The sequence below is a fragment of the Dufourea novaeangliae genome, unplaced genomic scaffold (genome assembly GCF_001272555.1).
Source record: "Dufourea novaeangliae isolate 0120121106 unplaced genomic scaffold, ASM127255v1 scaffold16, whole genome shotgun sequence".
Classification (NCBI taxonomy): Eukaryota; Metazoa; Arthropoda; class Insecta; order Hymenoptera; family Halictidae; genus Dufourea; species Dufourea novaeangliae.
Genome location: NW_015373891.1, coordinates 884,780 through 956,868, shown reverse-complemented (window position 1 = coordinate 956,868; position 72,089 = coordinate 884,780). Strand labels below are relative to the sequence as shown.

Genomic DNA, 72,089 nt, shown 5'->3' with positions numbered 1-72,089 from the left:
AAAATGCTAACACGATGTTACGTAACATTATTCGCGTTGTATAGCAAGTTATGTTATCCATCAGGTGTGACGCCATTGTTAACCCTCGGAAGGCGGATGATCTGGAACGGACACGACGGACGAATGCAGAGTCATTTTGTCCCTTACTAGAATTTCCATTGTACGCAGGTTTCGAGAATGAATTATGCATAAAATTTTATGTGTCTCTTCAAGTTCGTATATTACAGTTAAATGTAACTGCAAAGAATGTTGCAATAGCTACAGATGGGCCAAAATGACCCTGCATTCGTTGTACGAGGGTTAATAATAAGATGCAAAATGATATGCAAAATTGTTACAGACTTGTCCAAAAGGTGTAATCTTGTAACAAATTACAAAAAAAATGTTGTATACCGAAATTATATAACAATTTGTTATATAACATTGTTCTGATGTAATAGTGTAGACGCAGCTTTTGACGCTTCTTTCGATAACGAGCATTCCAGCGATCCGCGTATAGTTGATGAACAGGTGAGATTCACCGTTCGTTCATTAACTCTTTTCTTTTGTATGTAAGATATAGAAGCTCGACTGTGAGGCGCGGCTGTAAATAATACATACGTGAACGATAAGGCGACGGATGGAAGCGAGGAGAAGCGGAAAATGAGATCCTCTCGGTGTTTAGAGCTAGTTGTGTCGACATGTTTCTTCCTATATTATATATAATATATATACACATATATATACAAAATATAAATATATTTATTATTGCGTTGTTCTATTCTAATATTTATTGTATTTATCAGATATAGGATTTACGCGCGACACGTTACGTTTATTGATCGGGGCTCGTGTCGAGATCCTTCGTTACCCTCTAAATCTCAACTCCTTCATCTGCCTACCTGTTTCTCCTTTAATCTTCTCTCTTTGACTCTTCATGGTTACGGACGTTAACAGAAGAAAGAAAAAAAAGAATGAGATTTAATTTCCGTTTCGATTTCTCCGCGACGTAACCGGCCCGTCGATCTGTCAGAAGCCGGACGCGATCTCGCCACGAGTCTTGAACGAAAATTGAAAGCGAACACAAGATATAAAAACACGAGGCGAGCCAAGGTGTGCGCGGATAGGCTCGTGTTCGTGAGCCGAACAAGGGGGACACCGCACACACGGTACTGCACCGATCCTTCTCTACGTCACGTCTCTAAACTGTACTTTTTCTATGTCCGCATACTCTAGTTCCTACGCAATGTTTGTACTCTTATACCCTTTGTACTATTTGTACCTTACGAATCGCAATACACTCGTCCGCAATAATCACATGGGCCTCGTTATTCCTGACCGAATGGCTCGCGTCCTTCCAACCCCAGATAATTATTTCTCAGGATGAGGTACCAGAATGCCTTGGCTGTTATTGGTGATTGAAAACAATATGTCAGACCAAACTTGCATGGTGTAACGGAGCACATAATTTGATTAAATAGTTTTTCGATAGGTGGACGTGTAGAGGTCATATGAAGGTCAACCTCAATTTTTTTAGTGAAAACTTTTTAAGCCATGTACAATGACTTATTTATGAAGGTACGTAAGAAAAGATATCCTTTTATATAAAAAAACGAAGTTGACCTTCATATGACCTCTACGTGTACACCAATCCAAAAACTATTCAGATCAAATGATGTGCTTCTCGATATCATGCAAGTTTGATCTGACACCTTTTGTTCTATCACCAGTAATTGTCGAGATATTCAGGTGATCTGTTTTAGATGCCTCACTCTGTATATTAAATGCAATTGTTAAATGCACTCGTCAATAATTAAATGCAATTGTTAAATGCACTCGTCAATAATTGAATGCATTATAGAAGATCCCTGTGTTACACGTAGGTTTATACAGGTTGCACGAGGTTTAATCGCAAAATTCTTGGAATCCTTATTTATTTCAAAATATAATTCAATTCAAATAAATTATCTGCAAAGTAATCCCCATAGGATATAACACACTTATACCAATGTATATAACATATTTACAAAAGATATGAGGATTTATTAACAAAAATTTTTAACGAATATTAATCCACAGCAATTAAGAAATGATCACGATGCAAGAATTACAAATTTTCTTTTATCAATACGAAAACGAAATTCCCACATTTGCTGCTTTCTTTACAGGGTACTTTAGAAATTTTCATTTTGCATAATAATCTGCAGTTTAATCATTATAATTGAATACGTGACTACTAAAATGATCGAATACATTTCTCTGTCGACGCTGCCAAAGCAGTGATTAAAAACAACCTGTCACTGTACGTGTTAATCCTATCAAAGGTACAAACCCAGATACGAGTCCAAGAGCTCCAGAAACACACTTTACATCCACCCACAGCAATTAAGAAATGATCTCGGCGTAAGAACTACCGAGTCTCTTTTATCGTTTCCTTGCACAGACGCTTCCTAGCGAGTTCAATGAAAATAAGACGATGCAAAGTCGGACGACGAAACGCGGCCATGCGATCGCTTCGACCTGAATACCACCGATTCCGGTCTCGGCTTCTTCGTGTCCGTGATCTCCTGATGTTGAGGCAGGCAACGGAGATCCGATGAGAGAAGCCAAAATTGTATCAAGGGGAAGGGAAATCGATCCGCGGCAAGACTTTCTCCGTGCAAAATGACCCGAAACCGACCTCTCTTGACCGCGGTTTCGCGCGAAAACGATCGTCGCTTTTATACAAGAAATTTGTCGATTATAAGTTCAGGTTGTTGGAACTGGAATCTCGAGGAAGAGAGAACTGCTGACTTCGTATGTCTGATTTTAATTATTATTGCAGAGAGGTGGAATTTTACGTGTAATAACAGGATTTTAATGAATTCGATGTGCATTTTTAAGTGGTGAGATGGATCTTAATGGATCTAAAAAAACATTGGTTTTAAGGTACATCTGTATTAATACCTTATTTTTTACTTAATCAATTTATACAATTATTCCTTTAGGAGAGTAAGGTCCTTTAGAACGTCATTCGCATAAGGATACTCAGAATTCTTAAGAACAGAATTTCAAGACAAAGAACAAGCACAGAACAATATCAAGAACAAGATTCAAGAATACAAAAATTCCTACGGCACACACGTCCCTGCATTCGCATAAGAATCTTCAGAATTATTAAACAATAGAGTTTCAAGACAAAGAACAAATACAGAACAATATCAAAAACAAGATTTAAGAATACAGAGATTCTTAAAGCACACACGTCCCTGCATTCGCATAAGAATCTTCAGAATTCTTAAACAACAGAGTTTCAAAACGAAGAACAAACACAGAACAATATCAAGGAGAAGATTCAAGAATACAGAGATTCCTAAGGCACACGCGTCTCTGCATTCACATAAGAATACTCAGAATACTCGAGTAACATAGATCCACAAATAGACCCGCCATACATTGAGACAAATGCGTCCGGAAATAAGCGTGATACCATAACGTTCGGCGTCAGACGAATATATAGGTACACGAAGACATCTCCAATTAATTCCCCGCTAATCACGCTCATTTGTCGCGTCCAGGTACTAAAATCACCAAGGTCGAGTCGCTCTGGAGACACTCGTTAACATTCACGCGTCGGTGCTCGTCCTACGTGCACTTGGAACGCGATTCGTGTCCGTGTTACATACGTGCTTTGGTGCCTTGATCCTGGAGTATATTCGTAATTACTATCAAGGTAAATAATTATATTCCGACATTTCAGCGCGATATTTCTTTGTTTTTTTGTTAGTACTAATATTCGTGCTAATCACGCTGTACAGAGAATTTCTCATTCGAGAAGCTTTCCCTTGTTACCGTTTCCATGGGAACCGGTAAAGGGGCTTCGTGGCCATCTTCCCCGTTCGAATCTACTCCATACCTAATTATATGATTAATGAAGTTGTCGGATGGAACGCGTGCACGTCTGACATCGGAGTGCCCCGTGCATACTCGCGTCGAAATCTCGTAATGCAAATGGTATGCAACCTGGCCGCGACGAGGAATGGAGTTGCGTTACCGTGAGTCGTGCTGTTGTGAACCGTGTTTCGTATCGGAGACGGGACCGTTCGATAGATGATTCTGATATTGTAATTAGGTGATACGTTTGATATTAATAATAGGTGTAATGAGGAATTTATTGTAGAAGATTCTCCGCGATTTTATAACTTTTTATGAAACGAAATGATTTAATATGGCAGATCGTAGGACTCGTATCGACAAACGTTATTATATTATGAATAAACAAATACAGCATTCTATTTTAAAAAAACATTAACTTGACTGTGAAATCTCACCCAGTACTATATGTACAGAAAAATTATTTATAACATATATCCCCTTTCGTACCAAACAAATTTTGTAAGAACATGTTTTTTTATACTCTTAATTTCTTTACGAGATTATCAACCGGATTCAATTGAAATAGACATCATATACATATATTTAAGGAGGGAAATCAATATGACGGCTAAGAAAGAAAGCTATCTTTGAGACCTTTTCGTTTGAAAAATTAAAAGCCTTTTTAAAACGTCTGGATTGGAAAACGAATGTCCATATCTTAAACCAACTTTTCCCCAAATTTCAAATGAAAATATCGTCTATTGTAGTTACAGTAACTAATGACGCGAAAGGCTGCTAAAGATTAAAGAATACAATTTTCAAAAAAAAGGACTTTTATTTGTATTAAGTATATTTTATTTTTTGTTGTTAATTTACAATGTTTCAGTAATATAAATGATATTATTTCAATTTTTCTATAGTTAATTTTAATTTTCTATGGCTTAGTAGTTTTAATAAAAGTTGTTCTATAGGTTCGTAACTTTTTGGAAAATAAAAATCACAAAATAATGGTATCTGTACTATCTTTAACTAATTTTGTTGTGATTTTCAGGGTTGGTAGGTCTCTGCAAAACTCGTCCCAATTTTTTGTTATCTCAAATACAATTGTCTTCATTTCAGAAGCTAAATGATCGAAGGCAAGTGTTCTAATTCAATAATCTAATAGAACAATGAATTTTCAATTATTTCGACAGAAAAAGGAAACTATCGAGTTGAAATTTGCAACTATTTCTGTGCAGAGGATCAGTTTCCGAGTGTTCCAAACCAGGTTTCGAAATCGGAGGATCCGTGCTCGGAGCAGAGCGGGCAGCACGCAGCTCGTTTTTATCGCGCCGCGTGAGAGGAGGATAAGAGAGCGTTGCACAAGAGAGCGTGCGAACGGAACGACCCTTTATACGGCCGTAATAATGTTCACTCGCAGGTGGATCGACGTGGGTGTGTATCTGTTCTCCTCGTTCCTCGTTGCTTGCTTTTCCCCGCGCCTCGCACGCGCTTTGTTTTTCCTGCCTTTTACTCGCGCGACGCCGGTAAATACGTTTGGATAGGGATTACTTTCCTTGAGCAATTCCGCTGGTATTTTCTTTCAATTACTTTCACTATTCGCGTGCGATGAACGGTGAAAAATCGAATGAATTAGTACCGAATGAAAATCGTACTATTTTCATTCTGAAGTAAATATAATTTAAATCATGAGAATCAATTAATTTGATTCGAATGTTAAGAGATAATTATGCTTGGGTAATTTCACGAATAGATTTCAAAGGTTATATGGAAACTGCTGTTATAGACTAGAGTCCATAATTATGTGCATTGAGAAGGTTAATTCATGTTTAATTAAGTTCAGTACGGCAGATGGAACCGTTCACGGTGTATACTAATTTTTATTCCATTCAAACTTCTATTAATTGACCTGTAATTAATTTATGGAAAGGAAATGAATAATATAAATATACCGTACGAATATGGAAAGTAGAAGAGGATTTCTATATTATTAGCTCTACATATATGACAGTAGTCACATATACACGCGTACACGCTGCTTGAAACAATTAGAGTATGTGGGCAGCCTTGTTGCAATAATCAAGAGAAGCAAATTTATTTTCTAAAGGGTTGTTAATTGATATCTATTTCATAAATACCTAAATAACATACCAGTATCTAAATATCAGTAAATAAATTATATAACGAAGTATATCTATATTTTCTAAGACAATCTAATGCATTATTATCTTGAAAACGAATCTACAAACAAAAAGGATATATTCCACAATTCTCGCCAGTGTACAAGCAGAATACCATCTTCTATTTTGTTACGTCATACATCACAACTTATCCAATTTAGAACAGTTCCCAGTTGTCCCAGTACCTACACTGATGTGTAGATATAAGCTGGAGTTCACAAGTATTAGGAAACTTATCAAATATCTAGTAAATATTACAAGCATTTCGAAATTTCTGGAAGTTCGAAACAAATATTTTTTAGGGGATATTAAAGATAAACTATGCCATAATAGAAGTGGCCTAAAGTATAGAATTTTTACGAAATATCTCATTTTCTTCATCCAGGCCAGGTGTCATACTTGTGAGCTGCAATGTTTGTTTTCCTGTGACGTAAAAATCCAAAGAAAATTTAAATCCAACTATATCAAGTTCCAGTAAAAATCGCCAGCAAATATTGGAAAAGTGGCTGGGCTCTTTGTTAACAATTTCGACATTAAGAAACAGGCGGGGGGATAATTGTTTCTTGCAGTATGCGCGGAGTGTCTAGTTAAGCGTGAGAGAGGATACCCTCGCCTAAGAGAGCCAAACAGCCCTGGCGGCTGATCGTTCGTGAGCCGGTCCCCGTAATTAAGGGCTAAATTCAACCCTCATGGGCGTTGTCAGGCACCCGACGCTCAACCGAGGGTGTACTTTGGTCGTGGAACTCGCGGTAATACGCTCTCGTATCCATCGTTACCGGGGGCCCCGTTTAAATCGTAATTGGGAAAAATCAATATAGGGGAAAGAATATTTGAGGGCGTCACATGAAAACCTTGACGCTTCAGTCGACGCGTGCTCACGAAAAACCTATTTCGATCGAGCACACTGGAAATACTTTCCTCTTCATATACCTCAAAATAATGTTCTCTCTAGGAAACACGAGACAGGTAAAACGAAATCACTAAAATTACCACATTGCAGATTTAACGAGTATACTTGATTGTCAAAAATTCAGTATGCTAGGTTTTTAAACAAGATTCTGAACACGTTCAGTTCTGTAGATTACTCCAAACAGGTCTCCATTTTCGCAAACATTGGTTGCGTAGTGTTAAACATTCGAGGAAATCGAAACAACATGTAAAGATTCAAAAAACTGAACCTAGAATCTGCGAATTTATAATCACCTAAATTTACAAGGCCTTCGTGTAAGAACTCTAAACGCTCAAGATAGACTCTAGAAGACCAAAGTCCACAAAAGTTGAAGAATAGTTCACAGTTCCGTTACACAATATTCGAAGCACGAGGGTCTAAAAACTTCTGAACAAAGTTGAGGGACCCAGAACCACAAGAACTGAAGGATCCAACCGCCCCAAATAGCTTCCGAATCGGCAAAGAAACTCGAGCAAAGTCTCACAGACAGGGTGCCCAAATAAATTCCAAAAGCCTCCAATCCTCGTAAGAGGCATCAGTCTGCGAGGCAAGCTCTAAAGTCGCGGCACCCAAATCAACCCTCCCAACTGACGGATAAAAATTCCATACTAGCAGAGGTACGGGAGAGGCGTCCTCGAGGTTCCCCGTAGCACCGATTAAGCCGTCAGGCCCAGGTACTCGAGGCCACCCTCCGATTGCATCGTCGAAGATAAAGAGGCAACGGTGTTCCCTCGGCGGTTGATCCTCCAGGAGACTTTCCAGAGGGACAAGACTCTCCGTATACCTCGGCGTACCTCGCCACGGTGCTCGACGTGTTTCGTCACCACTGGATGATCGGCGAGGACAAAGGGATCGTCGACGACGATTCGACTCGATACAAAGTCGACGGACGAACCGAGGGAGGGACGAACAAGCTGGCACAAACGGGGATATACATCGTCAGGGACAGGCGAGTGTCACGTAGTGGAAAAGCGTATCGCTGGCAGGGTGAGGGGCGGAGGGGTCGCGGAGGGTTAAGGTATTGATCGTGCTTCCCCATCGTATGCATGGGGGATGCTTCGCGCGCGCTGGGCAATCCCCATAGCCGTGGGGTTGCGTCGCCATTACAGCGCCATGGGTCTGCGTACGGGGAATCGGTGGTGGCGACAGTGAAAGCTACCGAACTTCTCCAGCCACGGACCATAAGCAGCCTAGCTGTGGAAGTCGCGCTCTTTTTTTTTCCTCCTTTCCAATAGGGGTGGAAGACGGTTGGGGGGGGTAGAGAGCCGGGACCTGGACGTGTGTCGAGGACAGAAACGGGGAAAATACGGAACGATTACGCTGCTGGAGGAACAGAGAAAGAAACAGAGGCAGCGGGGTTGCACGGAGTCGCGTGGCCAGAAAGGTCTGCGTGGTTCGCGGCGAAGCTTCCGCGGGCAGAGAGAGCGCAAGCTCCGTAACACCGTTGTTTACATTCGTCGGACGTCGCGACGAGGAAGCACGTTGCTCGGTGGGAAAATAATCGAGCGTCGTATATCGAGGGTAACGGCAACGTGGTGGACCTGGATACGACGGACAGGGCTGGCTGGAGGTGATATCGAGAGGAAGGACACTGGTTTGGAGGTAGAGACGGAACAGGGGACGCTTGATCGGAGAATCTGCAACCCATGGCGTTCTTCCGGCGCGTCGGTTAATGGACGGGTGAGTACGCTTCGCGCGTAAGTGCACGTTGAGTGGGTTTCCTTTTTGGTTATGGTGTCCTGGCCCCTTGTATATTATAACAACACTGTGTACCCCGTCGGTGTTAACCGTCGATGCTTTTCTTTTCGACGAAATCTTCCGGTGTCTCTACCGAATGTCTGACGCCTCCTATATCGACATGCACGGTGTTCAAGGATGAACGGTTACAATAACTACCTCCGTTAAAATGGTTCACGGCCAAGAAGGTAATAGAGGATAACTGGAATGAAATTTCTGTAGGGAAGTCGGACGATGTTCAGAGCCTTTTCCCGCGCTCCCAGGGTCTAATGACGCGACCCTATATGGTGACCAACCGTAACTGCTCGTTGAGAACAAAACGATCTTATTGTTCCTATTGTTCGTTCGAGCTATTTGTTCTCGAAGGGAGGTTAGAGATCGATGTATCGGAAGAAAGCGATCGGACTAGATGGAACGTGGATCAGAAGTAGGAGGATCAAGGCTAGCTCGAGGAACTCTTTTTATGACGGACGCGATCATGGCCAATTACAGAATTTATTGGTCTGGCCGTGGATCGGTTTCGCGTATCCCGGGAACGTGGAAAAGGAACGTGGTACCTAGACGCGACGCTTTCGCGGTCAACGACTTTTCAGCAAAACAATTTCCACGCGAGCTTTATCGATTCACCGGTGGCGGACGGCCGGTCGGTCGCGTGTAACGAACGCATCAGGTATAACGGCATACATAACAGACCCGGGGATAATATAACGTCGGAGGTCGGGCTATTTACTCGCGGGAACATCGCTCGATTACAAGATAACCGTTCCGCTAATCGATAAGCGAATGTGACAGACGGGGATCGACGTTAATTAGCGTCTACTCTAGCGGACGACCATCCACACCCCATCCCTTTCGTCGTTCCATTCTCACCCAGCTCGATTCTTCGTTCGATTTCAACCGCTTCGTTTTTTTATGGACGGAATACGGGTTTGCGATGTTTTCTTTTAACTCTTTCGAGAGATTGACATTTCGGTTTTGCTGGTGAAGTGGAAATTCGTGTCTGTCGTTTAGGGGCGTTCATTTAGTTTAGATTTAACTGGGAACGGGGGGCAGACTGTCTACGTTTTTGCTGGACCGTGGATGGTAATAGGAACTCTTTGAGTTTTTTATGTTTTATTTGTAAAAGGTGAGCAGTTCACAAAACTTTATTTTTTTATTATGATTTTATGGTTTTTTTTAAATAGTACTAGGATGTTATGATTTTATGGTGTATTATGGGTTTGTAAATATTATGGCGTTTATGGTGTATTGACCCTAGAACTACCGACGATAACGACGATGAATATGACAGACTTTTGAAAATACACAAATTCATGAATTAACTAATTTCTTCACTTTTATATTGCAATATTGACGAGTCATTTTAACTGCGTTGGTAATTCTAGTGTTAGCGGTTTATAAATATTACTGATGCCTGATCGACGACAATCTAGTAACGAGTAGGTTCAAGTGTACTTCGTTTCATTAGTAAGCAGCTGGCCTTCAGTCAAGTTTAGACTTTCATGTATCAGTTTAATTATCTAAAATTAACCTATAGACTTATTTCCTTGACAAAGGTCGTTTCAAAATAATATTAAAGCAATACTAATTTTATCTAGAGTATAAAATAGCAGTTTGCAAATTAAAGCTAACCCTCAAAATTCAATCTATAATTTTCATCAGAACTTCGTTAACTCCCAAAGCAACGAAATAACCCCGTAGGAAAAATAAATCCTCAACCATTCTCGAAACGTCAAAGTATTCCCCTAAAATACCTATACATCAAGTAAACTTGAGTTAAGCATAACCCTCTACCTATTAAAAAATTGGAAAATAAACAATCAATTTGCAGTCCTGTAAAAAACCAAAATACCCCCGTTTCAAAAACGAAAGTTCCACAAATTCCATCCCTTAAAATTAACACTCTGAATTTTCTCTCAAAAGGCAAGATTATTCGAGTAAACATTTGCTCGGTTTTCCACCGGACGGTCCTCATGGAGAGCATCTACCGTCGGAGACTCAGGGTGATCAATACCCTCCAATTAACATGTTGCACAAATTAAAGGCACTCGAGGTCGCGTGCACGGGGGCACGGCGAACCCCCGTCGAATTATCGAGCGACCGCTATTTACATCGGTGCGAGCCAAAAATCGAGTCAAGGTCCGGCAAATAAAAATCAGAGACTCGAGCTAGTGCGGCGCGTACACACACACATAGACAGACAGATACTATATAACGGGTGTCTGCTTTCACCGGGTCGTGGCATTGAACCGCGCAGCCCAGGGTCGGGGTAGACACCGTGGGCGAAGGGGGCTGAAAATGGGAAACGGGAAGGGATGCTCCCTCGACCTCCGCGAGCACGGCACCCTCCTTCCTTTGTTTCATTCGTGAAACGTACGAAAGGAAGAATAAAATTTTTCGAAATTATAGCGGATTGAAAAGGCGCTTGTTGCGTTGGGTCTATTGTCGTTGATATAATGGATGCAATGTAGAATGTGTAATTATTAGAGGTAATTTGTTTGGAGGCTTACTGGAATTAATAGAGTGTGGATGTTTATGCGGTTATAGCTTGGGAAATATATTGAAGATATTAATAAAGTTTATTACCGTTTGTGTGTTGTTACTAACGTAGTATAACCACCTGTACATAATTCTAAATACTATACCATATTAATTTTTAGATATTCGAATCTCATATTGTGAATTAGCTTGAATTTCCGCAGTATGAAAATTGATAGTTTAAGTGGTGTATGCACGTAGAATGTTCGTGGGTTTGGAACTGTTTTGCTTGACAGGAATACTGTATACACAAACATTTGTCACAGTCCTGATGATATAATGATAAAGGAGATACTTTGTAGAAATTTACTATAATTGATTTTTTTATTTTTTATTATTTTAGTGTTAATGTACTTGATTGGTGCTTAACTTATTATACTTAAAATAAATTTTTAATGAGGTATTTGTTGGAAATTGTCATGTAACTAGATCCCAAAGACGATGCTTATTATGATTGTATATAAAGTAGATTGACTAAAATTAGGTCTATACCAAAGGAACTAAATTGTGTAACTAAAGATGTGTGAAAATCCTTTTAAGTGTACAAACAGGTTTAAGGAAAGTCGACGAAGTTGATAAATCAGTGGCATTGGGGTGTATGCTTTTTTTGGATGAATTATCCAATTAGTCCGTAAGCATTGGCAGTTAGCTTCATCAGACCCCTCGTCGTTTGACTTCCCGCTGAAGCAAGCTGCAAAGCCTTCAGAACTCAACAATAATACCTGCATGATGTCCAGACAATGAAAGACTCAAATCTGAAATTAGTGGTCTTGATGCAATTTTTAAATTAAAATTACCAAATTGTTATCATTAACCTTCTGTTAAAGGCTGCAAAGCTTCCAGAACTCAATAATAATACCTGACAATAATACCTGAATGAATGGCTCTGACTTAATTTTTAGACTAAAATTATCAAATTGTTATCTTTCATAAAAAGAAGTTCTTTCAACCCCTTCATTATCGACCCCTAGCATTCCACCCTTCACTTTCCAAGGAACACCCCTGCTTTGAAAAACGACTCGGTTACTCACTGCCACCCGCCACAACGCTCGTCAACTCTTATCGATCAACGTATTCACCGTGGGTACAACGTTGTTCGTGTTTCGAGCGCGGGTTGCAAAAGTGCTTCGGTGTCGGTGTCCAAACATCAAAGTGTTCCGTCCGCGGCAGAAGGACGCTTTGCCGCGTTTCGAGATTAAAGCGAAACGCGAAGAATTTCTGGTTCGACTCGGAGGGAGTGAAACGGGAGCGTAAATGTTCGAGGAGACGTGTCTCCTTGACGGGTCTAATAAAGAAACATGAAACTCCGCCGAACACAAGTGAATCGCGGGCCAGCAATAAAAGATCGATAGAACCGGACAACATAATTCCGATTGTTTACGTGTCTATCGCGAATCATTTGGTGCAGAATGAATTCTGGTTAACGATTAAAATCCGTGTGTAATTTGTTTTAAAGTTAACAAGAAAACTTTTGGTACCACGAAAATTTCGATTTTTTTTAGCAGGTTTGTAAAGGACCTCAATAGAATTATCGTGAAATTTTTCGTTTTTGTTGATATTTGACTCTTCGGGGCGATACCTACCCTTAAATGTCAATGTGTGTTTTCATATTTCTTTGAATATCTTGAAAACTATAGTAAATATCAAAAAACGGTTGGAATGAAAATTTAAGCTATCTTTTGAACTAGAATTATGTCAATATTGACTATAGTTTTTCTTTATTCCTTGAAGAAATTTCAATTTTAATAAATTGTTGCTTTATACGACTGCTATTTTGTTAAAGAAATTTTTTCTATGTCAGTAAAAATGAGGTTTTCATGATATATAATAACATTATAATGAGTATTATTATATATAACTTTGATAAAAGTAAAAAAATTGTCAAATGTCAAGGAATGAAACACAGTATTAGACGGTTTCAAATGTTAAAACGTTCCTCTGAATTATTTATATACTACGTGAAATACAGGAAAATACAAAATATTCCTTTGGTAATTTTTAAATAATTTGGGAATAACAGGATTATTCCCCAAATTGGCCTAAACAAACGAAAAGCAATAAACTTCTTGTGCCCTCTCCAAAATATCGCGTTACGCTCGTCCCTATTGTAAACCTGATCGTCCAGATGTCCGCACACGATCCTCGTGACAGGAAAAGAATACCGTTCGTCTCGCTTTCTAAACCTTCAACTCGGTACACGGACAAGATGTAATTCGAAACAATTCAAGGAACATGCCGGAAACGACGAAAAACATTGGTCGATTAGATGGCGCGAATATCGGTTCGGGGACCGACGAGGTGGGAAAAAGCGATCCCGAGGAGAAAGGCAAGCCCAGGGTATCGGGCCGCCGTCATAAAGCCAGGATTATTCGCGTGCTAGTGGCCAATCGCGACGCGAGCGCCTCGACACACGCGGCTCACTATCACGAGGAGAAAATTACGCGCCCGAAGTTTCCTAATTGACAAATCGACAGAAAGCTGGTTCAAAAAGTGTGGAAATTATTCGTGAATATAGAGAAACTGCGAATTAATTGAAGTTCGGTTTAACGAGTTACAAGTTTGTCTCGCGAGTGTGATTAACGGTGAATGGAAGTTTCATCCTGTGTAGCCTCATCTGTGCGAACTCTTTCACTGAACTGTTTCGAGTAAAGAGGAATTTCTTGGTTCATTATGGAGGTAAGATTCCTTGTTTTGAAAGTTTGTGCATTATTCTGGTTTAATACGTTGAATGTACGTTAAATTAAATTGTATATTATAATATGAGGTATATAATAAGTTAAAGGTTAACGTACCTCCCGATGAAAGTATCTTTATAATTTCAATAATTGTTGAATGGGAAATTTAAAATACGTCATTTTAACGTGGTAGGTACTTTTAATGTTAAATTAAATATACGAATAAGTATTTGAGATTCTTTGTTTCGATGCATTGATAATGTTGTTTAAAGTCGAAACGGCTTGCCGCTCTTTTCTTCTTAGAAGATGGCGGCGACTGTTGAAGGACGAGGAGAAATGTCATTGAAACTGCATTAACTTCTGATTTCTAAAAAACTAATTGGTTACTTATTAATACACTTATTAATATAGATGGTATAGAAAATTTGGTTTATTAATATGGATAACCAACGGTTAATTACATTTATACGGATGGAGCACCACTTTGTTTTACAACCATGATTGACGATGAATGGAAGTTTGATCGTGTAGCTCCTTTGATACGAATGGCATCAGTGAATTGTTTTAAGCACTAAGGAATTTCCCACCTCATTGTGTAGGTAAGAATACTAGTTAACTGGGTGATTGTCAGAGAAATTGCCTGTCCTTTCTACGGTGTCGACGCGAAATTTCCATTACTCTAAATATTTGACGCCAAAATATTATATAAAATGATTTATTTAAGCTATGCTATCAAAATTTGTGCATTTACGTTGTTGATAGTCACTGGCTAATGCTACAATAATCGATAGTACTGAAGAGTCTTCAAATATTATAGTTAATTTGATACAAGTGTTTTTATTAGTTCTGACGTCACCAATCACTGAGGACCCCTATGGCAGAGATTTGTAGGTATTAGGAACTTTAGGAACTCCTGCATTTTCGGTAGAAGTACGACTAGTTTGAGACTGATTCTGGTTAAAATAGATTAGGGCCGTCTGTACGTAGACAGTTATCACTCTATATAGTAAACTATACAACCGAAATGGTTCGGAGGATGTCGCACTAATTCTGAAATCTGTTCATGCGTAGAAATTGAGTTTACTGTTTAATCGTACTTTGTGGTGCTTAGCACATTAACATATTCATGTACTTAATGAATTGTAATTGTGCACCATTCATATTGAAATTATTCAGTTCTGAATACATTAGTAGCCAGTTGGTATTTTTATGAAACTGGATGTCGAAGATTTCTGTCAGTGAAATCAGGATGAAAGTTATAGAATTACTTTGAAATACCATATTTAAGATATAGAAACTTTTGCATTATGAACAAATTCTATCAATTACGTTTTTCTAAATCTTCATCATTTTTAAAATACAGTAGAACCTCTCGTATACGAACAATCATTATCCGAATACTCGAATACTCGAAAGTTCTTCTATTCAATTGAATTTTACACAATTCCTAATGTTGAAAATTTTCTGTAACTTAGCAGCCAGAAAGATGTGGGATCCATAAATATTTAAGAAATCTGTTGGTTTCCTTTATCCCTATTCGACTAAATGAACTTTTGTATCAGATTGTTCTACAATATTACCCAAGAATTCCTTTATACGAACATTTCCACTCCTGCTCATAAATATTAGGAACACTTAACAAAATGTAGTAAATGTTACAAGGCATCAGAAATAAATACTGTTTACAAAATATTAAAAGCTCGGTGGGCAACGTTCATATTACTATGAAGTAACAAAAGTGGCCTAAAATTTATTATTTCTACGAAACATCACATTCTGTTCATGCAGTCGAGGTGTCTTAATACTTATAAACAGGCTCTACTGTCATAAACGATTACAATAAAAGTCAATCACAGACAGTTAGTCTGTCCCAGACACCTGACAAGCAAATCAGTCGAGCATCCAAAAGCTCCTCATTTTGAGATCTATTCTTCGATCGATCCGGCTTCTCCGACAATTAGAATGAATCACAGCTGTCCAACCCAAAATCATAAGAAAACAACATCCTTATCGTCCTATCCGCGATTTCCCATCAATTGTGTTCGCGTCGTGGTTTGGTGAAAGCTCGCACGTGTCAGCTTCGTCGATTCTAGGGGAGCGTGTCCAACGAGGTATAAAATGACGGTAACAGATCCGTTGCGATAGAATTTTTTGCCGCGATCTACGTTGCGTCCGATCGGGTGACGGTCTCCCGTTTCGTATTCTAGGAAGACAAAAAGGAAGGAACTCTAATTCTCTCCCTTACAGATTTTGATTTGTTCAAGGTAACAATGACATAAGCAGAAACACTGCCACGTGAATAGTCACGCTGAATATACAGAATGTCATGTAATTGGTGGTACAACCTGATAGAGGGTGATTCTACATAAAAAAATAAGTCGAAAATATAGAATAAAATTTTTTCATCCGATGTATAGTTTTCGAGAAAATCCAAATTTAAGATTCATCTGTAAGGCGTGTATTCTCCAATAGGAGCAAGTAGAAATGGAATGCAATAAACAGACGCGCTAACTGAGTCCTGTTCAATGCACGTACGCGTATCGAGCAGATCTTTAAAATCGATTTTCTTGAAAACAGAATTTCAAATGGAGAAATTTTATTTTATATTTTCGACTTATTTTTTCACGTAAAATCACCCCCTACCAACAGTTACACGACACTCTGTATATTTAAATATATACTCCGAATGTTTCTACAAATGACTGTGTATAATGGCTCTGTCGTTTGCACTTCGCTCGTTCTGTTCACTCTACTCGTTCTGTTTTTACTCTGTTCGACCTCTGACCTCTTTCTACCATCTTTTTCTCAATTCTTCGCGCATTTTCCGTGCATACCCCACTTTCACACGGAAACACACCCGTATGCATCCATTTCCATTCCACTTCTATATAACACTCTTCTTTCATTCCCAGGAAATAGTTTCGTCACGCGCACGCCTAAAATCATCTGTTCGTCCCAACCACTCGAACGTATAAATAGAACACTTAGAAGGTGAGATCACAACTGTAGGCCGTCGATTTTAGTCAAACTTGTTCTGGTGTATCTGGAATAAAAATAAGGAAAATAATAGCGTTAAAAAAATTGTGATATAAAATTTGGACGCAACGTTTTTTTTTCTAATTTCTTCACGTAGAATCTCACCCTACTTCTATTTGTACTACATCTCACATACCTTGCATCTGTATACATCCAAAAATTAAATGTTAAATATCTTTGGTAAATAATGTGTATTGATAAAAATACTCGGAAATTGGACTGCTTATTTTTATTCTAGATTCAACAAAAAAAGTTTGATTCCAATCGACGACCCCACAGTCGTGACTTCTTGTCAGCGTTTCCACTCCCAACTAAATCGAAATCAGACCAGGTCTAAGCATAATCCAATTCTAGTCACCTACAATTTACACTTATACTACAAACATTCGCACGTATCTTTTATACCCTGCAATCTTTATCGATCTTCCAACGAGTTTATAAACGCTCGATTATTGGACCATCGAACGGGCGTAACCACGGAAACTCAGGCGAAATGTTCTCGTTCGCTGGGAGCATCATTCCCAACGACCCAGTTTTTCCTTCAAACTTTTGCTCTCTCGCTCGACTCGCTTTTTTTTCTGTCCCAACCGCGCACCGCTCTCGTCGAAATGCCTGAAAACAGTGAGGGAACGCGGAAACCGGATAATATCGGACGTGGAAGAACAATGGCGGCTGTAATCATCGTAATTGCCGCGATTATTATTTCCCGAGCGTGATACCAGCTGTCACAGTATCGGCCATCGCTGTACGCCCGAACATCCGACACGGAATTTACGACCATTAATGCAACAGTCGTATAAAATAAATTCGAGAGCACGGAAAATATGATGAAACTTTACAGAGTACGAAGTATGCTTTACCGATTTTTCGTTGATGTTCGGTGAATAGGGAGGAAAAGAATTTTTGAGAAAAAAGGTGGCTGGGATTTGTCAGCTCCGTAACCTAGAAGACGATTATTGAATGTTTTATTTGTTGGGGCACAAAGGAATTCTTTCTTCCTCTGGTTTGCTGGAAGAACGGATTTTCGCTTTCGGGTCTTTGTACGCTAGTAGGAATAAATATTTTATCTTCGTTTTGAGAATTTGTTTCGGCTCGCGGAAAGAGCCCAGCATTTTCATTTATTATTATCACTTTTTCGTAAAAGTTTGTAGAAACGCAATCAAAAATATAAATGCAAAGGATGTATTTTTTACTCCCCCCCCCCCCCCCCCGGGGGGGGGGGGGGGGGGTTAGTGCTTAAACAGTTTTTTGTGGATGAAAAGAAATCTTACAGTTGACATTCATAGCTTTTCAAAATATTTATAGAAATACAAAAATAATGTTTCTATTAAGTAAGAATAGAACAAAATCTAAAGAATTAGATTATATGAATAAAATCACTACAGTACACTGCGTGTAAAACAACAAACTTTTGTTTATTCCTCCAGTTTATCAAAATCATGCTTAACATAAGTTTGCACAACTGCCATCCGACTGCGGCTCTAAACACTACAGTAAATCATCGATAAGTGTTCGAAGACTCTTCGGCACTGAGTGTTCTGACGTCATCCCCACCACTGGGAAGTTCCCCCGTGGAACCACTCAAGTTCCCAGTGGTGGGGATATCGTCTGAACACTCAGTGCCGAGAAGCTTTGGAACACTCATGATTTACTGTAACTTGCCAAATGGCGACACTATGCATTGATTAATATGTCCAGTCTTCAATTTCGTTCAAATTAGAAATCGTTCCCAACGTATCAATTCGTAGCGGTCCGTCGCGTGAGGTCGTCGCGGTATCTCGTGGCGGGGCGCGATGATGCCAGAGGGTCGTGGACGGGTCGATGGACGGGTACGTCGGGGCGTCGCGACGCCGGCGCCGGTAGGAAGCTCACAGGTGGTCGCCATGCAGTCTGGTCGTGTTTCGTGTCGAGTGCCGCGGCAGCACCGCGACGTGACGCTTTTTCGAGGTCCACGACCGACCGACCGGCCGTCGGCCGAATCGATCCACCGTCGCCGCCGTTGCTTCCGGCCTCCGATTGTTGTGACGCCTCGTGCTGCCTCGGTGAAGTCGGGAACCTTGCCCCCGGTGCAGGCATCCGGGGCTCACCCTTGTCCCTCGACGCCGCCAGGACACACTATCATCGTAAGACGACCTCGTTCGACCTCCGACAAGCTTCTTCCCGTTGCCCCTTCCCCTTCCTGATTTTTTTTTTCCTCACCGAAGACTTAGCTTTATTGCGACGCGAGCACACCTTGGCACAGGGAGGGGGGAACACAACGTGGTCAGGATTCTGTGCGACACGGTTGGTCACGAGTTACGTGTGCATTCTATTTCGGTCCGTTGTGTGTTTCGAAGATTTCGACAGTGGGGTTTTGTGACACTTTCGAGAGAAGATAATGAGGTTGTTTGGGAAGAACAGAGGCCCCCGGTGCAGAAACGTGTCGGAGGGCGGTGCGTCCTAACCTATTCTGATTCTAACCTAAATCTTGCCTGGTTGCTACCGCTTTGTTCGTTTAGAGTATAAAAGACAATTACTTCATTTGTGGAGGTACTTAACCTTTTTAGATCCGACTAGTTTCCTTTTGAGGGAACATTTTTTTCTGGTGGAATTCTTTTCATTTGGACAACAGGGTTCACATTTAACGTTAAAACTTTTGTACTGGGTCTGAGGAGGTTAAGTAACCGAGAAGATACTGAATGTTAGAATATACACTAAGAACCCTTAAATGTATGATCAATGGAAAGGATTTTGGAATCTGATATAGTCCACTTTTTCGAAATATTCAGTATTTTCAGACTAACATCTATTTAGTATAAAATTTTGCAATTCAAAAATTTATATTCAAATTATTTATATTTAAATCTGCAAAAATTATACTTATAGATTTTCAGGATGGTTTGTTGGGATAAAGTTAAGGTAGGTCTTCCGTGAAGCGAGGAGAAATTTGTCAATATTTTTCGGCAATGCCGACCGAGCTGGCCATATCGATCAGGTTTCGGCAGCGCGAGTACGGGCGGAGCCGGCGCGATAACCCGGGCGTGTTTTCGGTTTCAAAGCCTCGTATATACGCTATCTCGGACTCCGTGTGTCCTCGTGAACCCTGCCCCATTGAGACCACTTCCTACGATACGTGTTGCTCTGGTGACATCACGCGATTCTGTGTATGTGCACCACGCCTGATTCTCGATTGAACGAACCCCTTGCTGCTTAACATTGTATGCCACTTCCCTGAAGTATCGCGTACAACGATATACGCGTAATAACCGTATACAAAAACGTGAATTTGAAACTTTCTTTTGACCAACACAGTACAACTATTACACAATCATTGTACGATGGTAAATAATAATAATCCCCTATGGAAAGCCATTTTCTTAACTACCCTGTCAAGGTTACTCGTTTCAACACTTCCCTCTGTTTCAAAACTGAGATAAATCTTACATCTTCCAATATAATTAATTGACTCTTTCCTCAATATCTCCACACTGTCGATCGAAGCTAAAAAAAGCGTCATTCATAAACGAAACACTTTTATAGGTCTATAAATCGTCTCTGTACCGTATGGATTCACATCCCGCGAGGTCAGGGAATATTTTAAGCAATTTTTAAATTCCTCTGTCGGTAATACTGTTCCCCGTTTATTGGCTATTCGTGGAAACGAAGCGAAAGAGAGGAGGGATGGGATTTCAATAAACGTCGATACTCCATGAGAGGAGTTAAAAAGTTCCCCGGAAACCGCAGGATTTTCAAGCCCGGCAGAGTTATACATATAGCAGTGGAGCGTGCTTCATTTTTAATTACATGCCCACTTTGTTCCACTCGACGCCTGCTAGCAACTTAGTTCTCGCGGTGGCGCACGCTCCGTGTTGGACGTCGTTTCGCCGGATTGAACAACGAACTTTCACTCGCGTCTCGTTACCGTTGCGATACTCTGGGATTAAAAAGAAGCTGCGGGACGCGTGGCACATTTCCCTGGTGTTCGAGTCGAAATGAAATGACCGTCCGGAACTGGGTTGAATTTGTTGAAACGACACCGTGTTCCGATTTCAAACGATGGACGCTCGTGGAATGTACGTATTCTCTGATGCTGATGAACAATTTTGCAAATGCATTTGAGATATACAGGCATTGGCGTAACTAGGATTTTTGTCTGAGGGTCTCTTGACTTTCGCCCATAACGTGGGTTGCATAAAATAACGTTACTACATTTTACAATAATTATTCACATATTTATTTAACACTGAAACTCAGAATAGAAACATATAAACATAATTCTTAAAAATAAAAAAATTGGGAAAAGAATGATACAGATACCTATAGGTAAAATCTATGTAAGCTTCAATTTGGTGTTTTTTTCTGCAAAAATATTTTCACTTTCTCGAGCACTAGTTTCCTTATTGCATTCGACCCTTCAATTGATGTTACAAGATTATTAGTTGCAGTGGAATGTTAAAATTAAACAGCTCAATTCTAATACAATTTTATTTAATACTTTAACGTAATGAGGAGAATATTTGACACAAGTATTTATTTTTTATAACATAAGATTTTACTAACCGACGAATGTTTTTTTACATATTTCAATAATTTCTGGACGGGGGGGCCAGGCCCCCCCTGGCCTCTACCTAGTTATGCCAATGTATACAGGGTTTATATTACCTCTACGCGTCTACAAAGACAAAAGTGACTCACATTAGAAATTCTGTCCCCTGATACCATTTAACTTTTGTCTGAAACATCTTTTAATATCGTCAATAGTTTCGGGGATATTCGAGTGGGTCTATTTAAATTATTTCGAAAATATTTATTTCGGATCATATAAACCCGATGAAAACAGCATGATTGAATTAAATACGTATGTATATTTTGGAACTGTTCTACTTTCACTAGTATCATTCGTATTCGTCCTTTACTCCTAAATCCACAATTAGAGATTAATTGGTAGAACTGGATGAAATTTCGTTTATTTTCGTCAAACTTTATTTTTCCTCAGGTTTCTCTGCATTAACACTCTCATAACCGTTAAAAACTGTGCAAACCAGTGTATCACTGTCCCATAAAGCGATTATCTCCAAACCGTGTCACATCAACGTGAATGGGATCCAGGATCGTGCATAAAGCCAACGCTCTGGCGCATTAATATCACTCGCGACGTTGCATCGCGTGCCCAAGAGTAACGACCTATCCGCAGGGCTTTCAAACTCATCAATTTCATTATAAATCGACGATTCTCGTACTCTGGAAAGCGGCTCGCGAAAGGAACCCACTCCACCCTCGGCAAAACAGTGGGGGAAGAGATTATTCCAGGGCAACGATCTCAGCGAGCTAAATCTTTCCGCATTGGAGACGAAATCGGTGGATAGAGGCGGCACCGTGTCGATTCGCGAAACTGAATCGAATTGTCCCTGTTCCCGTGAGGGCAAAGACGCGCGCACGAGTGGCGGAAAACGCTCCAGGATCGAGACAAAGCCATTGAAAGAAATCGCGGTGAACTGGAACGCTGAAGAATATTAATAAACGAATGGAGGGGGAAGAGGGGCTCTAGAGTCGTTGGAGTGGCTGCAAACATTTCAAATGCTAATTCTAGGATGGCTGCCGGATATAAATGAACGAAAGAAGAAATTAATTAGGCAGCGAAATCTCGTGGAATTTTCTTTGGCTGATTGGGAGGGAGGGGATACGATAATTGGCGACGTTTCTAAAATTCCAGCCGGAGTACAGTGATGTGGATCGAGGCTCGACAATAATGTCTCGATGGCGGCTTCGACTATTGGGGGAATCTATTAGCCGGGCAGCCGATCGATCGACAGCCAGTTTTCTTTCCGAGGAACTCGACGCAACGTGGTACCGCTAGCAAGCCATTACAACATACGGCCTATGGAATACGGGGTAACCACGGCACTGGTGACCGAAATAACACGGAAGTTATGTTGAAAGGAACGCCTATAACTGGAAGCATTGAGGATCTTTGATCTGTACGACGATCCATGTGCGCGCAATTAAATCGTAGACTCGGATGGCTCGCGAGGCCTGGAGGAATCTCTGTGCACGATATTGGATCTCTTCTAACGGGGATCGAGGATGTTGATTGAGTTCGGTGAAACTGACGACACTGGGGGATATAGAGGGGAATTATCAAGGAATCGTAGATCGAAAGGTGATTAATAGGACGAAAGTGGTTTTGGTATATTTTGATGTAAGTGCTGATCGAGATGGAATTTAAACTGGTGGAGGATGAATTCTTATAATTTTTTTCTCTAGGATGAATTCTTATGATTTCTCTAGAATTTAAATCCTAGAATTAAATTCCCAGAATTTATTCAGAAAGATTGAAGAGTAATAACTATACTGCGGATGTTTATTAATTATTTATAGTTAAATTTAGGATTTTGTCCCTTTCGAATTTTTAAATATTCGTACCTAAAATTGCGAAGTTGGATCAACATCCGCAGTCCAGTAATAACAATAAAGGAAAAGTAAACACAGCGAGGTAAACTGTAACAACAGAAAGGTAAACACAGCGAGTATAAAAAGTACGTGTATGCAAGAGTCCCTCGTAACAAAAATATCGAATAGGAAAACAACCGTTCAGTGACAGAAAACCAAAAAAATTGTCAACAGTGTAGGATACAATTACTCCACAAAACATTCACCAACGCCATACAAAAATCCACCAATTCCATAAAAGAAACTCGATACATAAAAATACTTCTACCATCCACTGCCTACGGCGTGTAATAAAACCAGTGTCGCATCGAGCACTGGATCCACGAACCCGCCAATCAACATCAACCTCCATCGTGCCCGGTGGGTCACTGATCCACAACGAATGATCGACAGCAGCAGCGCTCCCTATGCGCATACTCGACCGAGCCCCATCCACGGACACCCATCCGCCCCGAGCGAAACCGGGGAACGAAAAACCAGGCGAGTCTGTATTGGTCGACGGGCAACCGAAAAACAAAAGGAGCGCGGAAAAACTGAAATCCATCTCTCACACGAATTGTTCGTAGGTCTGAAAGTCAACATGGGAGTAAATTAAGTTCCCTATCCCGGTTCCATTAGCTCCGGTTGGCTCCGCGTGGATCGATATAAGAGGGTGGGTATATAGGTACCCAAGAGAGAAGGAGGGGGTTTGGGGTGGGGTGAATGGTTTCCTGCGTTAGCTGACAAGGCGAGATCTCTAACAGCGATCGGTGGTGAATCGCGCTCGCGGAATGGCCGGTTGGCCACGGTACCGGGGGGCTCTGTCGAGCTGGTGAACGAAGAGCGGCGCGTCGACCGTTCGCCGGTATCGCGCCGTCGTCGTCGGGCCTCCACGAGCGGAGCAAGCGTCGTTCGGCGTCAGGTAGATGGGTAGGGGGAGCGCAAGGTAGCGTGGGAAGAGGGACAGAGTAGGAGGAGGTGTGGAGGGTATACCCGATGGCAAAAGGCAGAAATAATTCCACATTTGCCGAGAGCTGGCTGGAACTCGCACGTGTCACACGCCTCGGGCCCGTACACGTGCGCGCACGTGTGTGTCCCTTCTTCTTCTTCTTCTTCTTATCCAACCGCGCGCGCTGCGACACGTGAACAAGGAGGAAGCTAAAGGCTAGGCCGAAAAATCAGGAAGGAACGCGGAGAAACGAAAGGTTCGAGGCAGGACATCGGTGTCAAGATGTGGAGGAGGTAGACGGAGAGGGCAGAGAAGTGCGCGCGGCGAATAAAAAAGGGGCGAAATAGGGAGGAGGAACTAAAGGGGAAAGGGGACAAGAGTGTGATAGCCAGCCTCGAGGATCGTGATCAAAGACCCCGAACGCCGACCACGACGGAGAACGACCACGCGGATTTTCTAAATATATAGCCGGCGATGTGCAAGAATAGGAGGCGGCAAGCAGCAGCAACACTCGCGTACGCGTCTCCAGCGAGACGGCCGAATGGAACGTGAGCTCACAGTGGGCAACGCCGCGACGACGCCGCGGCGTCACCCGGACCCGCGTTGTTTGGATAGGTCAGTTCCCGCGGAGCAAACTAGCTGCCGGCGGGTACGCGTTAGAATCCTGTATCAGCCTTTCGCGCACACAGGTAACCAATGGATTCCAATTAGGACTTACTTTTCTGTGTGTTCTTCGCCATCCTTACTGACCGATGTCTTTCTCTATCCTTCGATCTCTGTGGATCCGTTTGTTGGTTGTGTTGCCTATCCGTTGGTATATTAATGTATACATGTTGTTTCTTGTTGTAAAATAAGTGCTTTTGGGAGAGTGCGTTTGAGTGTAGAGTAGCCTTGAGATTGTGTATTAGCATTTGTTGCGTAGAGGGAGTTGGGGACAGTTTGATGCAACAGGAGATAATGAAACAGGAATAGTATCTTGATAACCATAAATATTTAAATGTCCAAAACATGATCATAAGATAACATATACGCGATCTCATCTTGTGGTCATGTGAACTTTTAAATGTTTATGGATATCGAGAGTACTATTGATATATCATTGTGTCCTGTTGCATCGAAGTGCCCAAACTCCACCTACAGGTAACCAATGGGTTCCAATTAGGACTTAATTTTCTGTGTGTTCTTCACCCTTACCGACCGATATCTTTCTCTGTCTTTCGATTTCTGTAGATCCGTTTCTTGGTCGTGTTGCTGTCCCATTGGTCTAACAATATATGTATACATGTTGTTTGTAATTGTTAAACAAGTGCGTTTGAGTAATGAGTAGCCTTGAGATTGTGTATCAGCTTTTCTTGCATACAGGTAATCAATGGATTCCAATTACTTTCTATGTGTCCTTCACCCTACCAAGCGATCTTTTTTCATCATTTGGTCTTTGTAGAACCGTTTGTTGGTCGTGCTGTTATCTCATTGGTATATCAATATATACAGGGTGTTTCCCATTGTAAAATGTGTACTTCTGGAAGAGTGTGTGTTTGAGTATCGAGTAGCCTCGAGATTGTGTATAACCCCTGGCCGTTCAATTAGGACCATTCATAATTTTCAGTGAAAGTAACAGATAGTGACGATATAATTTTATATAAAAAATAATGTTAACACATAGTATAAATAATCGAAGTGTAATAGAAAGTCTGCCCTAACGTAACCTAATACAGAAAGTATAGTAATATGAAATACATAATGAACATGTTTACGTTACACTTGTTATTGATACTCTAGCATAAACATTCACTCGGTGTTCAATCGCTGGCCACGCACTCTATGGTTTTCACAACAAATATAACAGTAATAAATAATACCTTACTACTTAATAGTAATAAAAAATATCACATATAGTAATATATAAATTATTAATACATATGCATGTGTAATATTTCAATAATTAATACAGTTCGCAATTAATTTTCGATAAGGCTTTTTAATTTTACTGAAAATACAAAAAATGTTGAAAATTGTGAGTGGTCCTAATTCATTACCCAAGGCTGTACTAAAGCTTTCGGTAACCCTCCGCGGTTTTCGGGGATCGTCTTATGATTCTGAAATAATTCAGGGTCCTGTTGATCATTTCATCCCCCCTCGACACAGGCCGCGACGATTATTCCGTTTAACTGTCGTTCCTGCACTTGTTGAATTCCCCCTCGCGCGACTACTCGGCCAGTACCGTTCGTAGTGGTTCCATGTTCGCGAACGACCACGCCACACACCCGCCCCTTTCTCCACGGATTGATCATCGCAGTATTTCGTCTTCGCGCACACCTTCACCCCTTGGTGGCGTCCCTCCGATTAAAAATAATACGCACTCGAGTCCTATGTCCCACCGTCAACGGTCCCCTCGACGCTCCTTTGTTCCCTCTCCTGAGACGACGCAGCGGTGTATTTACGTTTCAGCCAGGGTATGTCGACGCCCTTTTTCCGCTTCTTCTTGATCTTCGTTTCTTTTCGTCTATCGCCCTATTTTTTTTTTTTTTGCTTCTTCTTGATCTTTGTTACTTTTCCTCTGTCGTCCTATCTTTTTTTTACTTCTTCTTGTCCTTCGTTTCATTTTCTATACCGTCCTATTTTTTTCCTCCTTCTTGTTCTTCGTTTCGATTCCTCTATCGTCCCATTTTTTTCTAATTCTTCTTGTTCTCAATTTCTTTTCCTCTGTCGCCGACGAACGTAAGCATTCGGAATCGTGATCCAAAGATAGGTCAGTACCTACGTTCTCCCTTTACGCCGGCATATTTCGTCACCGAGATCGTGAGTTTCTCTTTATCGCATTGTTATTTCCTGCGCTTCGGGAGGAAATTTCGAGACCGTTGCCCTGGTAACCAGAAGCAGAGAATACGTAGAATTCTTGGGTATCGGAGAATATGGGGATGTGTCCCGTCCTGTAGGATCTGTACAGCTTTGAATTCGATTCGAAGGAACGACAAAGGACTAAGTGCTTCTGCGTACAATCCTAGCCGGGGTCACATCTGCGAGAAGAATCGAAGGGAGATCTAATAGATTCCCGTTTTATCCGTCCGTTGCGTCCTTCGTTCGTCACATTGAATTGATGGGTGTCCAAAGGGTGCTGTGGGGTAACGGGAACGCCCCTTGGATCTCCGTCTTTAACACGTTGACTGCTGGATGAATTTTGTATGTTCCATCTACGACGCAGGTTTTAAACTTCGCCCTGTACAGTACACAGTGTAGGTCGGAATGGATGTTATAGTCAAATAGAAGGTTATTCTACTTGCGAAAATAAGTACAATGTTTCTATATAATGCTTCATTTCGGAGATAATCGAATTTGAGAGTCTAATGGATACCCGTGCGATCCTATAGAATTTGGCTAACGCTTCTGGTCTGGTCATTGCATGCCGTTTCTACTTACGATCGGCACGTATATGTACGGTGACTCACAAATCTGTTTAGAGAAGGCAGACCCATTTATTTGATCAATTTACCAACTTGTGAATTTTATCTCAAAATTAAGAAAAATGTATCACGAATGAATGATAAAAACTAAAGGGATTGAGAACAGATAAATAGATGTATAAATAGATTTACACTAAGTTGTTATTTTGAGAGCATGGTGAACGAAAGTGCGAGTCTTTGTATGTATATGTTAGATGAATTTTCAAATACGATTGTCTCGTAAATGTAGCATCGAAAAAAATATTATTCTACATTTTCGATATATTATTACACGTGGTAGAACTTCGTGTCCGGTTATACCACCAATTCTGACCCATTTTGAGTAATGGTAACACTGTATAAAATGATTCAATTCAAGTGCAAATATCATGAATTGTCGACTTGTGCTGTTAGCAGTCGCCGATTACTATTCCACTGATTAAAGTACTGTAACATTTTCATTACATGCAAGTGCTTCAATTAATTTCGGCATCGATGACCGCTATGGCGCTACTAACCAGTTGATACAGTCAACGTGTTAACCGAGAAGTTTTAACTGAGTCCATTATGCCTCAAGTTTTAAAAGCTTTATCTAACTCTGCAATTTACGGTGACTAACTTTAGCATGCAATTATCTTGTGTTCAATGTGATCAAAGGATCAACCCGTCGTTGAGGATAAAACTTTGATGAGAGTATTGTTCCGTTTCAATATTATGATAGCAAATTGGCTATTGTTTTTACCGACTTATGTAATTTTATAGATTATGATATAAGCTGCTTTTTACATGGTATAACCATCTGGTCCATCAAAGGTGGATCATTTCACATGGTTTCCCTTCTCCTGTGTCCACCATGTCTTCGAGAATATCTTCGAGAATACCATGAATATTTTTCTCAAGACATTTATAGTAGATGGACAAAATACAGCAAACTTATAAAATTTCGGTGACTGCAAAGATTTCTTTCACACCCCACTTGACGAATGTTTCAAACTAATAGGCATATAGTTTTCTGTGGAATCGTATAAAACTTATTACCTCATTGTGCAATTAATTTTCTACATTTATCACGCAGAACCCAAACTTGTAATACCGTTCACAGCCTTGAGCACTGCCCGGGCCCAGCGTTTGACCTATTTAGATCTCACCCCATGAATGGTATCGCTCCACAAAGGTCTAATTTTAGAAATTCGCTGTATCTTGTTCACCAAGTATGAAGTTTTGCATTTCACTCCATTACACGAGTCTGTTTAACAGCCGAAATTCTACCAAATGATTAATAAATAATAATCTCAACTTCAACAATACAAGTAACAAACATTAGACATCGATCTGTAAATAAATCTAGCTTGATCCTATTCTTTTTCCAAATTGTACTCAGACTGCCTGTCATGAGTATTAGGACACCCATTCTGTGTGAAATGAGATCGAAAAAATCGTTTCAAATTTATTCAAGAACTCTTAACCCCTTGCATTATAACATCGCGTCAGGCACGTGATTAATTTTCTCTAAGTCGAAGTGAAATTCTGTTTTATTGGTATTAATATTTAAGATTTAGAGTAAATGTTACACTTGCCCCAAGGATAAAATTTCTTTTGCATCTGGCAAATTATTAACGGTAAACTAATTTTTGAGCTTACAATCGTCAAAAAAATCGTAGGGCAAGAGGTTAACCAATGTTCCTTTATTTAGTATTTTATATTATAAAATATACATTTCCATAACAGTTTTATAAAACAACATGACAGACATACTGACGTTAGCTATAACTGCAACGATTATTATTATAAAAAAAAGAAAGAAATGTGAGCAAAGACCCATCCTTAAAGGTCCAGATGGCCATTAACAGGAAATAAAACTCAATTTAACCTGCAAAATCTCGCGAACTCAAGTGTAATGAACGCTGTCATTTAAGATTCAACAGCGAACTACCGAGAAACCGGAGACATCGGTGACGAAATCGTGCCGATTTCACTACGCCGCGTTTCGTCGAAGCGACATTAAATCCACGACGGTAGCGCAGAAGCAGAAACACGGGCAAATCGCACGGAAAATAAAGGAGCACGTGAAAACGGTTCTAAAGCCCCGCAGCTCGTAACGCGTAATTTATTCCGAGGCTGCGACGTCCCGCAAACATTTACACGCGAGCGTCGTCGTCGATGAACCGTCAGCCGTGCGATTGTTCCTTTCGTCGTCGGGGGCTCAGCAAGATTTTTCCGTCGACTTCCCCTGCGTGAATCGTAATACGTTATTGACAACGCATTCGCCACATGTCGTCTAAAAATAAGAACCTTCGTCACTTGCTCCGCGAAGCTTCCAGGGAAACTGCGGTTTTACAAATGCGTTGGAAATTCTGTTCACTGGGAAATTGTAATGGAAATTGGTCAGTAGAGAATATTTGCATTTTTTTTTTTTTACGCTTTGTGATCTGGACATTATTGTAGTCTTTTTATTGTTGATGGTCTGGATTGACGCTGCCCTCCTTTAATAGTATAGTTTAGCGGTGGGAAGAAAGTTTAATGGGGAAATATTTTAACGAAAACAGGAATTGTTTAAATGAATTGTAAGAGATTCTGCTGTGGTAGTTTTATTACAAAAGGATATACCCTTCTGGCCATAAGTCACCGGACACTTAATTGCTTCCAGGAAAATGAAAAGATGCAATCTTCTCGGAGAAATAGAATTTTAAAGTCAGCTGTATTCGTGCAACACAATTCACAGTCGAGGCAACTTAATATAGTAGAATAATTTAGAAAATATTAGGTATAGCGATAAGCAATCCAATATTCCTTTTTCATAAACTCGTAGCACAGTTTAGATTTAAAACGTCTTTCTACTTTTTATTTCTTTCAAAGTGACAGCGAACGTTATGGAACGAAGCCAAATATCCCTGGAACAAGAAAAATAAGTATTGAATTTAACAAAGTATATTGGATTACTTATTCGTACACCTAATAATTTGAAATAAATGCAGTGTTAATATAGTTGTCTTCTGCCTTAGGTGCGGAAATACACATTTCACGGAGTAATAAAAAATGTACGTAAAAATAACAAAGTGTCTACTTTATCCAGAACGTTAAAGTTGACCATAAAAAGTTTGCTGAGTAAAGGTAGTTCTAAATTCACTTTCTCATTACTCTACCTTCTACATTTGCTATTACATCGTGCAAATATTGAAGGTTTACTATTACATCGTGCAATATTGTAGATTTACCGCTACACAGACCCAACTCACATGTACAGTTTAATCGTTGGAAAACTCTTGTAGCACAATGTATATAAAAATACATTGTAGAACGAGTTTTAACTCATGTTTTAACTAAATTTTTAACTAATGAAATTTTAATCACACGTAGTTTTATGAACATTATTTAAACGCTATTTCTCTTGTTATTTATCGTGGATTGTTTTGTATAATATCTCTTAAACCATTATTGTCAGTGGAATTTTTTGCCCTTCCTTTTAATTCATTTTCTAACGAAAAATCACCAGTCTTAAATTTCACAAATCAACATTGAACTGTCCTAAAATTTACTTCTTCTTTAATATGGTTTAAAATAATAGCAGATCGGATAAAATTTAATGGAAACCAACATATCACATGCACCAACCTAATATAAATTTTCAATCTTCTTTCGTTCGTCACAGTACATTCCACGAAACCTTGGAAATTTATCATAAAAGAGCCATCAGGTGGCTGAAACCGATATTTTCATCCAGAAATAATTGCAGATTATTCCTGTCGTCGGATATGACTTCAGTTTCGATGAAGCTCGCCTCTAATCCGGTCGACGTTTCGGGAAATTACTTTACGCCGAGGCCTTCGCGTCTGGTCCGTTTTACACGGCCGTAATGCTCCATGCAAATTCTATTTACCGTGGATAGGCATCGGAAGCTTCCACTAACATCGTTGGATTATTTATTATTCGCGTCGGTGTCGTCGGTTCCCCCCACCTCGCGACATTATAAATAAACCGTGGCCGTTCACTTCACGCGCAACAGCGCACGTATGATCGATAATTTTTCCCCCGTGAAAAGAAGAAAACGTTGCCGCAACGACCACCGCGTAAATATAGAACAATAGGAATTCGTGGTGCATCGACTCTGTCGCATGGCTATTTAAAACGTATCGGTTTCCTTTCTCCAGTTTCCGAACGTTGATCCGTTTCTCCGCGCGTTGTTTTCGATCGTCGACTCGTCTGTAACAAGAGATGGTGCGAAAAATCACCAACATTGATATATCACAGTGATTGAAGAATCACGATCGTGATATAACTTCATTTACGACCGTGATTTTTTTTATCTTAAGTGAATTTGCTCATTGTGATCGTAATTCTTGATTATGGAATTAAAGGGAAACGTATTCAATATATTTGAAAATTTATTACACAACTATTAGCCGCTTTAAAAATCAGTGAGACAAATCACCGTAATTAGGGGAACGAACTTGATCGAATTACTCGTGATTCAAAAGTACCAATTCACGCCAGTCTATATCTGAGACCCAGAAAACCGTAAAGAACACCAAATTCAAGTCCCAATTACGAATAAGCTGCGAGCATGAGTATTTGGGTCACCTTTGGAAATCAATTGATTGAGTTGATCACGTGACGACAGATCGACACTGACAGCATCCGTTTGGAAACGGGATAAACTCGAGTAATCTGATTTGCCGGAATGCTCGTTACGATACACACACACACACACATAGAACGCACAACAAGTCGGTTCTTACATGAACAGGGAGCTACTCCCGCTAATTACTCGGGGGCTGCGTCGAATGACCTATTTAGCCGTTTAGCAAACGGGTTCGCGCAATCGATAGGCTTTCCGTTGCCCCCCGAGGAGGGGAAACTGAGCCGTGTCCATGAAACGGTGATTCGAGTAATGGGGCAGGAATGAAAAATTCATTACGAATCGATACCACCGCCCACTTCTTGCTGTTCACCCCCGTTCGTTCTTCATTGGCTTCTTCGTTGACCCAATTTCACGTTTCGTCGGACTTTTATTGCTCGGGGAGGAAGTTAAATATTAAGCGATTCTATTTATTATAGAATTCCGTTATTAGGAATCTTCCAAGTTTTCGAATCATGGTTCAAGCGACGATTGTTGTTTTGTTCATTCGTTTGAAAGTCTAGTTTGAATTTGTAAATTTAACTAGTTTTCTTTTTATTAGATTAATTTTTTACCATTGTGTCAATTTGATGGGGGTTAATTCAGAAAGGAAAGAAAATGCGTGGTTGAAAGCACAGTCGTTTTACAGACGCATCGATGGTGTTCGGATATATCTACCTTGGTTCAATGTCAATCAATCGAATAGGAACGTCGCGAGTCAGACTGGAATAGTAGTTTTTACCGCCGACGCGACGTGGAAGATAGACACACAACGCATTTAGCTTTCAGTCTGCATTCAGACGTCACTGTGGACGCGTTTGGTCTACAAACAGAACATGTTGTAACGTTCAATCGAAACACATTATGGTACCATTATACCTCAATGCGTGAAGCAATAACAACTTCTTCATAACGTTTGTGTATAACATACGATTCCACTCAAAAGGGAACGTTTTTTTGCTGCTACACCAGAAAATGAAAAATTGTGTGTGCGTTTTGTAACCCACCTTATTAAAAACGAAAAACCGTGCCCGTTTCTTGATTTAACCAAGATACAGGGCATCTGATAGAAATTTTGTCGTTTATTGTATTTCATAGAGCTTTATATAGGCTTTAAATGTATAAAATTTGTGGTTTAATGATCCTTTTTATTGAAGCGTAATTCATGATACAACCAAACGAAAGGTGAATCTAAACGCAAATAGATGTAAGAAATGTGGAATGAAATTTTTGCATTTGAAGTTCTGTCTCTGAGAAAATACACAATTAGAGAACTCATCAAGCTCAAGCGGCTTTCAACGTATAAATGAAATGGGCTAACGTGTCTGTGTACTACTGGCTGTTTCTACTTGCACCAAACAGCGACGATGTTACCATAATTGCCTCTCTTTGATCATACTATTTCTCACTATATCAACTTATAAAACAATGGTGTAGAGAGAACAACATTGTCCCACATACTTTTTTCTCTGTATTTGAAACTAAAACTAGATGATAGACGTACAATTGTAGACCAACAATTGTGAATTGCTGATAAGCAATTCTAATGAATGTTAAATGAATATACGTGAAGATAACATTGATTGGTGTTTGTTCTAAGTTTAACAAAAATATAACTTGTTATTATTATATTGCAGACGGTTATGCAAGTACAGATTTTCATAAAGGAATCTATCGAAAATGAGGTCAAATAGAATCATCTGTCTTATTAACGATTCTATCAGATTCCAAGTATGTAATACGAAAACTTCATCAGTTTACTGAACTTCTAAATGCACTGACTGTTGAATAATTCTGTATACGATAGATTCTTAAAATCTGCAGTCCAGTTATTATGTGACTTTGAATAGGTCTAAAAGTTTTCCTCTTGTGAGTCATCTGAATTCATTACCATTGCTTTTCCTTCCTCCAATACTTATTTGCTTCATCTACGCCACTAGACATAACTTTCTACTCTATAATACTTATACTCCTCATTATACCGGATGTTAATAAAAATGTGCGTCATTCTCACAGGGTGCAATCTACACGCCAATCTAAGACGAAAATCAAGAACGACTAAAGTTACATTCAAGGCTTTATTTTCGAGTTATTAATCGTTGAAAACGTAAACAAAACACACGTAAAATACGTATTGCACGACTCGAACAGCCGGTTGATACACGCGGACTCGTTCGATGACCTAGTGAAACTAATGAATGAAATAATCTGAAATGAATGAAATCGATTCGTGGCACAGTTGAAGTAGGCGCCACTTCACCTCTTAACGCACCAAATAAAAATTCAAAAGCGGTCGTTTTTCCACCAATTTTTTTATTCTCTATTTTCTTAAAATACACAAGAACATTAACAAATCTTGAAAAAAAATCGTTTTTTTAAATCACAAACACATCAAGCTATCTTGCCTCTACACAAAAAGCTATGAGATACCAGGCCTGAAACGATTCCAGCCTGGTATCTCGACCAGACGTAATTACAAATATTTCCTGCTCTAATCGATCGGATCGCGCGAAGATCCCGGTTCAACCGGGTCTCTATCTCGATCTTGTTCTCGGTCGGTATACGAGCGCCACGTAAGCCCAACGTTGCCAGAAGTAGAGAAAACATTGTTGCATAGAGACAAAGTGACGTAGCAGGGAGTACAATACGTATACAAATAATTTCCAATCAGTTTTATTACACTACATCTATCAAATCTTTGCAAAATAATTTTTTCTATTTCTTTAATTATCATACCTCGTCCCATACTTTCGGCCGGTAGTGTATACAAGATGTCCCACAAATATCAAAAAAATGTGAGTGGAAGTATTATTCAGTTAGAACGAGCAAATATTATAATAAGCAAAAATTTGTTTCAAGGTCATACTTCGAAATGTCAAGGTCATCGATGTTTTATTAAATAGAACTACACATTTCTATTAACGTGGCGTCATAGTTGAGATCAACACCAATCTAATGACCTATAATAGCGTGACCTTCATGTGTCGTAATTAAATAATTGTTCGACAAGTGTCGATTTATTCATAAAGTATCATTTCATTATAAAAATTGAAATTTTGTTAAGCAATTCAAAATGTCGAAATACTTCTGTTTTATCTTCTATTCATTATTCGAAACTTTTTATCTAGTAAGTATATCGAGGGTTAAAATAAATTTTCTGTAAATCAAAAGCAAGTGACGTACTAAAGGTGCTCTCATTAAGTGGGACAACCTGTATAGCTCCATATGACGTCACTTTGTCCCTACCAGTAGGGAATTTTCCTGGCAACGTTGCTCGGGCCCCACCGTGAAAACACCTCGAAACAGGCTTCACAGTGGTCTGTCGAGGCTCTCATTCGCTTTCCCGTCTCGTCAGGTTCTCCGAAGCAGCGCGTGTCCGCCGCCACGCGGAAAGATGAACGCGCGTGACTAGCGGTCCGCTTCGCTCGCAGCTCGTACCGCCCATGTTTGGTGATCCACCGCCACCAGGAGTGATCGAGATAGAGAGATAGACCGAGTGTAGTCACTAGGATGGATACTTCCCATTGGAACCAGTGTCGATCGGATCGCGTTTACGATATATCGTTCCACGGAACCGATCGGTCTCGCGCGCTAGATCTTCCGTCGTCGGTCACACGGCGCAGCTTCGAGCGACGGGCACGCGATGGACACCGCGATGTCGTGTAAGTTCGATGGCCAGAGAAATTGATGAACTTTGAACTTCTTGGGACGTTGAGTATCGATTTTTCGAATTCAGCGCGCTCAATGCTGGCCAGGCAAGGACTAAAATTGGCCTTTTCTGTGGGCGTTACTTTTGACTACCTTGCATCGACGGTGTAATTAGGGTGTTTGTGAAGTGTCGCCAGATATGGGGTGTACCTGGGAATTTGAAGATGAGCTGGGATTGGTTGGTAAAGATAAAGATGTAGTGGAATTTATAATTTGGATGTCTACTTTGGTTACGTAATTCATCAGTTTGTGATAAGTAATTTGACCTAAAAAATGTTTTTATCGAGTCGCTGGGAATGTTTGTAGATTTTTAGGGCAGAGTTTATTTAGTATTTTTATTTACTACTTTTTATTGAATTTCTTCTCTGTTTTCGTTGCAGTAATTGTATACAACTTCGATTGTTTTAGATAAAAAAACTCTTCAACCTTCTAGATTTTTCTTGATACTGAGTGTTCTAGCGTAAATTTACATGCATATGTGACTACTGTAAAATTATATAAATTGTGATTGTGATGTTATATTTGACAACTTGTGGGTCATTGAAACTTTTTTATTAACGCAGTTTTGTAACGTATTTCTCTTAATAACAAAGTAATACTCTGATATTACTACCCGAATTTCTGCTTGTCCCCGATTTTGCCTTAACTTAGAAGTAAAAAAAAAATTTTTTAAACTCCGTGAGGTTCACAATTATATATATGTGACCACTTCACATAAAATTCCCCAAACTTATTCGATTTTTTTATTTACAGCTATTCTGCGACTCCCTAAGTAAAAAAACATAACTATACCATACTCTTACCCTCTCTTTAATATTTAAATGTACACTCCTAAATATTACAACCAATATCTTATAGAAAGCTCCGTACTCTGTACTCTGTTCCGTCTCCAATCTCTTTCCCCCTGCAAATCGTCATCCCGCTTTTGTCACTACATTCCCTCCTTCTACACATGAACACAAACCTTAGCATCCCTTTCCTTTGCATCCTCAACTAACATTCTTCTTTCATTCCCTGAAAAATTTCCGTTACGCACGCCTCAAAATCATCTATTTTTTGAGGCGCGACTTTAAGGGGTAAAACCACCCCTCGAAGTTTCGATTCGAAATTTTGTTGTTAAAAACAAATAATATTTTGGACAATTTGTTAGCACTCATCCACATAAACAACCCTCTACGCCACCGATAACGAAAGGACCCAGTCTGGGTTTCCGTCACCATACGAGGCCAGGCCTATTTAGTCTTATCCACCCTCTTTCAAGACTCCACGCATTTCAAAGCTCTATCATAAATTCCCCCAAGTATGAATGAACGACATTATCCATTCACCTTTGACTCCACTTAACACATTCAGTACAGATAAGAACTGTCGTTCTCAACATGCCCACCTTTGGATGATCGTATTATAGAAGGGATTCATACGTCTTGTAGAGCCATAAGTGAATGTATCGACATCAATAACACCTAAAGGAACAGTTTGGTACTAGTCGTACACTGTTTGAAATATTTCGAGGAGTCACCTAAACGAGAAATCCTACAGATGGGAGCTATAGTACCCATTAACCCTAACCGTACCAACCGCTGGTCAAATGACCGATTTTAAATACAGTGAGTGATCGGTTAACGAATATAATCCGTTCAAAGAAAATGTTCGTTATCCGATCATCGATTTACAATAGATTTTTACGGGAATTTGATTAATTCGTTTGGGAAATCCACAAAATAAATAAAAATTATTGTTAATACTACGTTTATTGTCCGATTTGTTCGCTGTCCGAACTGTTCGTTAACCGATTTCCCACTGTACAGTACAAATAGATACATGAAAGTCGCGGTACAGTTAGTATTAAGGAATGTGACAAAAAACATTTGCTAATTATAATGACATACTGATACTAAAAACATAAAACAGAAGAATCCATTTCTCCAGGCTACGTGGTCGGAAAAGCAAATTACGGCCTGTTCCGAATATGTTACATCACATTAACGCCAATCCATCGAAAATTTATACTCTGTACAAGCCATTCACCCTCCCCTTTCATTCCCTAAACACTGTTCACAGGGTGGAAAACTAGTGTTCGAGGAGGATAAGAGGACCGTGTCGTAGAACCATACGCGATACCAGCTAGTATACAGGACACGCGTTCGATGAAGCTTAACGACGCGAAAAGATTGTAATCTCACGGAAGAGGAAAGGGTGGGGGGTGAGGGTTAACGCACGGAAGGCTTCCCCTGTTGTTCGATTGCGATTGTCCCGGGTCACGGTGACCAAGTAGCTGCTGCTCGATCCCGTTGAATCGATGAAAGAGAGGGGGAACGGTCGATGGTTCGATCCATTATTCACGAGCTCCGATTAGGCTTATCATTTCGCAAAAGAGTGTCGTCTCCCGACTGGTAATCGATCGTCGAACTTACGACGGGAAGCATACCAGCCTCGTTTGTCCCTTGGTGTACGGCGGTCCCCTTTGGTCTATCTTGATTAACCGTACCGCTGGTCGCTGAACGATCTGTTCCTGGTTTTTCGTAGATCGATCGAGAGTCAACGAGTCTGAAGAGATGCAGCGGTGCCCGTATCTACACGAGATGAAGGAGCGCTTGCTCTCGCAACCGACACCGACGGACAGCCTGGACATGGACCGACTGGACGGCACTCCGGTCAAGGAGGCCAATCTGCACAACGATTATCCCGCCCACACGAATCCCGGCGTGATACCAGACCCCCCGGAAATGCCACCGGATTCGCTGATCGGCACGGTGGTCAAGGTACTGGATCTCGAGGGTTTGATCTGGGTGGTCCTTATCGCTACATAATGGAAGTGTGCTCGATATTATCGGGGAATATTAGTCTGATTGGTCTGTAGCTAAAGCCGCGTTTCCGTTTGTGGGAATAGGTGGTCTGGAGACACGATTCAGGGGGGTCTTTAGCGAGTTTTCATCTATTAGCTGAGGTGATGTAAGAATCTGGTTTCAGTGTTGTTTATTTTATGTTCAGGATTGGAGATTGGGAACGGTAGATAAGTAAATTCATGGGTATTGGTTGTGTGCATTCTAGCTCATAAATACTAACACATTCCTTTCCCGGAAAGTAGTCCTAAGTCATTTGAAAATCTATAGTATGTATCACTTGTTTCTCTGTAGCAACGTGATTATTATCTTAATATTAATTTTTTGGTAGATTAGATATTTTTTTTATATATAATAACTAGATAAAGCTGTTTAACGTTTTGGAAACGTGCATTTCGACCCATTATACTTTTAAATAGCAGAACCCTACGGTATTCAGCTAAATTTCGATAAAAGTATCTTTCTGAAATCTAGTATTAAGAAGTAATTCCAAACTTTCAACCTGCAATGTACATAAGTGGAAACGTGGCTTAAGGCTAGTTCCATTCGACTGGTATTCTACTAGGATAAATTGCAAAGCACTTGACATATCTCATTTCAATTCTACCACATTTCTCTTAACATGAATTCCACCTACAACCACCACTTTCGTCATGTAAGAGAAATCCATACGAACTTCTCCACGTTTTATAAAGTCTCCATAGTGACCTTCGTACAGATACTTCCACCCCACTCGACCAAGAGACTATTTCATATCCTTGACACCGCAACTCCGGCGAATTTATGAAAATTGGTGTTGGACACTTGGCGGGTGACCCCCGTAAACTTTGACTACAAGGAAACCCGACAAGTTCCTCTCCACCAACACCACTCCCCCCTCTCCTACCAAAGAACTTTCAAAGTAACGACAACCTCTTACGATGAGAAAAGAATCGATTAGTTCGTCGAGTCTTCAGGTCGGACTCGAATATTCCACCCCCATCTGAATGGCTCGCCCAACGAATAGATCCATCCGCAAACAGGATAAATGGAAAATTCTTTTTTTCTGTCTTTCCACCGCAGCCAATATTCCAAGTGGTCGACGACAACAATTTCTTTCCACCTCACATCACCCACCCCTGTCCATGGATCTGAAGTCTCTAATTTATCGGTTCCAGCTGAATTCCGACGGATACGGGTCGCACACGTCGCCGGCTCACGCGAGGCAGCCACTGGTGCCTCAGAACGCGAACAATCCGCCCCTCTGTCTCACCCCCACGCACACCGGCCCGACGAATGGCACGCTGCCAAAGAACGCAAAGTGAGTACATTCTTACGTGTAGCGCATTCTTACCGTCGTCCCCCCTCGGAACGAAACGGCCTTTTACGACGACCCACGGCCGAATCACGTCTAGCCGGGACGACAAGGTTCGACGATGTTCTTTCGTTGATCTTAGGCCGGGAAATTCTGTGTGGGTGTCGGTTAACACGCTGGGGTCCGCGTGTATTAAATTTGGTAACTAGTGGACCTGATTTCCAAGCCAAGTGATATTTTCTTTCAATGATAGATAAATTACAAGGGAGCGATTATATTACCGGCCTAAAGTATAGGACCAGGTGTGATAATTAACCCCTTGCCCTGTAACATCGAGTCAGGCTCGTGTTAACGATTTGAAAATCGATTCAACAATGTAAAATATTATTCGGTTTTTTTTTTAGTCGAAGTACCGCATTGCTGGTATTAATATTTTACTTTTACAATAAAAGTACTGATGCTATAAGTATAGAATTCCTTTCGATTCTGGGAAATTATCGATAATATTGGGGAATTATCATACTTTTGGCCGGTAGTGTACATTGTATAAAATAATGTTTGTTGTACTTTTTAAGCTGTGTACCAAAAATGGTACACTCAGCGTAGTGATGAAAATGTAGTGTACCATTTTTTATACACTCGACATTACGATCGCGATCGCAGCGTCTGTAAACGAACACGGACTGCATAAACGAAACAGTAAAAATGTGCTGAAGAAACAATTTTCGACTTCTTTCGAAGTGAATGATACTTTAGCCATAGATTCTTTAGTCACGTTATAAATTCATAAACATCAGTAATCTACTCACTACAATACTTGTTTTGCAGTTCCACATAAAATAACATCAAAACAAGCATCTCCTTAACTAACTATCGAATAAAAGAAAAATATTCTAAAAACATTCATGAGGTTCCCAAGACCCCCACCTCACCAGTTAAGGGTTACCATTCGTACCACAACACCTTCATCCTCAAAAACCTTCCATTCCTCCTAGACTCGTATGATAATCATCACCGTCCAAGCGCCACGTGGTGCCTCAGCTATCGTTACGTAGGCCTGAAGAGCTTCCGCTATCGCGAAACAGTTCCTGGTAGGCCCTTTCGGCCGCTCGAAAATAGCCCAGCGGGCCGTTTCGCGGTTTTACGATTCGGCCACCTGACAGACACCGCGAGACGAGCTTATTATAGGTCGCGTGGGCATCTGCGTGTTCGAGCGTGTGCCACAGCGATCGTTTATTTCGGGGCGTCGGAGAAACCTGCCAATTGACGTTCACAAACGGAAACGGCTGTCGAACCACGAAGATACTCGAGCAAAGACCCGCCGCGAGACCAACTGTGGGATTCGTTGTATAAGCGACGATAATTGATGGAGTTTTGTCTGAACCAAGACCGGTGACTTCCGTCTGCTGACGATCGTCGCGTGAATAATTGAGACGTTTGGGAGACCAGGGCGGAAGGTTATTATTAATTAGCACGGGGCGAATCGTCTTGGAACGATTCGAACTTGGGTTGACGGGAATACTTAATGGTGATGTTGTTGAACGCGAGCCCCTCGACTGCTTGATCGTTCGTGTGACACGATCGAAAGTGTTCTCGCGTGTTAACGTTGATTTCCTCGCATTAGTGGCTTTCCATCGGGCTAGGGTATACAGGGTGTGCCAGTAACTTTGACTGGATGAAATAGCTATTCTTTTTCGAAGATATAAAAAAACTTTATTTACAAAAATTGTATGACAACTAGAGGATCATAATATGCTAATAATAATTCTTTTTTAGGTGGAAAGTTTTGAGAGATTTCTAAGTCATTTTTTTTTAAGCATGCTGTACTTTTTTATCTCTGGTAGAGTAGGGGATGTTTAGACAATTTCAATGATCTATAGTACACGGTCATTCAATATCAAATAAAGGTGTAAAACAATGTTCTTTACGTCATAAGGAGACTGGGGATTTTATACATTATTTGAAGAAGAAATATTTCCTAGCTCTGGACAAGGTCCGATTTGCTATTACTTTTGTATTGCCTATTGTCACAATACTGTCCTTGATCGAATCCAAATGTATCCAACCGAACTCAAACATCTGTTTAAGAACACACTGAGCTTACTATCTCACTGTATCGTTTATGCCACGATTTACTGACCACCTTGTACATTCTTTATATTTCCCACTGTAAATTCGATAACCATACCTATTATTATTTAATCATCATTCAAACAATAGCAGTAATTTACAACTTAACTAAATGACATTAATTTAAACTTGAAATGGTATCCATCCAGGAATTCCCGTTCACGATCCATTCAATTACAAAATCGTTTTCTTGGATCCCCGTCGCTGTGACGGTATGCGCGTCGCCCGACTCCTTTAAAGTTTCCGCGATTAATAAACCACGATGAACTACGGCCGTTCCCATTCATTCCCGCGGGGTCGGGTGATTAACGCGCGAACACGGATCAATTTCAAAAGTCGACTAGAACGAGAACGCACGGCGAAGATTTCCAACATAAGTCACGGAATTTCGTTATCTGGATCATCGACCGCGTAGACGATCTTCAGGCGGAAGATTTATCCTCCTGAATATTCATGCTTAAAGAGGAACGCCATCTTCAACCAGCCTCCTTCCGGCGATGCAAGTATGCGCGCCCGAAGAAGGTAAACTGCACCGTGTCACCGGCGAGCAAAAAAAAAAGAAGGCACTGAAGTGCCTCGAATTTCTTTAAAAGGATCGCAGAAATCGGGACACAGCAGCGAATCCGCCAGCTGTCTTCAAACGTTGAAAAACACCGCGCTTATTTCGAGAAGAAAGGTGAGAATAGCTTGCTTTCAGAATATACAGCGTTTGCGGATGAAATACTGTCGGTCTTTTAACCGAGTTTTCGTCTGAGGAATGTAAATATTCGGGTCGACGCACTCAAATATGAATAAAAACGATCTGACTTTGCATTGTAAAAAAATGAACCGTGATAGGATATCTTGAGACAAAAGAATAAAGAACGAGAAAATAATCGAGAAAGATAAAAAAATCGAGTACAAACGGTGGATTGCTAAATGTGAAAATATAATTTTCAGGCAACACCTGAATAATTTTTTTAGTGCTCTAATAATAGTACAGTAAAACGAGATAATACGCCCCGATTGAAAAAACGCCTCACCACTGCTTGATTGATAATAAAAATTTTTGTATATTTTTTTAAGAAATGTAATAATTACACTTATAATCTATCAGTCTTTCTGAACGACTGAGGTAGGTTCGAATCTGTCGTTTACAGCGATATACAGTAAATCATCGATGAGTGTTTCGAAGGCTCCTAAATCCAGAAATCTCCAATGTTCCAATTACAAAGGAAATTTAACAAATCCACTGATCCATACCTTGTTAAATTTATAAACAAATACAATCTTAAAACATTCCAATATAAACAAAAGTAACATTTTACCACAAAGCTAAAGGACTGCCTGAAGGCAAAGCTGAAATTCTACATACGAAAACAGTGCACACAGATCGAAAGGTACAATTTTCGGAAACTGGAGGAGGGTGAGGGGGGGGATACGCGATTTTACTGATCTTTTCCCAAGCCCCTCGGTCCGGGGTTTAGTTCTAGAGACGCGGAATCGCGGCAGCACTGCCAGCGAGAGACTCGAAATCAATACTCGGTGTGCGTGAGTCTGGCCTGTCGCAATCCTTGCAACGCGATATTACAACACGCAGAGAAAAAAAAGAATTGCACCTGGAGCACCGGTATTGCACCGGTATCGGTGACCCGATCCAGATCATCTGGGAACCGCGATCTACGTCTCATTTATGCCTCCCGTCCCAGCGATCTTCTGGCGCTCCTCGACGAACCATCGACTGAAAGAAAAGAAAAAGAAAGAAAAACCGTTCCCATTCCGCCCGCTATCGCGTGACACACCACCGCGATAATCCTCACGCGATCATTCGGAACCGATTACCGGAATAATCGAGGGTGACTTCGTGCGCCGCGAGGCTCTTCACCTTTTCACGCTGTAAACGAAACCTCCGTGACCGATACACGTCTACAACGAACGAAAAGAAAAAAAAGAAGACACATCACCAATCAGGATAGAAGATTCTAATCAAGAGCCCAACGCGATGGTGGATTCGTCGGTGGACAGTTGCCAAAACATCTCGATCGTCTCGCCTCGGAACCGGTCACCGACCCTACCGGAAAAAACAACCCTGGAAATCCATTACCGTACGTTCCGACATCGATACGTGATTCGTCCAAGCGTGGAGCCTGGCTGCGAATGGGGACGAAGGTTCGAACTCTTTTGTTGGTAGAATAGGTACGTGTAGGATCATCTATTCGTATCTGGTAGACTAAGAGGACGACGCTAGGGATAACGGAAGTGAGTCTTTGACGCACATTCTTCCCATGGTTGTTATTAGACGGGATCGGAGAACAGAGAAAGCTCGAGCAATCTTCGTCTGGATTAAAGATAATCCCTCTTCCTCCCACCACCGATCGGAATCGTAATCAAGGGTCGATTCCAGTCAGCCGGCTCGAAAAGGGTCGTGTACGCTCGAGAATTTTGTGGTAGGATAAGGTTACTGACCTCGGGTGCCAGCGTTATCGAGCGGGTCAGTGGGTCGCAGAACCACAGAGCATATCACCCACCCCCTCCCCCTTGCCCCCTACCACCCCTTGGACGTCTTTCCCTCTCGGACTCTCTTCCTCTGGTCTTGATGGAATTAAAAAGTTGCGGGGAAACGGAGGCGCGAGCCAGAACTAGATTCGTCGGTGGGAACGAAGAGGGAACGCGGGTTTGGTGTCACCCGGAGGCGTTGGAGGAACCTGGTGGTGTTGGCGCGCGACACGAATATAGAATGAACCGAATTTCCTGAATATCCGGGGCTATTGTTCACTGTGAATCTCGTTTAATCGGATGAGGAGGAAACAGGAGAGGGGAGATCGTTGAATAAGATGCACCACTGTTTTGTAGAGGAAGTAGAGATGGCGTGAACTGCTACTTGTGAATCACGAGTGGTTTTTCGTGATCGTTTCTGATTGGTGGAGAAACCTAACAGTTCTTTACACGCGACACACAACCTGTATATTTTATATTAATGACGGTGAATAATTAGAAACAATGAAGAGTAATGAATAAGTAAATCACTCTTTTATAATTTCTTGTTTTTTCTACTGATTTTTAGAAACACGAATAGTAATGTAATTCATCGTAAAATCATATTGAATACGTTTTTCTGCTTGCAGTGAGCAAATTTAATCGAGATAAAAAAATCGCAATCGCGTCATGAATGAAGTTAAATCACTGGTAGTGATTTTGCACGCCATCTCTAATTGGAACACCTGTTTGGAATAATACTTCTGTTACCCGATACAGGGGATGGGGAAATTCATTATTTGAACAGAGAGTCACCTGTTTGGAATAATACTTCTGTTACCCGATACAGGGGATGGGGAAATTCATTATTTGAACATGATTGACATTATTTGAATATGACGAATGGAAGACACAAAAGTGTTTTGACATTTTTAACTGATTAACCGTGGAACTTCCATTTTTAGACCACTACCTATAATTTTTCGTTCAAATGACCGGAGTTCACGTTCATATATGTGCTCGTTTTTCTGCTTACAGTGATTTTTCAAACCTCATAAAGGGTATAGCCGGATAAGGGGATCAAAAGTGTTTTCAGACCGAATTGGACTGTAAATTTATCTTCTCAGAGTAATGACATATTCCCATAAGTATTATTCTCAATTTTTTTTTAGATTTTTTTGGTCGGGTGTGCTGTAATTGTGAAAAGCAAGAATCAATTTTTCAACGTATTATTCAGGAAAAAGTGACTTACACTTTGAATTTCCGTAATGGTTAGTAAATTAAATCCGTATGTTATTTTGCAGGCAAGATAAATGTATTTTTTATCAATTCTAAAAAAAAAAAAAAACAGGATGCGTCAGTATGTCCATATAACAGGATTGGCGCTGGGCAATATTTCAGATTATAGGAGCTCGCTGAATCGATCGCTAATTAAAATTTGTTTCCAATAAACGTAGGTAGTTCTGTTATATTTGCAATTTTATAAACGATACATATCCCTCTGCAATCATTGACTCAGCTGGCATCCTATCCCAGTTTTCTCGATCACCAGAAGCGACACGACCCATATCAATCAAAAGATTCACCCTCACAAAGGACAATAGTAAAATCTGGTGAAAGAAATTCGTAAAACATCGACTCAGAAAGTGCATCAGATAACACAAACTGTTTCTAAATGAGAATTCTACGCTCTCTCAATGAAACATTGTCCTTGTGCATCGCGAAATTCTTCGAACATTATTGGACCGGTTTGAGGGGCGCGAGCGAAGAAGAATTCGCGATAGCGCACGCGTTTACTGCAAAGAATTTCGCGCGGACAAAAGGTCGCCGGGCGAAAAAGCCCACAAGAGGATTGAGGGAGGGGTTCTTCATCGATTCCCGGTGACTGCGCTCCCGATCACAACGAACACCCGTGCAAAGTAGCGACAGGTGAACGCAACCGATGTCTTCAGCCTCCAGATCGCTGAAAATAGACCAGAAAGGATATTTAAATAACCACCGGCTCGGTGGTTTATAAATGGAAAGAGGACGCTCACCTGAATATTTATTCACCGTTTATCATCAAGAAGTCTCAATGAACGGCGGAGAGGGAGTGCTGAATCGCTCCGTAGTCGTGCATTCGAAAAAAAAGGGGGACTAGACAAGGAGGCTCGAGATTAAAAAATCGAGAAACTAACAACGCATCCGTTAGATCACGACGAATGCTCTAATCCCTCGATCGAAAAAGAAGAGACTGGACCGGCTAGAGGGCCACTCTGAAAACCCAGTAACCGCGATCGCGAGCGTAGAGGACTTTCCTCGAAGCTCCTCGTCACCAAAGACGCTGTAGAGAGCCAAAGCGCGGATTAAATCGAGCCAGAGCGCGCGTCTCGTAGATCGACCGACGACAATCGTGTAGAAGAACGTTGGGGGATGACTGGGGAGTAGGGGGAGGGTCGTTCGAGCCACCCGCGGTTACGGTGGAAATTAAAAGCCAGGAGGAGAAAACGGGGACACACGAGAAGGGTAGTACCTAGAGTAGAAAAAATTCATGACGCGACGCGAGAGATTCCGATGGGGGACAAAAGGGTGTCCCCAGCCTAGGTAGACCAACAGAGAGGAATCATGGTGGAGAGGATTCTCGTTGGACCACGGCGTTGTGCGAGACCACAAGTTGGGTGGACGGAGGGGTATGGAGAGGGAGGGTTTCGTGGAGGGTTAGATGAGGGTGCCCGAAGGGAACCGCGGTGGAAGGAGGACCGTCGTGCTCGCGCGAAAGGGGTGAAAGAAGACGCTAGAGCCAGCCGGGGGAGAAGGATTCGGAGAAGGAGAGGGAGCCCCGACAGAGGGGAGGGAAAATGGGGGGTTCCAGAAGCGGGAAAAGGACGGGACGAAAGAGAGCGAGGCACGACGGGATATATGTGTATGGAGTGAAAACCGTGGGATCGCAGTGCGCTTGTGCAAGAAGCTGCCGCTGCCCGGGAAGAGGTACCACCCGGCCAGCCTCAGTCTCCGGGATGCTGGGGGCGGCGATCGTGATTCTACCCCCATTTCATCGTGCTCCGATAACATAGTCCGTCTCACTCGGTCGTTGTCCGTCCGTCCGTCGATCCCGTCGGTCGGGCTACGTTCCATTTTCCTCCCGGATTAACCCTCGTCGCCTTGGCGTGTGCTTACGGCTGTCACCGAAAGGTAGACTCCCTTTCGGTGTATCTCTCTCCCTCTATCTATATTTCTCCTACTCTTCTTGGTTCTACTCCACACGCGGCCTACTCGTTCTATCCCCTCGCTATACCCCCATCCCGTTCTATTCTCTCCTTTCGTCTACCCTAACCGTGCCCCCTCTCCTCCTCTTCAATCCACCCTCCCTCCATCGTCGACTACTTCCTCTTTCTCTCGTCGACCTTCCGTCCTCCATCCCTTCTCCGTCTCTACGCTTCACACCCTTTTCCGCCGAACCCTGGGTGCAGTCACCGCGAGAACCTTCAGCGAACCACCTCTCCAGCAGGTGAGCTTCCTTGGTCCCCGCGTGCCCTGTGTGTACGGGCCTCGGTTTTTAGTAGCCTGATCCACGGTTCCGTTCCGGGGGTTTTGGGTACACGACACGGTCGTCGACGTGTGTCCCATCGCACACGGTTGGTGATCGCGACGGTGTGTGGTTCGTCGTCGGTCATCTGGAGCGAGAGGGAGAGAGTGCTCTCGATCCTCTTACCCTCAAGGGCGGTCAGGTTCGGTCGTGTGCACGGGATTTTCCATTAGCTCGTTCGACCAAGTGCGCGGGATCACAGAGAGGAAACCTCTTTGGGGTTGGCCCGGCTGAATACGTTACGTACTCCTGTGATCCTCCTTTCCCGACACTGGCCGATTTTCGTCGATCTTCTGTCGCCTCTTCTCTGGCTCTTCTCGCCCCGTCGTCTTCTCGTGTTCCAGATGCGATGGCGTGGCATACGCTCGATGCCTGTGGGACTTAACCTCCTAGACTCGGTTAGTATCGTCGAGTCGCGCATCTGGTAAACAGAGAACCATCGTCCATCACGTAAGATCGAATTCATCAATAGACCTACGATCCATTGACTACCCAGTTAATCAGACACCACGTAACTCTTCAATGAGACCAGTTCAATGATCTTCGAGGTAAACATTCTCTTAAGGGTGTCTGTAATCTATCCCACCCGTTGTTTTCTCTTCGTCGAAGTTAGATAACGCACGGATCTCGTCGAAGACGGTATCGCCTAGATACCGTCGTCCCGGAGTCGCGCGACGAGGCGCAGAAGGGGGTGCGCTCCGAGCGGTATTCCTCGGCGAGCAAAAAACCCAAGAGGGGAGGGGAACCAGCTGCGCAGGCGTGATCCGCGGAATCGAATAAACAGAGAGCAACAATTCGGGAGAGAGTTTTGAATCGCCACCTCCTGCCCTCATTTTCGGAAATGGTGCCTCGGTGCCCATTCGTCGCGCAGAATCATCCGCGCGTTCTTCCTCCGCCGAGGTTTCCTAGAGTTCTTCCAAATTTCTCTGAACATTGATCACCCTCGAAATACAAAGATAAACGTTCGAGAACGGAGGATTAAGCTCGCCACCTCGAATACTCGGGACCTCGTCGACGGCCGGTTTAGGCGTTCGCCAAAATGGCGTCGGTGTAGCAATTCGTGGCGCTAGCTCGTCGTCGGTTGTGATCTCGTATTCTCGGATCTCCATTGGAGATCCAGTCACCTTTTTCCCCCGTCGTGAGATCCCAACCGTGACGTTTGTCGATCGTGTTAGGGCCCGTCGCGAGGGGATATGGAATCTGCGATGGTGGGCGGCGGTGATTGCAAAGTCGCCACCGTAGAGGTCGAAGCGGCCGCGGCTGACAACACGGCTACCCTTCCGGTGACCAGGCCCCTGAATCCGCAAAGCTCGCCGCCGAACGCGCAGGACAACGCCGAGAAGAACAACGCGGCGAACAAAGAGATGGAGCTGAAGAACGTCCGGTCCACCCCAGCGAAAAAGTAAGCGCGGTCGTAGAAATAGAAAACTTGATCGAAACGGGACCATTGTTGAAATATTTTTTTTTTGTCTGAAATCAGAACCCTTTTTCTATACCTGTTAATCATCAAAGAGTGTATTGTACGACAGGCGAAAGATAAATGGAGTCTGGGTCGAAATTGACCTAGCACCATCATCGAAGACTCTAAGAGCTTCAAGGACCAGAGTTTCAACGTCCAGAGAGAATACAGTAGAATATATATTTATAGACAGTTCGTCATCGAACGATTAACTCGAATTGTAAGTGTTTCGAAGACCAGAGTTTCAACACCCAGAGGACACAGTAGAATACACAAGTTATCTTTCTTATATAGTCAGTTCGTTTGTCCACACTAGAAGTCGCCCTCGACACGGAACCCGTTCCGACGTGGCTGCCTCTTTTTAACTCACTATTAGCCAAACGTTACGCTTTCCTCGGGGCAATTACGCCGTGTGGAACGGGAGTAGGTCAAGTGTCCTCTTGACCGTAGGAACTACTACGTAATGCGCGCGCTAACGAACGGCTACTATTTAGGAGGGGGTGGGGAGCTGGACTTTTCTGCTTTTGTATTTCTCGAGTGCAATCGCGGCACATTTTCGCCTGTAATTACGGAAACGGTTGTGCGAGTAATTAGGCCCTTCGACGCGAGATGATTGTGTATGCATATCCTGTTCACCCGATATTGGATTCTGCGAACGGGTTCACGAAACCTTAGGAGCTGAGAGTATCATTATTCCGGCGCCATCGATCCCAGAATTCCGATAACTCGTCGGGGAATACTGGGCCGAATAATAAGGTGCTCGAGATGTATTTCGATCTAGAATATGGGCATCCAAATATCTGCCCAATTCCAGGATCCTGGGACTCGTCTCAATTGGTATTAACGATTTCCAGTCGTTGTTGACTCGAGGCTAGTTTTCACGCGGAATAGATTGAATTTATCCAGGGACATTGCGCAGTGAACGCTTGTGATTGCAGAAAGGGATACGGAGGACATGAATGTCTGTTCGGTCCGGAGGGACATGTGTTACCGTGACGTGAAACGTTTCGATAAGTCCGTGGACGTTCTATAATGGAAGATGTCACGAATACGTTGACAGAGCTTTTGTTAGTCTTGATGTATTTCGTAAATGGTGGATGTACATGGTACATGAGGATTATTGGAAACCAAATGATCCAGGAGGGATGTTTTAGGGTTGGAATGAATTGTTAAAGCTTACTACGTACGTTGGATATGCTGTGCTTAAACGGCACAGGGAAATCTGGTGGATAGTGGTTCAATGAATATTTAAACTGGCGTTGAACGAGTTTGCGTACAGAGTTCGGAGACATTAAGGATGAAAGGTTTTGTGTTGTATTTGTTTGACCTTCTTAGGCCTTTCGCTACGGTAGCGTCAACCGAATAGCGTTTATACAATACGAAGATATGACTTTCGAAGCATGAAAGGAAAATGAAATTTACATAATAATATTTATGTAACATTGTATTCTGTCGTTACTTTAAATGTTGTATTTAATGGTGAGCTGGAAGGTAATAACCAATCTAAGTCGTAGATGGCGATGGACAGTTCGCCTAACTACTCGGATCAGTGTGACTGACCTAAACAAACAATTGTTTATATTAGGTCAGATCAGCAGACGTTCCAAAATACATTTAGAAAAAGAAAGCAGCTTGATACTAAATGTGTCCAGATATGTTTGTTTTCAGAAGGTTAGGCAAGAAAAAGTAAAGGGCATGTGGAGATCAAACTTATTTTTCTAACTGTAATAACATTTACAGGACGTTATACATATAACGGGTGGTCCAATCGGGTAGTGGGTGCTTCTACCTGAAAAAATAAGTCGAGAAAAAAAAATAAAATTTATAATCGACTAATATATGTAACTAGTGCGTTTGTTCATTGCATTCTGTTTCTACTTACTGCCATGTCGAATACACACACTTCAGATTCGATTTACTTTAGTAGAAGTCTCAAGTGAAAAAATTTTATTCTATAATTTCGTCTTATTTTTCCACGTAGAATCACCCCCATATCCGGGCGTATCAACAATTACACACCAAAAACCATTAATTTAAGAGATATTTTAATCTCAATATATCGTTCACGTCCTCCACATGTCACATACTTGCATCAAATTACAAACCTCTCGAAACCACTTAACCTGTATCTAAAACATTTTTCGGTATCATAAACGTCTATCATAAAGGTCTAACACTGTACCAAATCTCGTTAAAAAGCCTGCGTTACATCTGGGAACCGTTCCTCGTCAGTAGACTGCGGATTTTTATGCAAAATAACATTTTCTAAAGTAATTTATAAAGACAGGAGCAAAAGTAGATATTTATTTTTCCTCTTAAGTATCTTATTGCGTTCAGAATAAAATAAAAAACTCATTGGATCCGATGAAAGTTTAGTCTTTTATTGTATTTCACAAAGCCTACAAATGCATAAAATCCGCAGTCTACTCATCAATCCCGGGGAGCCTCCGAACATTCATCGAAGATTTACTGTACACACCAATACGACTTCTGCACACCGTTCCTTGTATTCTAGTTAAAACCCCCTCTACTACAACCCTACTGTGTGTTCCTCCACCACGACACTTTCCCCATTTCTGGCACCACTAGTCAACACTAAACATGCTTCATCTATAGAAGCCTCCACCATCGAGGAAACCGACTCCCACCGGTCGAGTGTATTTTCTCGAGGGTCCAAGAGCGTTGCAGCAGTTGGTACACACTGCATACAAAAATACCAGAGAAGGGAAATACGAACGGAGGCTCTTCTCTCGAAAAACCCCTATTCTACGTATGCCATAGAATACCTACCGTCTTCACTAGACCGGCCTTTTTACGGGACACCTTTTATGTCCGATCCGTAACGGGGACGGCGGAGAGGGGAGGGGGTGGAGCGGCGAAGTGAAGAGGGAAGGGCGAGGTGGTTTCGTCTGCGTTTCCATTCGCGACGCACTTCGTTAGTCGTCGCGGCTACGAAGCGTCTTGCGTCTAGTGTGCATTATATCGCAGCCCCCGAGATATGCACTCGCGCACGTACATACACGCGGTCTCTGCGCGGATTCCCCCCTCCCCACGTGCATCGTGCTGAAAGAAATACCCCGACCGACCGACCGACCGACCGAGGTTGCGGCCACGAACGAATGGAAATCATTCCCGAGGAAAAGAATCGAGGAAATGGAGCGCGAACGTGTTTCGTGTCGTCGAGGGTATATTACGCCCGCCGCGCCGGTATATTTTCGATATATCGAGCGACGGCCGGCGAGCATTCACCCTGGGACGCGACGACACCTTTTTTTTTTCTTCTTCTTCCGCCTCGTGGAAATTGATGAACGCGAGCGTGAAACGTAACGAGGGGGACCGTCTATGCTGATCCCCTTTACTTTCGGCTCGGCCCGTCTTGGCTTACGCTGCCCGCTGACATGGATAGCAACATTTTCTTCGGGCTTTTTTTTTAGAGATTTCGTCTCTGAAAGTGTGATGGAAACTGGATGTACTGGGTGGAACACGGAACTCGATCAGCTTAGATTATTATATTGTTAGTTGTTCGGTGGAACATTTTTTTAACTAATATAACGTGATTCACGATGTTGTACCAAAGTTTTTGTGGACCCTTTTTTTCCGACCTTTCAAGGCACCTTCAATTTTTTGTAGATAAACCTATTATTTTCTAGCCTAGCTTTTAATACGTAATTTAGTACGCGTTGTAACAAATAATTTGTTTTTTCAAAGAAATTATAGTAAGTGAAGGTGATCTTCAAATTTTTGGAAGAGGGGATTGATAGAAAATTTGGTACACTCGTCTCAATGCTCTTGAAATCATTTTATATTAACAAAAAAAAATTTCGACCAAACAGCTAGCTGTAGAATAATCTGAGCTGTTGACTTTTCGTGGTCCACCCTGTATAACTACATTGCGGTTCAATAGTTTTGAGCCCCCTTTGATCTTTGGGTACATGGAATTTCTTTGTAGAAGAAATGTTAAAATTTACATTGCGTATGCAAATAATTTTCGGAAACACACGAGAACAAGGTAAAATTAATGTATGTGTTAACAGTGATTTTATTTATGAACGATTGTGCAGGGTGATTTTGGGGTGTTAAATTGTTGAATGGTTGTTGTTAGTTGTGCAATCAACAAAGTTTAGGTTCTAATCTCACTTTGGACTTTCGACTTATTTTTTAGTACCACAACCTTATCTGTATCTCTAATAAAAAACCACCCTCTATATACGAGGCATGAAACCGGGTATGGTGATTCTACGTGAAAAAATAAGTCGAAAATATAAAATAAAACTTTCTTATTTATAATGGCATTCTCGAGAGAATCGACTTTGAAAGTCAATCTGAAACGCGTGTATCCGTCATGGTCGTGTAAGTAGAAACGGAATGCAATGAACAGACACGCTAACCAAGCCCTACTCAATTGCTTGCGTCAAGCAGATTTTCCATGTCGATTTACTCGAAAACAAAGTCTCGAATGAAAAAGTTTTGCATGAATTTATAGCATGCAAAATTTTGGCTTTTCAATCAGACTTGTAATTTATTTAGGAATCGACAGAAACACAAATTACAGTTACCCTATTCGGTTCAAGCTTCCGCAAAATAATCCATAAAAATCGATATCTCCATAAACATCCGCCGTATAATGACGGTATAATTTACTGTACATAAAATATTGATCTACATTACTCTGTAGTTTCTGGAACGACCACAATCTTTCGGTATCTCCGGCTGAGTGTAAATTCTGTCTGGTATCAGAACAGGTATGGCATGTAACAGGACCGAGGAGAATGATCCCCTGGCCGCTCTGTTTTCCGTCCTAATCAATTTGACCGTGCGGAGAGGCATAAAAGAAAAAGACCTCGTTCAGGGTGACCAGGATCGATCGCGCGATAATGACGGGAACCAGTTTCACCGGAGATTTACAATTTATTAATATAGACCGAGTGGCGAAGAAGTATGACAGTGATACGCCATCCAGTACACACGCAGCGAACACGGCCAAGCGATACCTTCTCGAATTACACAGTGTCGGAGTCGCAATTGCATTAACACAGGCTGAAAGCAAAGCTCCGTTCGGGTCTAGACCACGCTGAGACAGGACAGTATTACGGGCCTCGTGAACGCGACAGCACATGCCGCTGTTCTCCGTTTCGAGAAACCCGAAACGCTCGTGAAAAGCAAGCAAACTGTTCGCTAGGTGACGAAAATAACGGGGCGAAAACAACGTGGTTCTGTCTGAATCATTCGGAAACGAATTTCCCAGTGAAACTTGTCCTGTCGCTGAAATAGACTCGGGAACTGATAGGACTGGAGAGAAAAAGTGACGAAAAACAGCGACCTCGATCGGTAGCGTCTCTAACTAAAAGCTACAAATCGCGAGTGGATCTCGAAGTTTATAATTTCACGACGATGCGACTCGATCGATAACCACGGTAGCTTCCCATGGTTAAAACCGTCGCCTCGATAGGGAGGGGAAAGAATACGGCGTGATTGGACGGGGTGAAGCGAAATTCGACGAGAGAGAACACCGACGTGGGGTGGGCACAGAAGAGGGACAGGTACAGAGAGAAAGACCAACGGCTGAAAGTAGGTACTTCGAAATATCGACCGAGCAGCCTGGTTCGCCCACGGAGTCTGTGCTATCCGCTCGGTGTTTCCCACCTCTCGCCGTTTTACTTCTTCAGAGACGAAGGAAAAATGGCCATATCGGGCGACGACGCCGCTGTGCCGCCGGCGATTTTTTTTTTCCTGTCTCCGCGAAAACTGTCGGAAACTCGCGGTCCCTTGGGTTTGCCCTTGCTTTGGCCGTTCTGGCGTTGTTTACCGACCATCCACAAATATATCTCTGGGCGAACGAAGTTTCGAAGTTCTCACGTTAATCCGAGGAAATTGTTTGTCCGCTGGGGAGCAGTGAATGGAGATAGCGGGGGAGCTTGGGGGGATGATCTGAATTATATATCCTGATAACAGGAAGAAGTAGAGGGTTAACTTGTTAACTGGGAAATACGGATTTAAGTTGTTAGTTGTGCTTGGTTGTACACTCTCGTTTGGAAAGATTAGGACGCTTATCGAATATTAAATCAGTACACTGAGGATGTTTATGCAAATTCACGACCTTAGATGTTATTTCATAAACGTGAAAATGACATAGTTTATTTTCTTTACTAGATGCCTTAAAATATTGATAATAATATATAAATATTATTGAATTTTATTAGTCTTTATTTTACTGCATTTTGCATATTACAATTTGCTGTAAATGCATGAACATATGAAATCACAACGAAACTTCCGTTGGTACTCGTGTCGACCTTTAATTTATTATATATTTTACATTACACAACAGTTGTGCTATTCTACCTTATATCGTATAGATATTAATATATTTTGCAGTTTAATTCAGTGTAAATTCAACGCTCGTAATTCCAATGTTAAAAACGAACCCTTCGATAACCACTCTCATCGTCAAATAAAAAAAATGAATCGATCATACAGCACAGTGACCGTAAAATCGTGAAAAAGGCCGTTCGATCGTACAACAGGAAGTCGAAATACCAACGGTTACAGCACGATAATACCACACACGACAGAAAAATACCTCGTCTTGCTAAATATCACGATCCCCGTATCCAGCCAGGGATAATCATCGAATCGAGAAAGAGAGAGAGAAAAAAAATGCCTGACAAGAGTGTACAGGCTCGTGCGGAACACAATAAAGTCTGCGCCCCAACCCCTGAAATGCCAGCGTGACAAAGGGTGGTTAAGCCCTTCTTGACGAAGATGCACCATACCGTTTCTAAGCCCCCGATGTTCCCGTGTGCAGACGTCGCGACGCTGTAGCTCCCGCCGATTTTGAAACAAATTTCTTTTCCCTCCACTCCTGTGTCTCTTTTTAGCGTTCTGTTCCCCTCATTCAATCGCACGGTGAAAAAAAGAAACGGAACCCACGCGCGATTAATTGCCGGGACGAGATCGCGTAACGCGACTCGCGCTCTATCCCCCCTGACGGCGAATTATCGATTCCGCGACCTAACCTTTAACGAGGAAAAAAGCAACGGTGCGACGGAAGACCGTTCAGCCCGTTCGTTCCGCTCGAGACGTCGAAGCGTTAACCGATCCTCGTCCCGAAGCTCCTAACCGATTTCAATCGCGTCCCCCCAGTTATTCAGAGAGGTTCCTCGTGGGGGGGGGGATAGTGGAGGAATGTCTGGCTGGGTACAGAAGTGTAATTAAAATTAGCGGACAGTCGAATCGAGAGAAGACAGCGTGGAAAAATCGAGGAGTTTCTTCTCTGCGATTCGACATCGAAAATAGCATGGTGCTGGATAGACCCGTCCAACGCGCGCCAGTCTACGCCTGTGAACAATCGAACCTCGACGTCGGCTCTTGTGATCCGTAGTCGTGTCGAACGAACAGTTACGGAGGGATAGGACAACATTTAACGTAGTACTTCGTGTCACGCGATGGTTTAGAAGGGTATTTGTATAGTCTGTGGAAAGGAGAATTCAGAATGGAGGTGGAAATTGTGCCTTTTATGGAGAACAATGTGAACAGAGGCGTGTGTGCGTACAAGCACGGTAGCAGAGTCAAAATTGTACGGAAATCACGGTGAGGAATCCAACGTATGGTTAATTTTACGAGAGGATCGTTGGACAATTGGCGCACTGGTGATTCGTTTGCTCGTGAAAAGAAGTTTTATAGTTCGTTTCTTTCGATTGCAGGACGTCGTTGTTCATTATCATGAGCTTCATCTACGCGAAACTGCTCGTGGTTGTGTGCATCGCTTACGTGATAAGCGAGGTGGTCACGCACAAGCTGCCGCTCTACTACTACGAGGGCTTCTTCACGTACCTGTACGGCGTTAGCATCCTGTTCTTGCTGTACGTGTTTTGCTTCCTGCTGCAAGAGAGCACCTGGTGCGCAAGGGGTAGCGACACACCCCCACCGCCGCCTAGGCCACCGAAACCGCCCAAAGAGCCCAAGGACAAGAACAAGAAGAAGGACAAGAAGGACAAGGAGCAGAAGGCCGCGAAGAATAAGAAGGAATACCAGGTACGTCTTTTTGATTAGCTTAGAGATTGGAGAACATAGCCAAGAGAGCAGATGATGCCTTGAAGACGCCCATTTTACGGCTATTTTAGGTCTAGGGCGCCTTTAAGCCGTCTTGAAGTCGTCATTAGGCGTTATGTTCTTTCTGGCAGGTAGACCTAGGTGAGATTAACCCTTAACTGCAGATCACTCGTTTCATAGGGGTATTTGAAATTTTATTTTTGGATCGTAGAGGATAAAGTCACAAAAACTGTACGAAAAATAGTTCTACATTTCCTAGAGACTACTATATTGGTTAGGAATGAAATTGTAGCCAGACTGGACGGGAGCCAAATAATTGAAAGTGTCAAGTACGCTTTTTTTTTTAAAAAAAAAACAAATTTCAGAATTTATCTGACACGCACGCAGTCGATCGTGGACTAAGTAGAAACTGCAAGTAGTGATCAGACACCTTACAAGAGAATTTCAGTACCTATTCCGAAAGTTCCGATTTTTTTTTAAACTCTGCAGACTTGTAGGGAACCCTAACACAAGCATTGAACAATTTTTCGATTCTCATGATATTCGGTTATTCAGGGTGAAATCACCCTATAAATGTTAATGTGTCTTTTTCTATTTTCTCGTATACCTTGAAAACTATAGTAGATATCCAAAAACTGTTGCAATGGAAATCTAATAGCTTTTTATGCTCTATAAAAATCTGTAATCAAATTATTAATAAATGTTCATTGAAATAAATAAATGAATAAACAAGCAAATTTTTAACAATTTCATTGGGCTGTTTTATAGAAATTGAGAACCCATTAAATTTCCCTTGCAATATTTGTTCCATACCTAGTATAGTTTTCGAGATATACAGAAAAATCTAAAACACACATATTAACATTTAAGGGGTCGTTCAACCCCGAAGAACCGAATGTCAGCCTAAACGAAACATTGCCCGATGCTTCTATCGAAGTCCCCTCCAGACTTCCTTTCATACATTATCTTCTTTCCCTTTTCTAACAAAGTTCCCTTGTTAGTCGATGCTTATTCAGCAGCATATATACCCAACAAATTGATACCACTATTAATCTCAGAAAAAAAGCTCCGTCTGCAAAGACTTCACTCCAGACGTTCAAGTTATTTATTCGTAAACAACCATCCCGTTGTTTAGTTGTACTACGAGTTTATCTCCAACCAGTGTGATCTTATTCTCGCGAACCATGTTGTCCGTGAAGTGTATTTCGGTTCAGCGAAACGAATATCGAGCCGATGATGCGATTTTAAGAGAGGCACTTTCGGTGCTGACGTAAGTGGGTTACCCGTCGTCGTCATCGACCATCTACTAGAAGGCACGCGCTGCCGTCCTACCATTCATTATCACGTGAATCCACTCCGGAACTGAAACTCGACAGTTTTCGTCCTCATTAAAGCTCCACCCCCGCAGCCTTTTCGCGCGTAGAGACGGCGAGCAATTACCGAAATTAGTTCGACTCGCGCAATTTCACGGTGCTTGAGCTATGGTAAAGAAAAAATTAAAATATTAACGACGACGCTCGGTCTGAGATGGGGAAAAACTGATTTAGGATGCGGCCGATGTCGAGGCTGGAGTGGCCACTCGGGCTCTTCGGAAGCGGAAGACGTCGCAGAACGATCAGAGCCACGGAAGCTTCTTCCTCAGAATCGGAGCGATAGGTATACCCTTGGACCTTTTCGCGTGGTTATACGCAACAGGGGAGAATTTTGCATCGTTGCTTAATTTCTTTCGCAGCTTTTGGTCTGGGTACAATGGTTTACAACGGTCTGGAATTTGGTACATTCTTCGAGGTACCGCCCACGTCACCGTGTTACCAGATCCTCCAGGGCGTCAACCCGCTTCTCCAGATGATCTTCACTTTCATGCAAATGTATTTCATCTTCATGAACTCGAGGGTAGGTACTTGACCCCTGAAGAGGGGCAACACTACTCATCCGGAAGGTCTCCCGAGCGGGTAGTTTGATCATTCATTTTCTTAGCTGAACATCCATCGCTTCAAAGTGATCGCGCGTTTCGGTCTGATGCACGTCGTCGCCACTAATCTCTGCGTCTGGATTCGCACCCTCGTCCTGGAGAGCATCAAGGAGATCACGAAGCATCACCAGAAGATGGGACAGTTCGAGGCCGGTATACTTGGTTCGTATCCAATTCTGTTGACCATACGATGTTAATAATACTTTTATGAGAATACAACCGGTTCTACTGAAGGATAGAAACTATACGATTCAGGATTATTTTGAAAACTTTTATCAAATTAGATTTTATGCGTTTCCTTTGTCACTTAATATATTTTTGTGACGACATGATAAACATACGATACAACTTTTGACGATAATTAAACTCGTAATGGCTCAGACAAACAAATTGTTTGGAAAATTTTACATATTTCATTATCTTTCATTATTCAGAGTTTTCACTATGCATTTATATGTATATAGAGTAAATAACTCAATTACTTATTTTTTTTTTTTTTAAATCCCACCGTCCTAACCCACAGCGTCGCCCCAGAAAGACTTCGGGGGGGGATGACCGGTCTCCGATATGTCTCCCGATAAAGATTTGACGCCGTTTCACCTCCGACTGAGGTGAAAAGACGTCCCGCATTCCCCTTTTAGTCGCCTCATACGACAAGCAGGAGATACTGTTGGTGTATTCTAATCCCGCCCAACAGGGATATGACAATAGGGTACCTACCCACTGAAGTTATATATCCAAACAGTTCTCGGTAACCCTCATCATTATTCTGTCATGTGTAAATAAATTAAGCTGAGACTTCGTGATTTTTGCTTTAAAAAATTAACTAATTTAACTATTCATCACTTCATTATATTAATTTTTGCCACTGGGTGAATTTAACACCTAGGGAGAAATTAAGTTGGGAAGATAAGGGACGGAGGGTTAAAGTGTCAATGAAAAATAAAAAGACAGAATATTCCAAGTTCAAGTCACAATAAAACACTTTCAGAGAGTATCAAGCAACACTCGATGCGAAACGCAGGGGCCATTTTGGGTACCGCGCCCAGAGACGTGGCCTTATTGCGAGAGGCTCCATTGACCGCCACCAGGGCGTCGACCTCCGCCGCGTCGACGGTCGCGAGCACGACCGCTGCCTCGTTGGGACGGGTGATGAGAACAACGGCGAGGTCGGTGGCGAGGGCTGTCACCACACCGACAACGACCACCACAACCGGCTGGAACACCCCGTCCTCAACAACGGCTTCCACGTCGGCGCCTCTGCCCAATTTGACGAGCACCGCTGCGACCACCCTGTCCACTCTCTTGACTACGCTGACACCGAAAACCACCACCGAGGAGAGGACCACCATGTCTACAACCACCACCACAACAACAACCACCACTACCAGCACCACCCCTTCGACAACCTTCTCTTCTTTCTTCGTGGATCTGTTTGATGCACCGCAGGCAGACAGCAAAGAAGAGGTAAAGGGCTTGTGCTCGTTACAGAGGAAAGCAATTTAGGTGTGAGGCTGTAGAAGGAAGGAGATTCTAAGCATCGTATTAATTTATACGGATAAGGTTTTCGGGGAGAATTCAGGGTTCAGGAAATTCTTTAGATGATATTAAATTTTTAAACCTTGTGTAGGCAACCAATTCCCGAGTACTCATTTATAAATTTCGGGGAGAGTTAAAGGTTCAGGAAATTTTTATGATAATATTACATTTTTAACCCTTGTGTAGGCAACCAGTTCCCGAGTACTCGTTTATAAATTTCGGGGAATTAAAGGTTAAGGAAATTCTTATGATGATATTAAATTTTTAACCCTTGTGTAGGCAACCCGTTCCCGAGTACCCATTCATAAATTTCCTTTCACAACTTCGTATGATCTTGTATAAAATTGCACTTGGTATATGATAGGAGGGGGAAACTAAGAGTTTCGGAAAAATATTAAAAATAAAATTCTCTATGTTTATCTAATCTGTCAGAATGGGGGTATTCCGATTGCTCAGTAACCGTAAATATTTTAGTTGCCTACACAAGGGTCGAATTAATAAATATTCATATGTAAAAGTTTAAATCTTTTGAAATTATGGTTAACCCTCTGTGAGTCCCGTTATTTTTATTGGATTCTGTCCAGAGTCTCTCCATAGTTTTTAAGGTTCAATGCTAAAAAGCCTTTTTAAGAACAAACTTTTCATTTCGGAGATATTTGAGTGCGAAATATTGCTCGTACTATAAAAGACCACGGGGGTTCACAAAGTGTTATAAAAAGTAAAAAACATCGAATTGGCGACTCTAAGAAATGGTTATCTAATATAGAACACCAACAGATTTTCTAAATAAAACTCTAGAATCATCACAATATTTTATAATCGTATAATCTAATAAAACCTCAAACCCTAGGTTCTTATATGTCGAAATCTGGGGTGTTCCATATTACATGCAGTGTACCCTATATATGGGATCAAAATCGGCACAATCTGATCGTAGTATTATTTCCTGTCTGATATTTCTTCGACAACGAGATTGATCGATCGAAATTCTGAAAAGTATATTAATTTCAAACTAGATCCACCAAATCTTCGACATGAACAATCGCACAAACAGCAGCGAAGTCTGGAGCCAAAACTTCGGAATCATCGCCGAGGCGTTGACGGACGAGGAGATCGCGTCCAATTCTTGCGGTCGTGTCAACATCATGGGTACCATCGTCCAAGACGCAGAGCCTTATCTGTTCCCCTTCATAATCGAGTACAGCTTGATCGGGGCTGCAGTGATTTACGTGATGTGGAAGCATATTGGTCGTCATCCACGTTGGCCGCATCAGATGGAGGCCGATCTTGAACGCCGCTTGGAAGCTATGCTCTCTCGAAGAGCCGTTGCTTTAGCCCATGCAGGTAAATGCTTTCTTATATCTGTAGTATTGTTCAAGATGCATCGAACCTTGAATACTCCATATCACGTAGCACAAGTGTGCTTTACCAAAAATTGCTGCAGACAGAAGTGGTATACTTGGAGGTGATCGTATATTCAGAAAGAAACTCAATGGGTTTCGAGCAAAGTTTATAAAGAGGATTGAGTCACGAAGCTAAGAGTATCATGACAGCAGGTACTGACAATTCGACCATTATTTTGTAAATCATGCCTCTTCTAAATTAGTTTCTCTTTTAATTTACGTTGGAAAATTTTTTATATACTTAATACTGTCTTGTACCCAAAGACCCTAGCTAAACAGAGCCTTAAAAAAAAATCGCTATAGAGACCCCACTGGGTTTACTGCTCCATCATATACATCAGGAGTGGCCAACGTATGGTGCATGTGCCAAACGTGGAGCATTTCATCCTAAAATTTCCTTCCCTAAGCGAAGCAGACCCTACCCCTATCCCTATTTACCAACCCCGACCATGAACGTAAGAATCTAGAAAAGGTGCTTGAGTTGTATAGCGCATCTGAACTGGTATATAAAAAATTTGGTTCATTGTATGTAAAATGTTGGTCACCACTGATATACATGATTCCTTCCAAGTATACGATTCTTCAAAATCATCCTGGCATCGCAAGAAACGATATTTAGCTTCTCAGGCATATTTCAAACGGTATTGCCAACAATTGCAATAATTTCTGGTAACGTCGCATCTCACGTCACCTGAACCATACCCCTCCCCTGCACGGCATTGGGGCTACTCGTCACCCAGGTGCAAGCAATCGCGTTTCACGATCGCTCTGAAGTAGCCTCGGATGCATTAGCCGAGACCCACCCACTAAAGACCACCTCTCAACGCGAAAACCAGGTCACACAAGGGTGGACTGTGTAGGAGCGAGCAAAGGACTGTTCTTCGGCCTGCTGCTGCTGGTCGGTTCACTGATCTGCCTGATCCTCTTCTTCGTGCTGATCCATCATCCAGACTTCGGTCTGATCGCCATATACCTGGCGGACGTGTCCCACTGCGTTCTGATGATCCTCTCGATCATCGCCATTATCGTCGGCTTCATACGGGTCCAGAGCTTGAAATTCAAGGCGGAGGAGCAGAGCGATCTGAACGACATCTTGCTGCGTGTGTCGGGCTTCGGTCTGTTCATCTACGCGGTGTTCAGCGTGATCGCTGGCTCTCTGGCCGCGTTCACCCACGAGCCGAATCTTCTGGTGATGCTGACCGGTCTTCTGTCGGTGGCGCACGTGATCCTACAGATGTTGTTCATCGCGGACGTGTCACGTCGGCGGGTCCATCTGCCGGAACACGACCGTAGCAAGCCTGGCCGTCAGGTGGTCACCTTTTTGCTGATCTGCAATCTGACCATGTGGGTGATCTACACGTTCGAGTCGCAGAAAGTGATGGCGAACCCGGTCCAGCTAGATTTCTACGGGTTCCTCGCCTGGGCCATCGTGCAGAGGGTCACCCTGCCGCTCTGCATCTTCCATAGGTTCCACAGCGCGGTCACGTTCGCGGAGATCTGGAAGACTAGCTACAAAGCGCGTCTCGAGTAAACATCACGGACAGATGACCACATCTGTCGGTCGGGATGCAGCGGCCCGGAGCGATCGTCGTTCGTCCGCCCGCGGAATCGAAAGAGACCGGAAGCGAGAGTGACGTGGTCGCCCCCTCGAACTAGAATCCTGACTGGACACCCAGACGGTCGACTTCGGGGCTGCGACCAATCTCGACGTTTGTCGCATCGAATCGATCCCGTATCTCCGTTGAACAGCGTGGAGACTGCCGAACAGGTAAGGGTGGGGCCGTCGAGGTCTCGAACAATTACGAGCTGTTGTTCGGTATCGGACATATCTTGGGGCTGCTCGCGATTATCCGCTGAAACGTCTCGGCGAGGACATTCTCGAGTCGGGGTTCAGGAAGATCGAGACCGAAGCTGATTCGACGGTTCGTCGAAGGAGAGAACGGGGACGGAACTCGATCGACGATCGGTCGAGGGATCGTGCGAATGACGCAGGTGTCTATGGTATTCTCTCGAGGTATTCGATTACCTCTGTACGATGGTTTTGATCGTGGGCTTTCCAGGACCACAGAAACACGGTCCAACCTCGTTGCTTGTTACTCGGCGGACCCGAGTAGCCGCGTGTATCGAGAGAATCGTTGTACTCTGCGTCCTCGAGGTCGAATGCTCGCGAGAGGATGGTAAACAGGCGAAGCCAGAGAGGATCGCGAAGCGTCGTTATTGTTTTTCTCGTGTTTTTGTTTTCTCACGCGTTACGTTTGGTTCTCTTTGCTTGTAAGCAGCTTGAACGTTGATTCCTTGATCGGTAAGTGAAAGGAGTAACCACCAGGACCAGGAAAAGGGTCGATCTCGACGATCGCCGACGAAATTTCGAGTCGAGGCGACGGGGGGAATGACGGACCCGGCCGATCCGTCAGGACGACGAAGCACAAAGACCAAAATATCGCTAATACGATGCCAATTCATGGAACCCAGGGCCCATTTCCTTTCACCGTGTTTCCAACAATTTTACGATCTCTACAATACTGCCGCCAAATTTTCTACTTTTATATATTATATACGCGAACACCCGACCCCCCAATCAGCGCCCCATCGTGCATCGAGAACATCGGTTCGCTCTTCGCGCCATTGCGATCGGTTATCGATCGTTGGACCAACGAGACACGCGAGTCCGTAGAATTTGTTCCGTGACGGAAAAAGAGAAAAATCGTTTCTCTTTTTATAGAACGAAGTTTGAACGGGCGCCACGAGGAGTAAGTCGCCTCGTTAAAGAACGAGCAACGTTCCGTTCATTAACTTTAGTTCGAATACAAAAAGCTCGTGACATGTGTCTTTCTCGTTTCAAACAAAAAAAAAATGTGGGAGATGAAGGAAGAAGCGACTCGATGCAGGAACAGGGTAGTAAGTTTCGTTGCGCCGCCGCGTTTCCAAGCAAAACGTCGAGAGGACGGAATTTTTTATGTCTCTCGCGGACGGTCCCTTTCGTTCAGGTTGCGAGTATTCCACCGGAAATGGGGGGGGGGGAACGGAAGATCGATCGAAGGGTGGAGAAAATTATTCCGCGGTTCTTTCTCGTTGCGTGTGCCCGCAGAGTACAAAAATCGTTTCTAACTTTTTTAGAATCTTTTATCGACACACACATACACACACACAGAGAGAGACAGACGCATCGTTGTTGCGACATTCACGCTCCGAGGGGGGGGGGCGGATGATGAACAGCGTCAATAAAAATACGAACCATGGAATATGAAGAAGTGGGGGAAAAAGCAGAAAAGAAAGTTAGAAAAAGAGGGAGGATCAGGCGTGAGGCGACGACGACGGAGAAAGATGAATGGACAGGATGGAATGATTATCGTGTAACGAGACGACGAGGATCATTGTGTATAGAGGGTGGATTACGAATTTCTTTTTCTTTGTCTCTCGATTTTCTCTTTTAAACATCAGGGGGGACACGCTCGAGGGAATGTTCGTTCCAGGACGGAGAAAGGAAAATGATGAACCACGGATGTAGATTTTATCGCGAGGGTAAAAGATTATAAGAGGTAAGGGGGGGAAAAAGAGATATCGGAAATGGAGTTTTAAGATGGCGAAACAGAGATGGAGACTAAGACGATTACCAAGAGAACGAAAACTGTAAGACGTACAGGTAGAGAGTCTCGTACCCACACACATTGTCACCACGCATATTATACATACATAAACATACACACGCGTACGCGCCATTTACGAGAGATAATTATTATTACAACTATCGATTAGCGTTTAAGGACTATCTCGAACACAGAACAGAAACAGAAAAAAAAAAGGAAGGGATACATGGACATTTCGCATTTACTTCGCTATGGATATCGTGCGTAGATCGTTGAGAACAAGTGAAAAAGTAAAAATAAAAAGGTGTTTTACATAGTGATTATATACAATGGTGAATCCCTCCACGGATCCAGGGCAGACCCGGACGGGATGGAAAAACCACCGCCCCCTTCCCCGTAATCGTAAGTTTCAATCCCACCCCCTTGACAAACCAAAAGAAAAAAAAAATCGAACGTACGTACCTAGCTATCCGAGTGGAAATATTTTAATTCTTAGACGTCTGTATAGGTGAGAGAGAAAGAAAGAGAGAGAGAGGGAGAGGAAGGGGGTAAGGGTGAAAAGAAAACAAGAGGGAGGGAGTTGTGAAACTGATTATACATAAAGATTAAAGCTATACATAATTATATATATAAATACGATTATGGAGGTCTTTTATTAATTTCGATGTGCGTGCGAATGAGCGACGAGTGAAACGATGCGTACGAATATGTAAATAACGATGCACAGAATATTAATTGTTCAACGGAGCGTGTGTCCGCGGAGCGTAAAAACGTTTCGTGTTTTGCGAAATGAAATCTTCCTTCGACGCGGCGGGGGTACTTACGATCGAAAGGGGGTGTGCGACTGCTTCCCTAAAAACGTGTGATTCTACGCGAGTTGTTTTTTTTTGTCGTACCAGATTTAATATCGACAAACGAGAGTAGATTCGTTTACGTGATCGAACAGACTGCCAGCACATTATAAAACGCGCGTCGATTCGGTGACATCGATCCGCCGATCGAGTATCCCGCGCACCCCCCTTTTTACGCCACCGATTCACCTCGTTTCGATTATCATAAACTATACACGGCTGTTCGCCCGTATCCATTGAACGTTCGGGGCCTGGAGAACGGAAGGGGCGGGGCACGGTTCCAGAACCAGGGACATTCCTTCCGTTCGGGTCCTTTTGTACAAACGTCGCGAATAATTTGCGCGCGTCTAAGGGCGAGAAAAAAAAAAAACAAACGAACGAAAGGGGTTGGTGCGTAACACGCAGCCACCTTATTTCGTTCGAAACAAGACCTTACTTAACAGAGGCACTGCCACATAGGACCAACCGAAAGCCGCAGCACAAAAGCTAGCAGCCGAAAGGGGAGAAAATGGCGGAACGAGGAAAGTACGCGTAAGCAATTTACAAGGGAATACCTTGCCGATCGTTGAAAGTACGAGCATGATAGGATGATACATAAAGATAGAGAGTGTGATAAAACGAAAAAATGCAAGTTACACTTCCACGTGTATTTCACAAGAACGAGTGTGCATCCACGTGGATGAGTGAGAGAGGCTGAGGAACGGTGCGCGTGCGGACGTGGTTCGTTTTTATTCGGCAAACAACGTCTTTGTAATACTTCTGCCGGTGTTCTAGGGAACGAGCAGGATCACGGTTCTTGTATATGTACATCAGTATCTCGATAGTAGCGGTAAGCCTAACCAATGAGTCGCGGATTTGCCGGAAATCGGATTGATGGAACACAGTTCGTTGAATCCAGTCGTTCTAGCGTCTAACCAATGTTTCGAATGTATACTTCGTGGCCGAGAAGGTTTATAATTACGCGCGATGTTCGAATCGAGACGGACGAACGTAAACAACGATACTACGCGCGATTATCTCGAGTGACGAGGGACGGAAATAAGAAAGCGTTTTTTTTTTATTTCTTTTATTGTATCCACGGCAAATCCGCGACGCATGTTCGTCATTTAACATTACGTAGTGAGTTTTCGATGTCTTCGAGCATAATTACAGTTTGTACACATCACACAATACGCGCGCACAACCGACATTACTCACGGCTCGGTCAGATTTGGATCACGATTGTACACGGGACGGGGGAGTAGCAGGATGTCCCGCGGATAAACGCGGGATCCGAGTGAACCGGAATCTTCGGGGTGGACGGCGTTCAGGACGATGCAGGACACAGGGATTAAAAACTCTCCACAAATTTACATGTTGTCGTCTAAGCAAGTTCTTTCTGATAGTCGAGTAGCGACGATTTACGAACCGTAAGAAAAAAAAATGAAAAAAAAAAAAGGATATATAAGAAGTAATAAACTCGTGTGAATTCGCTCATTCATCGATTCCCGAATTTTTTATTGTATAACGTTTAAACACGCCGTTTCATTGTAATCCGTTGGGGCGGCGACGCGACCGTCGCCGCCGTCATTTGTAACGATATACGATTATATTGGTTAATAAAAGTTATCTAGATGTACCCGACGTGCGTGGATCTCTCAGACCTTCCTCTGACGATTGTTCGAAGACAATTTAATTACGGGGAAAGGAAGGAAGTACTTGCAAACGAACGAGAGGTGATTTAAGGAAATGGAAAATAAATTTTGAAGGAAACTAGATTAATTTGAGAACGGAATGACCGTTTGAGCGTGTTCAAGTCAACGGATGGCGCCACATGTCAGTTTATTTCAATTTCTCGCGCTTTTTGTAAACGTTCTAGAATTAGTTCCAACTACCGCCACCATTTTTTGGAAAAATTCCTGATTTTGTCAAAATTTCGGTGGTCATCTGGTGGCGGAAATTTGAACCAATTCCAGACCTTCTTAATCTAGTTCAGAAATTCGCTGCCAGGTGGCGCTCTGCGATGAAAGGTCTATTCTTATACCCCGTCGGTCATGTTAGGTCTCTTCTATATCTCGTCTGTGATTCAATGTGCATTGTTATACAGTAGACTCTTTAAAACAGTGTTATTAATTCAATTTTACTTTGTACTATTTTAATATGCTATACGTTAGCAGGCCCTAGAATCATTTTTTTCAAATAGGTACTCTGACTTTCAAATAGGTAACGAACCGACAATCATCGAGCGTCTACTATATTTACAGATCATTGTTTCTTTAAAACGTTCGTGCACTCTATTTTCTGCATTTGTGGTCCATATTATACACTGTTTTGTCGAAACATCCATTTACATTAATGGTACAAATATACGTTGGATAAATCATCCTTCAATCTTCTTTACCGACGTTGGGTTCGAGGAAGCAGAATCCTGCAGGATTGTCGAATTAAGAATCCTGTTTTAGCATTCACGGTGAGATGCCTTTGATAATGATCAAACGATGAAAATACTCAAATGTCAGGCACATATCTGAAAAACAAACATCTTTAAATGAAATTGTAATTTCATTACAGCCCTTTTATAAGCCATAACCCATAGGAGCCTTCTAGAAGCTAAATTGATCACACGTAAGCAATGAACCTTTATAAATGCGTCGTTCGGACCCGTTATCGTAATCTATCCGTATAGCTTCCTAATTAGATCCTCTTTATGAAATTCTCGTAATGGCTGACACCATGCGACTAGCATATATTGAGTTCCTCTACAAGCCCACATTCGATTAATTTTGCACAAAACGGAGTCCCAGTAATTAAAGGTTAAGAGTGACATAGACTAATAATACTTTGTATGTCATTCGTTAAATTTTTCCTTCTTGACGGAAAATCAATAAAGTGTACATGTTGGAAGAATTTGTAGCTAATCTATTTGACTCCAGGAAGGCTCATATCTACACGATTCTTATCGCTCGATGACGGTGTGAGCTGTCGATAGTTCTTTATCTTCAGAGTCTTTTCCTGCACTTCTATCGTGGTAAAGATTTCCGTCAGAACAAGATCTCACTGACCGTTCAAACGAAAGAGCACCGTACATGATGATCCTATGTCTTTCCTCATTTAAATCTCAAACACCACACGTGTTTAAATCACAAACACGAAGTACTCACTCAGAAGATAGCCCTGCACCGATTCCCAATCTTCACTCTATCCGACGGACAGTTGATCGGCACATTTATAAACGATCCAGCTGCGACCTTCGTGGTCTCGAACGAAATGAATATCTTCGGTCTCTTCGACGTCGAATTGGCAACGGTATCGCGCAAAGACAACAACAAAACGAACGTCGCGGTAAACGCAACGATCCTCAAAAGTCTCATGTTTGCACTAACTCGAAGCATCATTATCCTCCTTAAAAGATGTCACTGATTCTTATCCAAACTGAGACCCAATTCAAAGGTAACGCGTCCAATACCGTTCGATTCCCTCACGGAACGATGCTCGACAGTGTCCACGGTGTCAGCTTGCTGGACACAAGCTCGCGGGAACGTCGTCGACTCAACAATCGTCTCACGATTGAAGTCGAGACGGTCCACGGTGACGTCGTGGAACGTGGTCTATCACCTTGGTAGCTGTCACCGAACGACCGCCGTTCGGAATTCCAATTCACCACTGGTCCGTAGCCCCGATGAATCACGTCGCTCTAGCAACGTGCAAAGAAGCGGGAACGGTTGTCGATCACGCGCGGCCTTGTCTCGCAGTGAAGATTGTCTTATCGGTGGCGTAAGTATCGATGCCAGTAAAAATTGTTATCGGACGAATACGACTGTTCCTCGTCGAATCGACCGATGGATATCGACGTGGACGGGAAACGGATTCCAGGATTTCTGCGAACCAAGAAAGTCTTGGAAGCCATTGATGATCATCGTAACGAATCATCGCATGTCACCATATCTTCCTGCACCTGCCATGTCGGTCCCGTCGTTCGCCAGGCCCGCAAGTTGACTGTTTGTTCCGGTGGGGCGCTGCTATTATCGAGCTCGTGTCCACTTCGATCGTCGTGGAATTTACATGGCCATTTTGCGTGTAGTTCAAAAACCGATCGGACCGATCGGGGCTAATCCGTGTCTGAACGGAGCCAAAGATGTTCCCGATCGACCAACTCGCGGTGACAGTCGAGTAGAGTATTATTAACGCGAGTACGGTCCTCCGAATGCGCATCGTTGAGTTAAAAAGTGAAGTGAAAATTGAATTATTCTAAACTTTTCCGCGGTCAATTCGAAGTACGCGACGGTGGATTCTGTCGCTACGGAATCGTGCTGCGCCGACGAATCTTTGCTCGCCACTAAAAGTCAGACTGACCGTTCGCGTCGTTTCAGTCCCATCGTTCCGCGATAACCTTCGTTAACACTTTCGGTGGAACTCGGAGAATTCAGCAGTTTTTACTGGAAACAGAATCGGTGTTTTCTGTGCAAGAACGATAAGGTGGAGTTGACAATAGGTTTGCGGACATTTATTATACACGCGTCAACGGAACCGCACATTTTCTTTAACAATAGAACTACCGACGATAAACGCATATCTGTTTCGGTCGTACGATGAACCTGAGAAACTTTTGAAAATTTACTAATTTCTTCACATTCAAATTTTAATATAATATAAATTGCAAACGATCCGAGACGATGTATTGTTATTACATTGTAATCATCGTTATAAGAGTGTACTGATAAGTCATTTTAACTTGTTTGGTAGTTCTAGTGTTGAAAATCAACTCATTTTATTTAATACACTAGGCTTTATTTTCCGTCACTGTAAGGGTTTCAAAAATCCTATAACTCTTAAAACACTTGATAACTCCCTAGTCTTACCACATCGTGAATATGCCAGTATTATATGGACCC

At 42.2% G+C, this 72,089-nt stretch overlaps 1 protein-coding gene across 1 annotated transcript; it reads left to right on the top strand.

Moving 5' to 3' along the window:
• Positions 1-24,847: 24,847 nt before the first annotated feature.
• Positions 24,848-64,311, top strand: LOC107188321. Its single transcript, XM_015576600.1, has 10 exons — positions 24,848-24,995; positions 38,596-38,831; positions 40,070-40,212; positions 57,518-57,848; positions 59,414-59,522; positions 59,599-59,759; positions 59,844-60,000; positions 60,830-61,305; positions 62,394-62,721; positions 63,617-64,311. Exons 1-10 carry the CDS (start codon positions 24,848-24,850, stop codon positions 64,309-64,311), a joined length of 2,784 nt encoding a protein of 927 aa, XP_015432086.1.
• The last annotated feature ends 7,778 nt before the right edge of the window (positions 64,312-72,089 follow it).

What these genes read in the sequence shown, in the direction of transcription:
- LOC107188321 (XM_015576600.1), top strand. Translation starts at nt 24,848, where the DNA reads ATGGAACGTGAGCTCACAGTGGGCAACGCCGCGACGACGCCGCGGCGT. An exon ending in TGATCGGCACGGTGGTCAAG is followed by an intron (nt 38,832 to 40,069) that starts GTACTGGATCTC and finishes TATCGGTTCCAG; the next exon opens with CTGAATTCCGACGGATACGG. An exon ending in ACGCTGCCAAAGAACGCAAA is followed by an intron (nt 40,213 to 57,517) that starts GTGAGTACATTC and finishes TTTCGATTGCAG; the next exon opens with GACGTCGTTGTTCATTATCA.